The 60,948-nt window shown below is 42.2% G+C and overlaps 2 protein-coding genes across 4 annotated transcripts; one reads left to right on the forward strand and one right to left on the reverse strand.

Annotated features, from left to right (window-relative positions):
- Nucleotides 1-3,918: 3,918 nt before the first annotated feature.
- Nucleotides 3,919-30,673, reverse strand: EGLN1 (egl-9 family hypoxia inducible factor 1). Its single transcript, XM_035108453.3, has 5 exons — nt 29,162-30,673; nt 12,147-12,266; nt 10,725-10,861; nt 8,411-8,478; nt 3,919-6,534 (listed from the first exon to the last, which is right to left on the reverse strand). The coding sequence occupies exons 1-5, from the start codon at nt 30,128-30,130 to the stop codon at nt 6,470-6,472; spliced, it is 1,359 nt and encodes a 452-aa protein (XP_034964344.1). The 5' UTR covers nt 30,131-30,673; the 3' UTR covers nt 3,919-6,469.
- Nucleotides 30,674-39,931: 9,258 nt separating this feature from the next.
- On the forward strand, nt 39,932-59,840 carry TSNAX (translin associated factor X). Of its 3 annotated transcripts, none has more exons than XM_088666435.1 (6): nt 39,932-40,146; nt 42,810-42,917; nt 43,485-43,599; nt 45,398-45,528; nt 54,438-54,562; nt 57,613-59,840. In XM_088666435.1, the coding sequence occupies exons 2-6, from the start codon at nt 42,899-42,901 to the stop codon at nt 57,988-57,990; spliced, it is 768 nt and encodes a 255-aa protein (XP_088522561.1). In that variant the 5' UTR covers nt 39,932-40,146; nt 42,810-42,898; the 3' UTR covers nt 57,991-59,840. The 3 variants fall into 3 exon arrangements, with proteins under 3 accessions (XP_088522561.1, XP_034964342.1, XP_088522560.1); XM_035108451.3 differs by having other exon boundaries at nt 40,131-40,327; XM_088666434.1 differs by having other exon boundaries at nt 40,131-40,327; nt 42,816-42,917.
- The last annotated feature ends 1,108 nt before the right edge of the window (nt 59,841-60,948 follow it).

Genomic DNA, 60,948 nt, shown 5'->3' on the forward strand with positions numbered 1-60,948 from the left:
ATTTCTGATCATTTGTATTAGTTTATGAAGAGTATTTAGTGCCATTGTTATTGGCCATCGTGTTGTGTTATTTTGTTCAGGTTGTGGTGGTGCTAGCAGCAGCTGCAGCCACTCCTTGGAGACTGGATCTGCCACTTCCTCTGAAGCCGCCATACTTACTCTTGGTGAGTAAGTTTTCCGTCTTGATCCTTATCCAACCCGCCCCCAGCCCCCCGGGTTCCTGATGTAGATCTTCCCAGCAGGGTGGGAGATGCCATTTTGTGGTTTGCCTAAGGTGCCAACATGTCTTGGGCTGCCCCCGTTTCACGTTCCAATTTTCTAGTGTATGCTGGGGAAACCCAGCCAGATGGGTGGGGTATGAATAAATTATTATTATTATTATTATTATTTAGCACCTACGCAGAAGAGATTGGTGTTAGTTTTGCTTAAGGAAATCCCTGGAGTCTGCAGAAGCACAATGAATCTTTTTCCGGGGGAGGGACTCCGAAAACAGATCAAAGAGGACTGAGCATGCCAATGGCGACAGAATGCTGATTGATGGATGGGTTGGGAAACCAGGGGAGGGGGATGGAATGGCTGGAATCCCCAACATGGCATGCTGCAATGTTTTGTTGCGGTTCCCACTTGCATAAGTATAAAGAATCTACCTCCGAGTTATTATGGATCAGGGTTTCAGTTGTTGCTATTGTTTACATCAGGCATGGCCAAACTCGGCCCTCCAGATGTTTTGGGATTACAATTCCCATCATCCCTGACCACTGGTCCTATGTTAGTTAGGGATGATGGGAGTTGTAGTCCCAAAACATCTGGAGGGCCGAGTTTGGCCATGCCTGGTTTACATAGTTTGGAGTGAGAAACCCTTGCTGGTCTGCTTTAAGTTATCCAGCGATCTGTCTCCTGGCACAGGTTGCTACAAAGATATTGGGAGACAGGGAAAGAGCCCTGTGGCATGGTGACAGCCTTTCCAAGGCTGAACAAGAAAGATGGCCTAAACTGGGGTTTGAAGAGCAAAATGCTTGCTAATCCCCAAGAGACCAATGGAGCTGTGAGGGGAGAGTGGTTAAGATAAAAAGGCCATGAGGAAGACCAAAGCTGCAGACACCCATTGCCTAAACACAGGTCGGTGTGTGTGTCAGTCAAATATGATTTACTTAGCAAAGAGGTGAATTCCTCTTCTGGATCAAAAACCAGTTAAGCAGGGACACAATATCATGATGGTGGATTGGGAGAGGTTGTGGAAAAAGGGAATTAATTTCACAGCATGTAATGTAGTGAGAGAAAATATGATGAAAATGATGTATAGATGGTATTTAACGCCTGTTAAGTTAGCTAAGATTTATCATACACATGACACTAAGTGCTGGAAATGTAAAGAGGTGGAAGGAACTGTTGTGTATTAAAGTCATAGCACAGCCAAGTATGTATTGTAATGTAGAGTTTATTGTACAGTGGTACCTCCATTTACCACCACAATTGGTTCCGGAAGTCTGTTCATAAACTGAAGCGTTCATAAACTGAAGCGAACTTTCCCATTGAAAGTAATGGAAAGTGGATTAATCCGTTCCAGACGATGAAAAACACCCCCTAAAGCAGCAATTTAACAATAATTTTACTGTCTACCAAGACCGTTGATACATAAAATGAAGGCAATGATTAATGTACTGTACTATAAAATAACTAAGACAAAATAAAAATGTGATTTTTTTTCTTACCTGGGCTGATGATAGTCATTGTTTGGATGGGGGCTCAGGGTCCTCTTCGCTCCCGTGAGAAGCCTGCGGGAAGCACAGGAGTGAGGCCCCGTCCGGCGCCACCACGTAGGCAGGGACCGCCAAGCAGCTGTTTCTTTTTAAAGGAGGGAAGGGAGGGGGTGGGGCATAAGACCGCTTCCGTGGCTGTGGCCCAGCCATGGAAGCGCTCCGATGCCTTCGCGGAGGCCCGGAGCAAAGGCCTGGCCCCGGCGAAGGCATCAGAGCGCTTCCGTGGCTCCAGGCCTCCGCGAAGGCATCGGAGCGCTTCTGTAAAGTGCTCTGATGCCCCCCACCCCTCCCTCCTTAAAAAAAACCCAGCTGCTTGGCGGTCCCTGCCTGCGCTAGCTTCACAAGCGCAGGCAGGGAACACCGAACAGCTGTGTTTTTTTAAGGAGGGAGGGGAGGGGGTGGGGGCATCGGAGCGCTTCCATGGCTGCAGCCCAGCTACAGAAGCGCTCGGCGAAGGCATCGGAGCGCTTCCATGGCTGCGGATGCTCCGATTCCTTTGAGGAGGCCCGGAGCAAAGGCCCGGCCTCGGTGAAGGCATCGGAGTGCTTCCGTGGCTCCGATGCCCCCCACTCCCTCCTTTAAAAAAACAGCAGGAAGCAGATAGTAGGAATCAATGGGCAGTTTACCCAATGGAGAGAGACAGAAAGCAGTCATCTTTTTAAACCTCATATGCTGCAAGGAACCGATAAGGGTACCCTGAGAACATATCTTCAGATCTGGGAATTATACAATTGGGGAGCCATGATCAAGAAGGCCCTACCACAAATCACTATGGGGTGTGCTGAGGTTAAGGACAGCCGTAACAGTAGGGCTTTCCCCCACAAATGTTAAGAGCCTGGGCTGGCACATAAGGGGAGAGGTGCTCCTTCAAGTATCCAGGTCACAAGGGATTAGTGAGGTGGGGTTATTCTGGCATTTCCCTTTCCGTGGCGCATGGGCATTTGGACAGGAAAATTCTACAACCGGCTGACATAATAAAGGCTGACACATTGCCTCGTCCAGATCATATCCACCTGTGAGTTCTTGGAGAATTCAAATATGAAACTGCAGTGCTCTTCAGATTATGCTGTAGTGAGACACAGGCTCAAAGAACTTGTGTATTGCACTTACACAACAAGGCTTTTCTTTATACTACTGTAGCTCCTCACATTCCCCTGAAAACCCTGTTCCTGACACATAGGAGATTCTTTGAAACAGCATGCAGTGCAGCTGGGTGGTGAAACCGACACTCCTCCATGAGAGAGCGTATGTGTCTTCTGCTCATTTAAAAGGCACTTGGTATCCAAGCATTTATTATTACTGAAAGGAAAGCTGCTTGAAGACTCAGATTTTAATTTGCGACTGTTTTTTAATAATGTCTTATTAATATTTTATTCTCAATAGAGATTACCAAATGATTAAAAAAAATAACAGCAAGAGTGGGAGATGCTTCAGCAATTAGATAAACACCAAGAAAAATATGTTATGAAGAGTGTCCAAATACAGTAAAGGACTAAAAAATAAAATTGCAGAAGAGTCAGAGAACCAGGTTTTACTTAAGGGTGGTTCATAGCACCCCACAGAAAATAGCAGTGAGAAGGCACAGCAGGTAGCTGTTAAAAGCAGGTCCTCATAATATCTTCTGACAACTGTTTTCCTTTGCTTCTAAACATGAGATGGGAACCATACAACGTGCAGTTTACACTGTATGACAAAAACTCATTAGCACAGGGAGAAGTTTCCTGCAACGTGGTACCAGTGATTGAAGTCTTGAAACAATGCATCTGACACACTAAACTCAATCTATGGATATGCTCTAAAAGTCTAAATGCTCACCTAAAAACCCAAAATTCAAGATCGTTCATTTTCAGAAGTAAAAGCACCTAGGTAGCCGTTCCACGTGATCAGAAAATAAAATGTTTGCATTGGTAACACAAAGTTAGTACCAGGCTACAATGGAGTGTCTTGTCGTCCCCGTCCCCCCCACTTCTCCTTTAAAAACAATCACAGCTAGATAATTAAAAACAGGGTTTATAAATGAAACTAACAGGAGACCCTTGACTGCAGCTGCAGTGTCACTGACTGCTAAAAACAGACAGACACACCCCATATCAGTTTACCAATTAGTTGCTGTGTAGGAGGCTTTAAAAATATTACATAATTACAAATAACCACCACATTGTTTCAAGAACCTTTATACATCTTTTAATTAGATTAGCTTTACAAGCAACTTGAGAGCTCTTTCAGTAATGAACACTGCTTTTCAAAAGTTACATGACTTTATAGGAAATCTGCAAATTAATTCTGAATTTCTTTGCCTGCTAGATAAAAGTCTTGTGTTTTACAGCTGGCTAATGTCATGAAATAAAAATAGCATTATGAAGCTTTATCTTTAACCAGGACTAAACACATATACAGGCCATAAGACAGTTTAAAAATAGTCTGAAACAGGTTCCTGCTTGGTAACGCCCAAGGCTGAAGATTTAACTGACATGAACAGCTTCTAAATGGACATTAGAAGCCCCAGTTTGGTGACCTTTTGTAAAATAACCAACTGAGAGATTTAAGCACATTTTAAATCTTCCCAACAAGCACAAATGTAAGACGTTGATACTTTGAATAGAGGGACAAACAAACAAAAAATGTAAAGGCTTATTATGTTGTGCATGTCTAACACATTTAACATAATACAAAAGCAGTTAAAAGTTAGAAATGGTGTTTCTTAGGCCTAAAACAGTGCATTGCACTGCAGACCAGACAGTAGAGAAAATTTGCACTCCTTGGTCAGGCTTGCAGAGGCACTTACAGTAGACATGTTTTCTTCTGATTTACCAGGATTAAGAGAAAAACCAAACTGTTAAAAGTTCTGACAGCTAATCGTTTTAAAGGGGGTGGGGGAAACAAAAAACAAAAAAACCCAAAGACTTTTGCCAGATGTTCCCCTAGTATGCTATCACAATACTGAATTTCCCACCTTTTGTCAGTTGTCACTAAACACAATCCTTTTTTTTTCATGTTTTACATGAATAGTAAGCTTTTTTTATAATAAAAATTACTGAGCTTTCCATAGAAAAGGTCTCTAATACAAGTACAAACTATACAGATGCTAAAATAGGCAAAGTTGTACATACAGAAATATTTCTGTACACTCACATTGTTTTGGTTAAGTGAGGGAATCAAGGGATAAAATATGGAGCCTTTAAATGGGGAGGCTCGTGTTTGTAAGGCTCAGAAGCTTCCCTCCAGGGGGGTTACTTTTGAGCACAAACCAATCCCTTTAAAACAAAACATTTCAAAATATCTAGTTGAATTATTTTTATTCTCTATTGCTTCCTCACTTAAAAGTAATTTAGTTTTTCCTTGTCAAAAACATTTTCGTATTGATCAGAGGCCAATATTATTTTGGGGAGAAAAATTCTCAGCAGTAGGAAAATATTTACATATTAAGCCTGCAGTGATGCACTTCAGTCTTAATGCATTAAATATACCCCTTGATAGTATATAAGGGGATCAAGGGACCCAACTGCAAATGAGGATACTACTGCTCTGGGGGGAAATCTCTGAAGTTTCATGACCTTACAAAAAAAGGTAGCAGAAAGTAAGCTTTTGAAAACAAGTCAAGATTGAGATCTCCCATCAAAGTAGTAGATGTTGGTACATCTAAAAGCCTAGGAAAGACCTTATGCTCTAGGGATTTGATGATACTTATGGGCAGAGTCCGCCTGGGACTTCATCTGCAACAAGCCCCACTGGAAAAAGCAGGAGCTGCACATGAGTACTGCTGTGTTCTTGAATGATTTTCATTCACATCCAATGGCTCTCAAAGATGAAGTTCCCAGCGGAACTGCGGCCACAGTTCTCAACATGAAAAAGACAGTACGGATAACGTCAAGTCCACTTAGTGCCAGCCAGTCACTTAGAAAACCCAAATGACACAGATACAGAAAGCTTGCTCTCTGGATACAACATATAAAACCACAATTTTAAGGAAGTAATTGACAGCAAGATAGGCATCTGTTTCAGTTTTTTTTAAAAAAAAGTTTCAGAGAGAACACAAACACAATACAGCAGCAATCTTTAAAAAAATTCAAATTAGTGTAAGATATGAAAATAAAACAATTGGGTTCTTAAATGGTACGGTAATTAAAGTGCTCCTTTTCAGACTTAAGTGTAAAGACAGAGTGATCATCAGTTACTGGCAATTCTTATTTAAATTAGGTTTTACATGGTAGGAGAACAGTGTGAACAGCAAATTTACAAAAATAGTTAAATGCCATTTTGGAGAAAAATGTTTGCTTTGCTCGATGTTGATCAGCTGTACCTGGTTATACAAAAATTATTTAAAATTCAAAACTTTTACCACATTTTTTTAAAAAAGGGGGATGATAAATAGCATTGAACTGGATGATTGAATGGCAAAATATGAAGGATGGAAAACTTCTCTGTAGGGCACTTCATGTGTAAGCTGTTTTTTCCCAATGCTTATCTTCACATAAGCAGTTAACAGGACTAGAGTCACAATCATGTAGTACAATGCATAAGCTATTAGAAATCCATTTGATGAAACATTGAAACCCATAATTCATTTGTTTATTCCAAACGTTGATTTGGCGTTGATTTTCCTTTATCTCATTATTCACATTCAAAAGTTAATAGACAGCGCCTAGGACTGTTGTGGGGAGGGGGAGAAGGACCAGGACGTAGCACAGAGAATTACTAGATCAAAGGCTTTATAGAAGGTCTTTCCCATTTGAATCAGGAGGCTTGTTAAGTTCAGTCTCCACACCTTTTTCACCTGTAAGACAAAGGGGGGGAGTTATTAAAAAAACACAGAAATACAAATTACAAGTTTGATATGCAAGGTGACCAACCACACTCTCTTGCACATGCACACACACATGCATCTCCCTGTCTCATATACTCCACATAAACACAACTACACGTGTGCATCTCTCACTCACTCACGCATACATACCTCCCTGCCTCTCACACACAGACATACACATACCACACAGAGCTCTCTCCCTCTCTGGCCAAGTGTACCTCTCCCTCACCCCACAGACCTCATGTATAGACTTCCTTCTCTCACACATGCACACAAGCAACATATAGATCAACCACCCCCCCTCCAAATATATCTCTCCCTCACTCTCACAAATCATACATACAGCTCTCAATTTCATGCATCATCCATATATGCACTACTGGACCACTCCCTCTGCCTCAGTTCAGAGAAGCGCCTCTCTGGAGCACAACAGTATACCCAAAGCAAAACTACAGGGCTTCTGGGAGTATGGCAAAAAATCTGTCCTAATGGATGCTCAACCTTTCTGGTGCCAGTCAAATTGAAACCCATAATTCATTTGTTTATTCCAAACGTTGATTTGGCGTTGATTTTCCTTTATCTCATTATTCACATTCAAAAGTTAATAGACAGGTAAAGGACCCCTGACAGTTAAGTCCAGTAGCGAACGACTCTGGGGTTGCGGCACTCATCTTGCTTTACTGGCCGAGAGAGCAAACGTTTGTCCGCAGACAGTTTTTCCGGGTCATGTGGCCAGCATGACTAAGCTGCTACTGGTGAAACTAGAGCAGCACATGGAAACACCATTTACCTTCCTGCCGGAGCAATACCTATTTATCTACTTGGACTTTGATGTGCTTTCAAACTGCTAAGTTGGCAGGAGCTGGGACCGAGCAATGGGAGCTCACCCCGTTGTGGGGATTCGAACCACCAACCTTCCAATCAGCAAGCCCTAGGCTCAGTGGTTTAGACCACAGCACCACCCGCATCCCTCAAATTGATTTAGGAGACGGCAACCCTCTATTAAGCTTGTCAAATATATACATCTTTCCTTTCTTCACATTTTTGCATGACAAAAATCCAACAGATCTGTTCTTCAGTTCATTTGTTTTAGATTCTAATTCAACACAATCTTAAACACAAACTCAGACTGTATCATTTGTGCATCAAATTCAAATAATAAGGGAATGTTTAAAGACAGTAATAGTGTTTGCTTCACATTCATGGAAATCCATTCCCTAATGCATCAAATGTTCTAAAGTTTTTATAGAATAATTTTCTAGAAGCTTTCTTGGTTGGGGTGACTTAACCTTATGATTAAGCAGGACTGAAATAGTTTCTTCAGTTTGCATAATATTTCAGTTGGGTATTTTTCCCCTGTGTGGCCTTTTAAACTGTTGCTAGCTCTGAACCACTATGGGCGGGGCAAGAAATAAAATGTAATTAAGGCTCTTTCCATTTCAAGATACTCAAGATATATGTCTTATTGAAGGTCATTATTAACTACAGCTATAATATCACTGTAAAGTAATACCTCCGCAAACGTCCGCCTTGTTTAGCGTCCATTCAGGCAAACCTGGAAGTACTGGAACGGGTTACTTCTGGGTTTGCCGCTCGTGCATAAGCAGTAAATCGTGCTTTGTGCATGTGCAGAAGCACAAACGGCTCCATACGCATGTGCAGACACGGCGCTTTGCCCTGTGTCCTTTTTGGCTAGCGGCTGGGGCTCTGGAACAGATCCCGGCCGCAAAACAAGGTACAACTGTACTCAGAAGCTGCTGTTGTCAGTTACTTTTACAACTACGCACACTAAAATACAGCTGATTTTAGAGAGAACACAAACATAAAAAACAGGGAAATCAATTACCTGTTAAGTATTTTACTTTAGCACGGGCTCTTTCATCTGCATCAAAATACCACACTGTTATTGCGTACCTTTAAAATATAAAAAGAATGAAATAATAACACCCTATATTAAAAAAACAACACATTTCAACACTCTCTTAGATCCCTCCAATTACATGACACAACAGTATACTTGAGCCACCTAAACAGCAGTGCATACTGTCATACTGTCAACATTCTGTGTACTTGTAACTTAATAATTTACAGAACTTAATACAATCTGTAACTTACTACGGTACTTTGAGCTGAAAATTCTCGTTTCCGAAACAACTCAATTCTTGGCAGACTACTGGCTCAGGCAATTCATATTGATCACAGGAGAAAGGATCTTTACCATGCAAGCAAGCCTCATTACATTGCAGATTGGGTGTTAAGATTGGCAGAGGGAGGGCCTATTGGTTGTTCCACCACCCTTAGAAGCTCTGGCCCAGCAGAGGGCATTCTCTGTGGAACTCTGTGGAAGTGGTGGAACTCCTTCCCCACAGAGGTGCATCTGGTATATTAATTATACAGTGTGTGGTGAATGCTGAAGACACCTCTTTACCTGGCCTTTGACACCAGATTAGTATTTTTAGGACCCACCTTATTTCTGTGATTGTTAAGTTGCTTTAAACTGCTTTGAATTGTGTTTTTAAGTGTTGTAACCTGCCCTGGGACCTTAGGGAGAAGGGCAGGTAAATAATAGCACTAATAATAAATTGGTGGCACTGACAAGTAGGAAGCATCCAACTCTAATCATCTTCAGCTTTATTGAAAAAATTGGTCCTTCAGACTTTACCCAACTAAACAGATGTCTCCTTCCAATGAAAAGCAAATTCATTCTTAAGAAAACAACAGGGCCCCTGCTGGATCAGAGCAAAGGTTCATCTGGGCCAGAGTTCACACTGGCCAACCAGATGCCAATGAAGACCCAAAAGTAGGACATGAGTACAATAGCATTCTGATGCTTGTGATCCCCAGCAACATTCCTTCATTTTAGACAGTTTCCTGGTTTTATAACTAAGGTTGCAATCCTATACAAGTACTGAACTCAATGGGACTTCCAAGTAAGCATGCCTAGAATCGGACTGTAACTCAAAGCTGTTGCTTAAAAAACAAACAAGAATATATACTAATATATTTTATACTAGCAAACTCTCCTTAAATTTTCACAACATATGAAGAAGTAGGAAGTAGGAAATGAAGTCTGCAACCCTAAGAGCATCAGTCTAGCACTTGTGAGAAGCTCAGGACAGGTTAGGTCAGAAAGAACAGTCTAAACAACTTGGAGGTTTCACTCTAACTACCTACACTTTCCCTTGGAGACACATCAAACTAAGTTGCATCTCTACACTTCCAAGAACTGCCCCCTTTCACTTCAACAGAATGTTAATTACAAGGTTTATAAGTTTAACATTTGTACAGTACCAAAAATCTGAACTACATTCACTAAGGAAACAAACATCTAATCTAATGCAGTGATAAATTTTGCAGCGTATGTGCATAAAGCCTTATTTCAAGAGACATTCACAAAATTATTTATTCTACTGATACTCAGATGTACATGCACTTGTTTAAAATCCAAATCTCCATATTTATTAATACACAAACATCACCTTTACTCTAAGCAGCTCAAGGTGGCACACATGGATCAGGCTGGCTCAAGGTCACCAAATGAGCTTCAAGGCCAAGTAAAGATTTAAAACCTAGTCCTAGTCCAACTTTCTAACTACTACATTAAATTGACTCTTATAAACACAGCTATTTTTAGTCTTCCCAAATTATAGCTCTCACACACCTGTTAACAATTCATGACTGGCCTCATTGATCAACTCCTATGCCTTCATCTGCTTTATATGACACAAATTCATTTGTTTTTTTTCACCTGAGAAACAAACGGACATGTCTACTCCCCATATACTGTATAGGCCTGCAGTCTAAATGTACTGCAGTCCAAAAAATCTCAGAGAAAAAACCCGACAACTTATAACAATGCATGACACCATTGATAAGACAATGACCTTTTTCCCATTTAACTAACCTGCTATAAATCATGACAAGCCTGAGCTTTTGTTGATCCATAACTAATGATAACATAACATGCCACTAATCAATGCGAGTTAAAACTCTCAAAATTTGTCAAGTTATACCATCTGAATAACTGAGAACAACTGAGGCTCCATTTATACTAGTCACTTTCCTGGGACAGGTGAATCCAATTTTTGCAGATTTCCAATTCCTTCTCATTTCTGTCGTAAACTTACTAAAGTCTGCCGGTATATATTCATTCATCTTACCTTGTAGCAAATGCAGGCTGCACTTCATGAGGGTTGCGGCGGTCAGACCAGAAAAACAGCAATCTATCAAACTTAGGTTCAATGTCAGCAAACTGGGCTTTGCCTTCAGGAAATATTCGAAGAATACCTCCACTTACCTTAAAAGACATGAACAGTGCTTCACAATCAAAGATGCTATCAGCAATTTCAATGTACCAACATCACCTATATATACCGTAGCTTCCTTTTAACTCAACTATTTCTAGAATAATTAAAGCATACAGTAAGCTTTCCTTCTCACAGTGATCCAAATAAAAATAAATTGCACTAATGAAACTTTTTTTGATGTTCATATGTTGGCTCTATAAAATGAACTAGCACAGACTGAAAAATCATTCAAACAATCAAAATGTCTCATATTTTTGTAAGATACATTAATGAATGAATGAATGCGTTTTAGTGTATATTTAGATAATCAATACTAATAAAATGCAACTTTTCTGTTTTCACAGGAAGCAGGTACAATAAGTACTCTCCCTGCATACTAGCTTAGTTGAGTTTCAATTGGGCCAATTACCAGCCACTAGTCTAACCAATTTCTATACTTTGCCCAACGTTCTCATAGTTCCTTAAAGTTAAATATGAACAATGAGGAGTCAGCGCCACAACAATTCCTGAAGAAGGAAATAAATTCTAGTCTTTTTTCTCCAAAGACGACCAGGGAGATCAGTGAATATATGATAATTTATTTTAACTATAGCAAATACTATAGCAAATAAATATATTCTTAACAAAGTTGAAAGCGTCTAATAACCTTAGTATTAAAGAAGGCAATAGCTCACATTTACACATGAGCTAGAAGAGTTGTTTCACGTTTAACATCAGCATCAAAGCTACACAGAAGTTTACTGCCATAAAAACAATAAGCTGGGATCCAAAGAGCTACTTGAGGTGCATTTAAAACTTTCAGCATGCCTAGTGGGATTTTTGACAGTTTTCTTAGAAAAGCATGTTTTTAGATCCTAGCTAGAGTGGAAGAGAGCAAACACTAGGCGAGGTGCCCTGGGTATAGGATCGGTTGCAACTTCAAAGCATATGTTTACTTCGTGTATAACAGGGGTGGCCAACTCCCAAGAGACTGCGATCTACTCGCAGAGTTAAAAACTGGCAGTGATCTATCCCCTTTTGGGGGATTCAGGTCGTTGTTGAGTTGTTTCAGGGAAGAGGTAAAATATTGAGCTTTTTTTTAGGGGAGCCACAGTTGGTCAGCTTCTTTGGGGGGGTCCAATGATCTACCAGTGATCTACCGCAGATGTCCAGTGATCTACTGGTAGATCACGATCTACCTGTTGGACATGCCTGGTGTATAAGATATTGCTTTAAAAAGCATGAAACATATTATTCAAACATGTAAAAAAAAAAACCTCTTTAAAATAGAATTACCTTGGCATCCCAGTCTTTATTAAGGTAATATATACATGTGACACATCTTCCATCTCCGTTTGGATTATCAACATGACGCACGTATCCTGTTCCATTGCCTGGATAACAAGCCACCATTGCCTGTAATAAAAATGGAACAAAACTAGCATAAGAACAGACTGTTGGCCACAATAGAATGCTTCTTTCAAGCCAAACGTCAGGGAGAGGACTTTGAAGGTGCCAGGAAAGGCCTCTCTGAGAACATGCACCTGCAAGAACCAAATTCAAAACTCCTGCTTTATGCAATTAAGCCTCATAACTAGCATTCCAAAGCCCTGGAAAGGGGAAGCACCAAGCAGGAAGCACTAGAAAGTGACTATAAATTAGCAACCCATTTCTCATTCATTTAAAACTGGCAGGCTGATTCCAGTACCCGTTTATTTAGAGGGGGAAGGTGCTGAAATACCTCACCCTTTGAAAATCCAGGGACCATAAAGTAGAACACGTTTTACACACTTCTGTTGTTTTTGTTTTCTGTTATGTCCCAAATACACAAAAGGGTTAAGGAGTCATGGTAGAGATAAACCTGGAGATAAGGGCACCTTCTTACCGTTTCAGAAATGGTTGACCATCATGTTTACTAGAATACAAGATCAAATGAACACTCAACAAAGCTATTTCCTCGGGGTCAGTAAATATCTTGCTTTATAGTCATGTAGAAGGCTGTAGTAGCCCTGTTAGATTAAGTAATTTTGCTGTAGTTAATACACTGAATACAAAACACTAGACCTTTTCTACTGTATCCGCCAAAATGTCCAATTCTTTGTGATAAGAATTAAATATCCCACTAGATTAAAAACAGGCGGGGTGAATATATGAAATGCTTTTATTTCCACTCTTTTTTCCTAGCTATAACAAAACAAGCTGAAAAGGTTAAAGGTTAATAACAAGGAAACAGCTTGAAAGTAGATGGACAAGAATTCACTACATGCTAAAGAGGAAGTGCTGGAATGAGCAGCTGCTACAAAAAGACTATTTAAAAAAATCTAGAAGAGACAGGTGATTATAGGAGCAAGCACAGGATGTATTAAACACAGATCCAAAGGAAACTAGTACAATAGTAATTGAAGAATACACCACAAGATGTAAACTAGAAGAGCTTGCCTGACTTTCAAAACCAGACCCATACCTTGAATAATGTTATTTAAATAAATTATAAATAATCAATACCTGGGAGTAAAAACAAGAGACCAAGCAATTTTAGCAGATTAAGATGCGCTACTATCATATTTTGCTCAATGCAAATATAAATGTGATGTGAATTTAGAATGTCAGAACACAAATATAAACTTATTTTAAAGATACTAACTTTAAGGCAGGAATTCTATACACATGTAGGCCCTTACTTGGAAAGAGTTCCTTGTGAAACCAAGAGGACTTACTCCAAGTAAACCTGCAGACCACAGGAGATACTTAATAAAATTTTAGCCTTGCTTAACTTCCTATCAGGGATGCGGGTGGCGCTGTGGTCTAAACCACAGAGCCTAGGGCTTGCCGATCAGAAGGTCGGTGGTTCAAATCCCCGTGATGGAGTGAGCTCCCGTTGCTCGGTCCCAGCTCCTGCCAACCTAGCAGTTTGAAAGCATGTCAAAGTGCAAGTACTGTAGATAAATAGTTACCGCTCTGGTGGGAAGGCAAACAGCGTTTCCGTGCGCTGCTCTGGTTCGCTAGAAGCGGCTTAGTAATGCTGGCCACATGACCCAGAAGCTGTACGCCGGCTCCCTCGGCCAGTAAAGCGAGATGAGCGCCGCAACCCCAGAGTTGTCCACGACTGGACCTAATGGTCAGGGGTCCCTTTACCTTTACCATCCTATTGAATATACGGTAAGTCCATAGACTCTGGCCCTGATAAAATTATCAAATCCTCAAGTTTCATTGACGGCATCATTACAAGCAAGACACACGATTGGTAATAGCAAAGGATTTTTCAACTAGACTATCAACCCACCACCCAACTTCATTGGATGACCTTGGTTCTAGTGTTATGAAAGAAACTTCTCTATCCACTTTCTCAACACTACAAAAATGTCTCTTTTGGAGATAAGGCAAGAATAACTGGCCCCACCACAGATTTCTGTAAAGGCCCCAGTAAAACTGGCAAATGTTATTTTCAGTCTTGCCTATAATGATCCTTAGCACGAAATCTATAGGTCAGAGATTTTCAAACTTTTCATGTTGGTGACACCCTTTTTAGACATGCATCATTTCATGACACAGTAATTCAGTTTTACTAGCAAGCTGGAGGTTAAACTAACTCCTTTCCAGTCCCGGGAGAGGCGCAGGGAGTGTTTGCGCAACACGCCTACACTCTGCAGCTGACACACTAATGTGTCGCGACACAGTTTGGAAAGTTCTTCAAATCCACTGCACTCTTTACCAGAACCCCTAAATATCTTTCTCAGTTAAAGCTAGCTCATATCAGTGTAAGCAGAAATCCCTAGAACCAGTCCAGAGGTAGAACACAGTCTGCAGTGAATTTCCCTGCCCCCGCATGCTTCTTACTACCTGGGCTGAGTGCTCCTGAGCTCATTCATGCTTCCTTGACCTGCAAGAGCCTGCTTACTTGTCTCTCCGATTCTCTAGTCAGCAGCCTGCTACACCCTTCTCTCCCCAATGTGCTGCAAGCCTAGCCATCACAGGTGCACTGTTGAATAAACAATCAAGATGTTACACGGACCTTTAGCTCAAAAGTAAAGAAATAGTGCTTCAATTCAAGTAAGCACAACTGAAGCCATTAACACCCACCTAAGGAGGCTGGCTGAGAGGGAGAGGCATTCTCTACAATGTGTCCTCTCCCTTTTCCTTCCTCCAACAGGCAGGCTGTTTATCTTTTGTAATATTGTAGAATGGTTTTTGCCTTCAGGTAGGCTCCTAGTCCAATCTCTGTCCAATGTTTCCCAGGCACAGGGCCTGAACAAATCCAAAATACAGATATCATTCCAAATATTGGTTTTATTATATGAGCTCATTCTAATTCAATCTGGTTCCAATGGATGCAGTAAGTTTACCCATATTCTGAGCCCCTCTTTTTTCTAGATCTTTTCAGCATTTATTTGTTAATTTATTGTGTAATTGTGAGCTTTTGAAATTTTAAAAAATTAATATATATAAACATTTAAAAAAACTTTGTACGAAACCAAAGACTCTTCAGATTGTATTCCTGTTTGGGGGAGGAAACTCTTCAAATATTCTTTCCTCTTTTAGTTCTGTTTTTTATTTTATTATTATTTTGGTTCAGTTTGATTTCCTGCTATCAAGTTGATTCATTGACATTTCTACAGAAGATTTAAGAAGCAATCCTATGGATGGTAAGACTGCAATCCCATAAATGTTCACCTGGCAGTAAAAACCCCTGAACTCACTTCTGAGTACACATGCATAGGATCGTACTACGTATTACAAGCCTCATTGAACTGTCTTGTACCTGCTTTCAATAAATGTGCCCAGGACAAGGCAATTAGTATACTTGATGACCCTAAAACTTTTTGGTGACATAGAGTAACTAAATACAATTTAAAGCAGGTATTACAGTATCTGTCGGAAGCTGAACAAGCAAAAGCGTTTAGTGAGAAGGACGAAGCTGGGGAGACCTAGGGATAAGGCAGGCTGCTGAATAATCCAGGGAGTCTCCCTCTCCTGCTGTGACCAGTTTCCTACACCTGGTCAACCAGAACATGCAGAGAAATGAAAAGAGCAGAGGAGAGATTAGGTGTGTGCAGACACAATCTCCAATTGCTTGGGAAAAACCCTGCAGAGGAGGGGACTTAAGCAGCTGTGGAAAGGTGGGGACCTTCAGTCCTCACAGCTGCCTCCCTGGGGCAAGACCTACTGGGAAGAGTAGCTGAGATCACTAGGCTTTCACTGTTTTTGGTTTCTTTGAATAAGGAGTTAACTTCGCTGACACCAGTGTTTTTTTATTGCTGACCTACACCTGACTACGGCTCCTGATATACGCAAACCTTAAACTGTAGTCCATTTTACTCATGGTTTGCTGAAACAAATCAGTTTCATAAACCATGGTTTGTAGCTGGGATTTCTCAACACAGAATGGTTAGGATAAATCATACCTGCTTGTTTTGTCTGGACCTATCAATAAAAAGTTTTGTCTGGACCTATTAATAGAAAATGGAAGTGAAAGCTTCCAGTCTCGTCCATGCAACCATGCAAGGGAAGAGAAGGGGGTAAGAAAGCAAGGCCAAGACACACTGCAGCTCATTCCTGTCATGATAAACCATTATGATGCCCAAACTGGCTTATATTGTTCACATGCTCCTAATGTGTCAAAATTAGTTTGCTTTTAAAATTTGAGAAACACATTTATAGAGCAGACTATATTTGATAACTCATGCTTTCCCCCATCTATGATTTTCAGTTGCTTATAAAATTGGGATTTTCAATTTGCACAACTGAATAAAATACTATATACAAAAGTATTCCACTTCCTTTAAAATCCACATTTTGTACCACACACCCTTTATGTCAAAATAAGCAGGTTTCCTTCCCTGTAGAGAACAGCTACAAGGCCCTTTCCTGTCAGACACTGAACAAGCATAGTAGTGGCTTAAACAATATGACATTTCACCAGCTGTGTGAGGCTAAGACAGTAAACTTACTTAATGAATTTTCTGCAAAACAATGGCATTTTCTATTCAATATTACAAGTTAGTAATTATTTTCAGTAATATTATGAAGTGTAAAGGCCTTGTCATTGTTTCTGTGATTTAAATTGTGTGACTTTTTACGGTATTATTATCAACCAATTTGCAAGGAAGATTGACTCAAAGAAGACTATTGTGACATAAAAATATTAAAAGGACTCAAGACTTAATAAAGCCTGTGTTAGATGCATGAATAGTTGTCTTCATGCTTCTAGTTGTCTTCATGCAGTTCTGATAGGAGGTATCACCCCGGGTTCACAGAAGACACTTGCTGCAGCAGAAGTGTCTTAAGGCTTAAGGCCCTCACCAAACACAGAATTAAGCCCATTTTAAGAACTTTGTTGTCATGGCAACGGAGTGGGAGAGAAAGCAAGACTCTTTATCAGCCTGCCTGGCTCAACTGACATCTAGAGCCTTCCCCTTGGACTCCATCAACAGCAAGCCACTCTGTATGGGACAGCGAGAGTCAAAGTGGTCCTGGTTTTTCTTCTCTTTTTCTCCCTATTTGGGTCTCTCTTTCTGTGAACACCATAATACTGTGGTATACTGTGCTTACTTTGGGATATATTGCATTAACAAATGCAGAAAGAGCCTATAGAAATTTAAATATGAAACCCTCTTTAAACATTTCAAGGAAAAAACCCCGTATGGCTTCTAATTATTTGTTAACATGCAGGATAGCACCTCTCTTGCCCCGAGACTATATTTTTGACAGCTTTAAAAATAGGGCAAGTACTAATTAAGCTCTCCTACAAACTGTGGCATTGGAAGACAGAGAACACAATGTTCTGGATTCTATCCAACAGTGGGAATCAAAATACTCACACTTTCCTCTCCTCTCCCCTGATTTACTCCTTCAGGAAGAGGAAGTCTTATTTGTGGTCATTACAAATCAAATTAACAGCAGTGTTTTCAAATAGTAGAGCTTTTTCAGACTTTCAATATATTCTAAATTCCCTCAGAAATACTATGAAGGGTTTAAAAGCTAGACTTTAGGTATAACAAAAAGCCTAGCAGCCACACAGCTCAGATTTGAAAAATCCATGCTGCATTAAAAGGGGTATGGAGGATTAGCCTCTATGCTAACAAATACAGAAGATTTTTTTAAAATGAGAACATTGATTAAGAAGTGCTCCATTTTCTGCCAAAATCTATGTCAACTGGACCTAAGTCAGTCTTTGGATGAGAGAAGATGTGCTCAGTGTTCGCCTCCATAGAGAATGTTTCGGCTGATAACCAACATTTTGTAACTGGACTTCCACTTGTGCAAGGAGACCTGCTCTTCCTCCTCCAGCAGTCTTCCCTCAACAGCCCAATTTGTTCAAGAGTTTTCTGAACCTATGGAGCAGATTTTGGAAGCACTGGGGGCTGCAGGGGTGAGGTGAGAAAAAGAAGGCCCTGCATGAGTGGAAACCCTTAGCACACAGGAGTGGATGATAATCTAGGAGAGAAGAACAAGACAGAGTGAACAAGACAGTTGAAAAGCCAAAACAGTTTGGCATATAGTACAGTAAAAATCCTTTGTTAAACTGCTTCCTTATTTGGGATCATGAACAGGCATCTGTTTGTACAACACAGCTTCTTCTTCCCTTCACCACCCCTGTGCTCGGGGGCAGATTTTGGGGGTGCACAAAGGAGGGGAGAAAGAGGAGAAAATGGAAGACCTGTTGTGCAAAAAGAATTCCTGGATGTCACCCATTGTGATTACCCTGTTTCTCATATTTTAAGACATACCCATAAAATAAGCCATAGCAGGATTTTAAGCATTCAAGGAATATAAGCCATACCCCGAAAATAAGACATAGTGATAGGCGCAGCAGCAATGCCAGCCGTGGCAGGAGGAGGAGGAAAAAAATAAGACATCCCTTGAAAATAAGCCATAGTGGGTTTTTTTGAGGAAAAAATAAATATAAGACATGTCTTATAATATGAGAAACACGGTACTTTGGGGGTAATTTTCGCTAACCCTCAAATAAATTTCAATCCCTCTCACAAACATAAGTTTTATTTTCCATGCGAAGCACAAAGGTGACAAGGAAGAAAAACACAGTGTCAATTTCCATCTTCCCCGACCACTGGTCCTGTTAGCTAGGGATCATGGGAGTTGTAGGCCAAAACATTTGGAGGGCCGCAGTTTGGGGGTGCCTGGTATGAAGTAAAACAACTGATCTCCTTGTGCTCATGGAAGGGCTTTTGATCCAGCAGATACATCAACTAGCAGAACAGTGGAGGCAATTACCGTGTTTCTCCTAAAATAAGACACGTCTTATATTTATTTTTCTGCCCAAAAAACACAACATGGCTTATTTTCAGGGGATGTCTTTTTTTTTTTAAGCTACTACCCTGGGAGGCTCGGCCCGCCGCTGCCACAGCCGACGTCCTCCCAGGCGGAACGCTCCGCAGCGCTTTGCCCCACAGCGAGCCCTTCAAGGCGCCGCCACCGCCGCCACCGCCGTTGGCCACCAGGTGCTGCTGCGGATGCGATGTCGGCTCCTCCTTCCGCTGGCCGCCGCTCATTGTCCTTTTCGGCCGCCGCCGCCTCCCTCCCTCCCCGCCGGGCCGCTGCTGGGTTGGGGCTCGAGCGGGAGCCGGCAATGACAGGCGCGCCGCCGCTGCCTCCCTCCCTCCCCGCCGGGCCGCTGCTGGGTCGGGGCTCGAACGGGCGCCGGCAAAGACAGGCGCACCGCCGCCGCCTCCCTCCCTCCCCGCCGGGCCGCTGCTGGGTCGGGGCTCGAGTGGGAGCCGGCAAAGACAGGCGCGCGCTGCTGTCTTTGCCGGCTCCCGCTCGAGCCCCGACCCAGCAGCGGCCCGGCAGGGAGGGAGGGAGGGGGCGGCGGTGCGCCTGTCTTTGCCGGCGCCCGTTCGAGCCCCGACCCAGCAGCGGCCCGGCGGGGAGGGAGGGAGGCGGCGGCGGTGCGCCTGTCTTTGCCGGCTCCCGCTCGAGCTCCAACCCAGCAGCGGCCCGGCGGGGAGGGAGGGAGGCGGCAGCGCGCCTGTCTTTGTCGGCTCCCGCTCGAGCCCCGACCGAGCAGAGGCCCGGCGGGGAGGGAGGGAGGCGGCGGCGGAAGAGGATAATGAGCGGTGGCCGGCGGAAGGAGGAGCCGACGTCGCATCCGCAGCAGCACCTGGTGGCCAGCGGCGGCGCCTTGAAGGGCTCGCTGTGGGGCAAAGCGCTGCGGAGCGACTCAGCGAGACCCAGCGGGACCCGGGAGAGACAATACCCCAACACGTCTTATTTTTGGGGGATGTCTTATTTTTTTTCTTTCGAAAATCGTGCCATGGCTTATTTTAGAGGCACGTCTTATTTTAGGAGAAACACGGTATTGCCGATTTCCTTTCCCCCTGCAGCAGCTACTTCCAACCTGTTCTCCCAACTCTCTAGAGCTGGTTTGTGTGCTGGGGTGGGGGCAGGGCACTGACAGTGTAAGGCAGGGGCCAGCAAATCTTTTCAGCAGGGGGCTGGTCCACTGTCCCTCAGACCCTGTGGTGGGCCGGACTATATTTTTTTGGGGGGTGTGTGTGAACTAATTCCTATGCACCACAAATAGCCCAGAGATGCATTTTTAATAAAAGGACACATTCTACTCATGTAAAAACATGCTGATTCCTGGACCGTCCGCTGGCTGGATTTAGAAGCAATTGGGCCAGATCCGGCGCCCGGGCCTTGGTTTGCCTACCCATGGTGTAAGGGAAAGAACCAGCAAAAATAGTGTCCCCTCATCTTCCTTTAGTAGATGTCTCCACTAAATCAAAAGCACTTCGTGAACTCAAGGATATGCACATATAGCTTATAAGGTCCTGAAAATTAGCATCTGCTTAGCATTGTGCTCTGAGATTACTTAGGCTCTCTGCATAAAAGTTGCTCGTTTTTTACTGTAGTGAAAGCTATCTTCTTTTCACACTGACAGTTTCATGAGTAGAATTGTCCTCCCATAATGCTACTCCTGTTGGGATCCTGGTTATTTAGGGGAAAAGAACCAACCATGTAGTATTGTAATTTTTTGTTACAATTTATACTATTCAGGGTCTGTCAACATCACTGGTTAAGGGAAAAGAAAAAATATCCAATGGCAAGTCATTGATTCTAAAATTGGATTTGATGAATGGAGCGGAAGTTTTGCCCCACCTGTCTATGAAGTCCACAGAAGCCCCTTTTCATACAAAATAGAGGTGGCTCCTCAGCTAAGCTAGGTACGCTCTAACATGGTCTGCTCTTTGTAGTTAGGGAACCCATAAAAGCTTGTGCCACAATAAATCCATCAAGCCTTTATATTGCCATACTTTTGTCACAAACTACAAAAATACCTTCTAAACTGTAACACAATTGTGGTTTGTATTCAACAAAATAAGAGTATATCCACTGAAATAAGGGGATTTAAGTTAGTCACATTCATTGATTTCACTTTGTTTATTCTGAATATGGCTAACAGTGGCTACAACTCTGAATCTTTTTCAGGACTTTGACAAATATAGGAATCCAGGTCCTGAATGCCCACTGAAGGAGGTTCTTCTACTGTTTCAGTTAAACAGAGAAGTATACATTTGGGGGAGGGGGAAACTCACACCTTTATTTGTTGTTGTTTTTTGGCCAGCTTTTTACTAACTAAACATTTGCAAAATATGGGCTATTTCAAATCAACAGTTACCATATAGAAAAGAGCACTAGATTTAGATGGGCATATGCTTAAAGTTTATACAAACTTCAAAGCTGTAATTCAGCAGTCCAAGTTGTATTTATGTTTTCAATACAGTTAATCTTAAATCCTAAAACACTCAGGCTAGATCCCATTTATAGACTCACTGAGGAATGTCAACAAGGGGCATGCAAAACTAATGGAAGATGGATGGAGCAGAGTGCCCAAGCAGCAATCTGTGGTTGAGCATAGTCTAAACACTGCCAACAATTGTCAAGTTTTATCCCACTATACAACACTGAATCTGTACATATGGCTGGTCTCCAAGATTAAATAAATCTTAGGGCTTTAAGCAAGAACAAAAGATGTATCTTTTAGCTGGCAGGATAACACTATCATTTTCCTTTAAACCACATTCTCGTATCCCAACTGTTTGAACTTCAGAAAACATTTCTGATTAAAGCCAGGTTAGCAGTGAACAAGCAATACCAAAGCTCCTCTATGGCTTCCTCTGCCAACATTCTTCATTCTTAAGACAGCAACATTCCTTATGTTCCATTTCTGGCTTTTATCAAATCAAGGCTATGCAATGGAGGGCAATTCCTGCATCCTTTTTAACAAAAAGAGGTTGGAAATGAAGCAAATTACTGACAAATAATCACAGGAACTACTTCTTTGCTATTCTTATCATCTATGGTCTGGGAAACAAAAATTAATTTTAGGCACCATTGTCATTTTCTAATGTTATACAGTATTTATTACGCATTATGTAACTTATGAAGAATTAGTGCACAATTTGGCTGTTTCCCCTTCCTTATTTCCTTTTGAATCATGCATACATTTAGATTTCAAGTCTGCAGATAGAGATGGTACTGTTTTATTTTGTTTATATAAAGTTTTAGATGCTTTACAAATAATAATCTAATTCTTTTTATAAAAATTACTCAGCACTGTCACTCAATTAGAGTTTCATTTCAAATCTCTCTCTCTCTCTCTCCCTCCCTCCCTCCCTAATAAATATAATTTTACTTTCTGAATGGCAGCTCAAGTATGAAATGGAATAAAAACCAGTGCTTATATGCCTACATTTTATCAGCAGAGTGGCATAACTTGTTCACAGAAGAAGGGCTGAAGAGCAGTTGTTCTACAAAGTTTAACCACCAATGAAGTTCAGTAATACAAAATGATAAAGTGTTCTAGGGAGCAGTGATGTGAGGTGGAATTTTTTTCAAGTGCTTTCTTTTTTTCTGTGGAAATAAGTTAATTAGTAACAATAATTGGATATAAATTGCAAATACATTTAGATAATCTTCACTATTTCCAGGCTGTGGAATCAATATATCATGTAACTATAAATTAATTAATTTTGTATACCATCCTATACCCATAGATCTCAGGGCAGTTCACAACATAAAATCACAATATAAAAAACAGAAATACATTATAAAAACAAAGATAATAATCCTCCCCTCCACAACATATTTTAAAAGGGCATCAGATGTCAATCAACCAAAGGCCTGGTTAAAGAGGAAGGTTTTCACCTGGTGCCAAAGGTGTTTTAATAAAGGGGCCAGCCTTCTTTGGGCTGTTCTTTGGGCTGCTAAAATTTATTAGCATATCAATAGTTTTCATTACCATTGTTTTTTCCTTATATTTAAAGAACTTCAAGGATGGACATGTCTGGGTATGCATCAACTCTGTGTGGGCTCTGAATAATGAGGCAAACTATAGAGATTTCAGAGGTTTCTTCCCAAGGTGAACTATGTTGTCAATAACCAAACAGACAGAGGGCCCACAAGAATATATGTACAGTATTCCAATTAAAAATCTATGTAGTATAATATCCCCACACACATTTCTGGTCAACTACATGTTGTATATTGATACAAAAAATTAACATGGGTACTTCTTTAAGGTTTTGCTTACTAAATATAAGTAAAATAAAACAAACCACCCTGAGAAACGTGGGGTGATGCGTGTCTGAGGAGAGTGTATTCTCTGTGGCAGCCCTTAAGTGGCAGAATTATCTTCCCACAGAGGTATATCTGGCACATTTACGGTATTATACAACTTTCATTATAGGCTGAATACACATCTCTCTACTATGCATTTGACACCTGAGAGATATTTTTAGGACCCACCCTGTTCTTCAGATTGTAAATTGTCTTAAATGATTTAAATCTTTTTATTTTTACATTGTTGTAATCAGCCCTTCAATCTGATGGTGATGGGAAAGTAAGAAATCAAAGTCAAATCTAGTAGTAGTAGTAGTAGTAGTAAAATATTATTTTTTGTGCAACCTAGCCACTATTTTAGACTAATCCTCACCTCCACAGCCCCAAGTCCATACCTGCAGCAACCTAGTCAACCAATATCAATATTAGCTAACATTTTATTTAGCAAGTTATATGAAGTTTTATTAGCTCAAGCTGTTCTTATCAACTTGTGAGGTTTCTGTTTTGTTTGCTTTTCTTTACAAGGCTAAATGACAACTTCCTTCACAACTGACCAATAGGATTTTAATTTCAATTAACAAGCTTTAGTTGAGATTCCTGCCTTGTAGGGGTGGACTAGATGATCCTAGGATACATTCCAACTCTAGAATTCTAAGCAATAATAACATACTTAATGATTTTTTAATTTTGATTTTACTTTGGGGTAAATGTTAACCAACTAGTAGAGAAATGGAGACAATAATGCAAACAAGGCTCTAGTGCAAACTGATACTTTAAAGGCACTGAAAGTCAGCCACATTTACTAGAATACTAATTAAAGAAAACACGCAGTAATTCAAATTTGACACTGTTCAAATGTCAGTACTGTTCAGTACTACCTATTGAAGTTATGGTACATGCCATGACAATTAAAAGGCTTTCCAAGCCAAAAAACACACAAGCCGTGGTCTAACCTCATCAGCAATGGATTGTTACAGAACTGGGCTCAGAGTAGCCTGCTTGCAAAAAGGTCTTTTAACCTTCTTTAAAATTCCAATCTATAACCTAACAAATCAAACTGGGTACAGGGAGACGTTTTGTAATTCCTTTCAAGACCATTTAGTTTTATTGGCTTTATACCTATTTAACTAAAACAAGGAGGTGTTTCCTCTGTATATCTAAAACAGAGGTTAGGAAGTGGCAATAAGTGACAGAGTCAACACAATAAAACTGCAAGCTCACAGCAAGATGTGATAAATGCAGGTAGCCACAGTGATCTAGAACAAATAACCCCAGAAGTAGTACAAGGGTAATACTTTTGTTTGGCCCAAGTAAAATGCCTTACATAGCGTCAGATCACTGGTCCATCTAGCTCAGTATTGTTTACACCACATTCTCCTACCTGGTGACCTTCAGTTATTTTGGAATACAACTCCAATCAGCACCAGCCAGCACAGTCAATGGACTGGGATGATGGGAGTTATAGTTGAAAACACCTGGAGAGCACCTCCATTAGAGAAAGCTGGCTTACACTGACTAACAGCAGCTCTCCAGAGTTAAAGGTGGAAGTCTTTTCAAGCCCTAGTTTGAGAAATTGTACCTGGGAACTTCTGCATTCAAAGCATGTGCTTTACCACTGAACTATGTATTCTCTTGCCCCATATACTAAGCAAACCCAGAATGTGTTGACTTGCCTTCTGTCTGTGCCATGTTCGTCTGAACACACAGACTAGTTGCATTGGTCTATTAAGACTTGAAAATCTACAACTTCCAAATATCCAAATGGTGTAGCACAACACTGTTAGAAACAGGATGGGAAACTACAATTTTTGGGCTGAAAACTAAGTCTAACCAAAATGTGGAGCCTTGTATATAGGACAAGGAGAAATGGTGGTAATGGCAGCTGCTCCAAGTGGAAAAGTCAACGGGTGACAAGTGCCTGAAAGAGTTTTAAAATGGCTCTTACTGGTTTGTATTCCATTATTATTTTTAAAAGGACATCTTTATTTCAATTCCCCAGACACAAATCAGGTATTTGCTCATTACGAATAGACAAAAACCCTTTAAGGTAACATAATGCTATACAGAATATTGTCAAAGGAAATATTCAAAAATGGATTTTCTGCACGACAGTGTCCTGAAAAGATGTTTACAAGCAGTTAAGCACTGTTGTATTAGAAAAAATTCTAACTGATTTTAAGTTAAAGCTATTTTAATGGCCTATCTTTTACTAATCCTGGGGTCTGTAAATAGCCACACACCTTCAAAAGACAAGTTTTACTAATACCAGTCTTCTTTGGGGTTTTAAAATTTCATGCTTTGTTTTGATAGCAGGACTGGTCACTTCTGCGGACTTGTCTGAAAGACTGGACTAACCTAAGTCTAAATCTTTTTACATATCCACTGCCCCAATATTAAACATGTTAACACAGGTCTCTCTCAATTTGTGACACTAAGCACACTTTTATACACCTGTTTCATTTCCCTACACACATATTAACCTACAGGACTTTTAAGAAGTTATCTGCCTATCTGCTCCATAATCATAACATTATATTTAAATGCTTGGTATGCCTTTAACGGAAGTACAATAAAGTCTGCTTAATAAGCTGTATTCTGGGGGGGGGGGGCAAACTTTTTTGCAGAGGAAGTTTTATACTGTATATGTTAAGCACCTTCTTATCTAGCACTTTGTGGATGGCTACCTCAGCGACTCCCATATGCTTAAGCCTGGGTGCTTGTATAGATCAAGTCTCACAATTTAGGAGAGTGCACTAACAGTTCAATCCTATACATGTCTATTCAGAATTAAGTCCCACTGAGTTCAATGGGACTACTCCCAAATAAGGGAGTTATGATGTTTCAAACTATCTGCAACCAGTGTTTGGAACTCCCATTGTTCTAGGCGCATTTTGCCACAGGGAATTTCATTAACACAAGCAGTTTCTGAGTTCTGGGTGCAGTACAGCACCTAAGATTTCAGATTAAAATTGCAAAGTGGAAGGACCTTTCCCTGCCTCTTCACTTCCAGCTACTCTTTGAAGACTGGAGAAGAGACCTTCTTAAGAATATTAGGGAGGTTGGGAGGTGAAGGACTAGACCATGTGAAAACTGAACACAATATTTTAACAGCAGTTCATTCATTTTCAGCTTTGTATTCTTGTCATAAAAAGTACGCCTAGACATTCCGTTGTTGCACCCATAACCTAGGTTTAATGTGCCATTTAGCTCCTAGCTTTCATATCTGTTTCTAACACTGTCTGCAACGTATTTATTTACTGCTAACAGCCTGCTAGATATTGTATCAAAATATAAATATAATGTGGTCCCTGTACGGAGATTTATAGGTTAAATTAAAGGGGCAAGTCTATGATAACTGTCAACAGAATATAGAATCAACATTTAAACAGATTATGCTGGCCACAAAGGCAAAGCTAATCATATCAGAACACTAAAGGTGAAACTGTATCAGAATGTTTAGAATAGAGATATTTCAGAATATTCCTTAATTAACTGAAGGGCTGCACAATCCACAACAAGAAATATGAGATGATCCTTTGCCCCTCTACAGCCGCAGATGTAGTAGGCATACTTGTGACATTGAATGGATTTATAGAGCCTTTCTCTCTTAATGATATTCTGATGACTTAAGAAGTTCAGTTCCCTGTAATGTCTAGGTATGTTGCTACCTTATATCAATGTTCACATTTGAAATTAGTCATGCTGAGTTTCATGCCAAACACTGTTTCACAATTAGTTTCCACTGGTATTTAGCAAAGGTACAATTCTGCTAATTTTTTATAATTTAATTAAAGCCTAGTACTGTATATCATATTGTCTCACATTGCACATGCAAATACAACTGTTAAATGACAGTTTTATTTGCATGTTCTTTATAACACTGGTAGATGGGATCAGAACATCTTCCTAGATAGTATATATTCTCTAGGTTATGGTTTTTTGGTTTTGTTTAGTAAACATGAATTCAGATTACAATGGTTCCCCTTAAAGGGCTTTGATACATGCTGCTGAGACAGCAGAACTATCAGGCACATGCACTAGTTTCAGATATCAGTTCTCACCCAACCTTATCATATTGGTTACAGGTCAGAAAAAAGCAATTGTGAAGTAGTCCTAGATACTACTGGCAGTTGTACCACCTCCAGCTAGGTTGACAGAACCACAGAAGGGAAATTTTATTTGATAATATCCGGTCACAATACTGTTCACATATGATGGTGACAGCACTTATATGAGGAAACACATAGTTCTTAACAATAACTTTATTTTGTGACTATCTTGATTTTAACTCTTGTCACAATACCTAGCTTAAAAGATGAAATATTACTGTGCTAGTAAAATTACATAATCCCTAAACTCCAAAATCCATAGCTGGCCAAGTGTCACAAAACTGCAGCAAACTTTTGATTTCTTCAGAATTCACCATCAGGCAAGATGTTATACAACTCAGGGGGTGGGGTCAAGGAAAACGTTATTTCTTGCCTAATTAAGAATTATGGAGAATCTAAAAGCTCGCCACAATTTTGTGACATTCTGGATAGTCCTCAGAAAGGTACTTGACCAACTGTGGATTTTGGAGTTTTTTCCATTATGGGTCAACATGGGTAAGTTTGCTTTTTATAACTACTGTTGGTGCTGAGCACTAAAGTTTTGATGAGTGGAGTATCCGGGGGTAAATACTGTATTATGCTCCTGGCATCTGAAACTTTGATTTGATGTCCAACATATCCTATTTTAAATGCTGATAGTGTATAAATATTATCACACCTCTGCTACACATATCTTGATAAATAGAGGGAAGGGCACTGAACCTCCAGGAACATCAACAATATGTGAGGTTGGTTCATTTCAGAGCTAATTAATCAGGTACACAAAACTGAGGAGATACACACCTAGTTTTGAACATGGCACAATCAAAACTGATTCAGTAGTGTCACAAATCCAGCAATACGCCACACTACTATATCATCTTTTTATGACTTATTCTCCTGGACTACTGGACTCTGTGAAGCTTTATCATTTTCAACAAAGTTTTTAGTGCTTAAGAAACACCTGATTATAATACCTCCACTTGTTGCAAGGCAGAAGCGAATTGCCTAAAAGTTAGCAGTAGAGCTACCAGAGTTATCAGTCAGGCTCTCAAGCTGACTATAAGTCTTTGGTGGGAGTGATGGACAGAGTGCAGTAGCTCTTTATGAATGGAAGGATCCTACACTACTTCTTCCCTGACCACACCCATTTGATTTGAGTAGCAATGCAGTGTCAATTTACTGTGGTCCCCTTACAATCACAGCTACAAGCCAGTGTAGCACAATCACAACAGTATTAATTATGTGCTTAGGGAATCAATGCAGTAATATTAGATATTCTCAGCATTCTTCCCTTGTGGACATGAAAACGTGATATGGATACGGCTGCTTGAGTTGTGGGCAAAAACAAGTTTTGCCAGCACATCCAGCTAAGTTTAACATTAACTATGCATTAGGATAGCAACCTTCAAGAATGTGGGAACCTTTCGCTGACTCTAGCCCTCGCCATTGTCATTCACCAACCATTTGAGAATCTTGCCTTTTAAGCTGCTCTGAAATATAATATTCCTGAAAATAAGCGTGACTAGGGAATTCAATAAAGAGGAAGGGAGCCACCATCGGCCAGTGAAAGTCGTGAACTTCGCAGCAGTTGGAAGGTTAGAGATGGTGAGAGGGGGGAGGGGGAGGGGTGTCACTCACTTTCGTCCTGCCGTTGATTTTGTAGTTGCCCAGCTTGCCATTGCAGTGGCGAATGAGATCGTCCATACTGTTCATGAGCTTCCCAATGGTCATGCAGCCGGGCTCCTTGCCTTCCACCCAGGTGATTTTGTCGCCGCGGATGTCCCGAGAGGAGTCACTCTTCTGGCTGACCAGCTGCCCGTCCGTGAAGTGCCCGGTGTGGTGCAGGGCGCGCACCTCCTGCTCGATCTGCCCGCCCAGCTCCTTGCCGAGGAATTCGTCCACCACGCAGATGCCGTGCTTGTTCATGCAGGGCACGATGTACTCCAGCGCTAGTCGCTGCGGCACTAGGGACTTCATCTGCCCGTTGGGGCGCAGCGACTCCTCCGCGCTCAAGTTGGATTTATCCCGGTAGAGGAGCGCCGCCTTCCCGGCTCCGGGAGCCGCGGCGGCCGCTTCCTTGCCCTCCTCCCCTTCCTGCCCTCCGCTCTCTGGCGCCACTTTGGCAACGTGGTTGTTCGTTACTGCCGCCGCCGCCTTCTTCTCTTCCGAGGTAGAGTCCGGCTGCGGCTTGGCCGGGAGCGCCGTTACCTTCTTGGCGGCGGCGGTCGCCCCCTCTCCTTCTGCGGAGGGCTGGTGGGGGCGAGCGTGGCCGTGGCCCTGGTGTCGCTCGCTGCCGCCGCCGCTCCGGGGCTGAGCAACGCCCCCTGCCGCCGCCGCCGCGCTCGGCTCGCTCCCCCGGCAGATGAGCTTGTGCTTCTTCCAGTCCTGGCGCTGGTGCTCTTTGCTACAATAGAAAGAGCTGCGGCAGCGCCCGCAACGCAGCAGGTTTTCCATCTTCCCGCACAGCTCGCAGTACTGCCGGTCCCGCTCGCTGCTGGCGCTGCAGCCGCCGCCACCACCGACACTGTTACTGTCGCCGCCGCCGCCGCCTTGTCCGGCCCCGCCGCTGTTGCTGTCGCCGCCACTCCCACCGCTGTCATTGGCCATGTTGCCGCGTCCCGCTCCTCGGTCGCCCCTGCTTCTCCTCGAGCAGCCTTGGGAAGGAGAAGGAGGCGAGCGGCTCACTTCATCATGGCCGACCCCAGTCAGCGCTGCGGCCCCCGGCTGCCTCGCCCGCCTCCCGCTCCTCTCCTGGTGGGCGGAGGACAGTCAGCCACCAAAGCCCAGCGCCGCCGCCTCCTCCGAGGCTCGCTTCTGTCACCGCCTCATAGCGGCGGCGAGCCTCGGTGGCGGGGCAGGGAAGCAGCCCCTCTCCCGCCGAGACTGCCCGGCCCTTTCCTGCCCGGCCTCAGCCTGGAGCGCTGAGGGGGGAAAGCCGTCGCCTAGTGCCGGCGCGAGCCCCTCTGCCCCCACCTCGGCCTGCCTGCCTCCCTCCTCACTCGCTCGCTCTGGCTGGAGCCGAGCGCGGCGGAGGAGGAGTTTGCGCCGCCACTCACGGGCTGCGCTCTGCACGTACGCCACTTCCAGTCAGCCAGCGCGAGAGGGGAGGGGGCCGAGAGGGCTGTCTCGCGCGCGCGCCTGCCTGCCTTCGAAGTGGGCGGGCGGGGCGGCAAAAGTGAAAGGGGGCCGGGGCAGTCGCCACCTCCTCCCCAGCAGAGGCGGGCCGGGAAGGCCTCGCCACGCGCGGTTGGCGGGATTCCACCCTCTCTTCCCCTCTTTCCTGTGTGAGGAGGGCCGGGGGAGAGCGGCCACATGGCTGTAGCTCAGAAGGGGTCCTTTCACTGTTGAGTAGGCAGACCGCAGGCTGAACGGGTCTACTACTTTATAGGTAGGTAGCCGTGTTGGTCTGACGTAGTAGAAACAAAATAAAAAAAAATTCCTTCCAGTTGCACCTTAGAGACCAACTAAGTTTGTCATTGGTATGAGCTTTCGTGTGCATCTGAGGAAGTTGCATCTGAGGGTGTATCTGAAGAAGTGTGCATGCACACGAAAGATCATACCAATGACAAACTTAGTTGGTCTCTAAGGTGCTACTGGAAGGGTTTTTTAATTTTGTTTCTACAACTTTATAGTTATTCGAAGGTCCACCAGCCAGAGCTAGTTGAAAAACGGGGAGAGGGGAGGAATAAGTACGTTTCGCAATACTCGAGAGCAGTATACGCACATGCTGCTTAGCTGCTGGAGGAGTGAGCTCAAAGTTCTTTCACACACAGTGAATCACACCTCAAGCTTTCCTGTTATTCCTGTCTAATTCAACATCCAGAAGACCTGCTGGTTGTTTCTTGTTACTGCAAATCTTTGGAAGTCTTCCTGATCTACTACAATGATTCCATGGTTCTAACCCGGCTGAAGAGCTAACAAAAATGCATCCAGAACTACCTTCTGCCGAAAGAACCTGCTGCCCCTTGCGTCAATGGTGCCCTTTGCACAAGTCTTGCATTACATGGAATTGAAAGTGGAGTTTCCTTAATTCCAGAGTGGGGGCACACTCCCTGGCACAGATGGGTAAGCAGTGTAGTAGCCTTGGTTTTGAAAAAGATGCATCAGCTATACTTACAGAGCAGTCTAATGCAGGGGTCCCCAAACTAAAGCTCGGGGGCCGGATGCGGCCCAATCGCCTTCTAAATCCGGCCCGCGGACGGTCCGGGAATCAGCATGTTTTTATATGAGTAGAATGTGTCCTTTTATTTAAAATGCATCTCTGGGTTATTTGTGGGGCATAGGAATTTGTTCATTCCCCCCCAAAAAAATATAGTCTGGTCCCCCACAAGGTCTGAGGGACAGTGGACCGACCCCCTGCTGAAAAAGTTTGCTGACCCCTGATCTAATGTATCCACATGGCCACTACCCATCTACCAGCGCAAAAAACCTGCATCCAAACCCCACTGAGAGGGGCTGAGGCTAGAGAGTGGGGAAGCAGCCCCCAGCAAGCCTGGCTACCATGTGCAAAGGGGCCCAGACATACCACCAGGGAGGTGTCCAAGCATTTCAAGCAGATTCATTAGAGCCAGGAGTTGCCTTCCAGGGGGTCCCTTGCCATCTGTGGTTGGGCTCCACATGGCCTTAAGCTGAGGCAGTCTCTGGGCCCTGCTGCCACCCTGGGACTTCCCCCGGTTACAAGTCTCTCTGACAACTCCCACAGCAACTTGCCACATCCAGCATACCTGGTCTATCAAGACACACAGCTGTTTGCGATGCTGGGATGCTCATTTTGCAGGGAGGCAACATGGTGTTTAACCCCTGAATGCCCACCCTCCATGGATTTGTGTCTCCCTCCACAGAGCCGCTCAGCAGAAAGCCTTCTGTCATTGTGCAGCTCTATTGGGCACTATTTCTGTTAGCATATGTGCTAGATCAGGGGTCCCCAAACTACGGCCCCCGGGCCGGATGCGGCCCAATCGGCCTTCCAATCCGGCCCGCGACGACTCCCGCCGCCCGCTCTCACGGCGCGCGGCGCAGCGACGATCTAAAAAATCGCCGAAAATCCTTTGTGCGCATGCGTATGGGCCTCTCCCGACCCGGAAGAGGTCATTTCTGGTGCACTTCCGGGTCGGGGGAGGCCCATACGCATGCGCACAAGCGATTTTTGGCGATTTTTTTCCCGCCCGTGTGCGTGTGCGCATGCGCACGGGCGCGCACTCCCCCGCCCTCCGGCCCGCTGCGCGCGCACTCCCCTGCCCTCCGGCCCACCGCGCGGTCGGCGCGGCGGGCACCGGCCCGCCGCGCAGAAAGTCTGGGGACCCCTGTGCTAGATCAACACATTTGCCACCAGGAAAAGTTGCACTGTGCCATCCCCCAATACCTGTGGCCCCTTCCCTGTCTGACATTGAGTGCCTTTGGTCCCTTTTTTTGGGCAGGAAGCCAATAGAGGAGCTATACTGCTCCTGACATCCTGCCCCAGCAATGATGAGGAATGCAAAAGTGACCCCACTGCCATTTTGCCTACCCCCTGCTTTGAGCCTCCACCCCCAAACTTGCCATATACATTTTATCTGTCCTGAATCGTCCAACATTCAGCTTCACTGGCTGTCCATAAGTTCTAGCGTTATGAGAGAGAGGAAAAAGCATCTCTATCCACCATTCTACACCATGCATAGCCTTACACACTTCTACATGCCACCTCTAAACCAGGCATCCCCAAACTTGGCCCGCCAGATATTTTGGGACTACAATTCCCATCATCCCTAGCTAACAGGACCAGTGGTCAGGGATGATGGGAATTGTAGTCCCAAAACATATGGAGGGCCAAGTTTGGGGGTGCCTGCTCTAAACTAAAGAGCCCCAGATGTTAACCTTTCCTCACAGGGGAGACACTCTCCATGGACTCCACTCCCCACCCTTTGTGAGTCCACCTCCTCAAAACTACTGCTCCTCTTCTTCCTCATCATTGCTTCCCCTGCTTGCTTGCCAGGCAGAGAGCTAATGAGCAAGCAGGCAGTGGCACCTATTGTTCCTCCTCCTCACCACCACCACCATCAGGGCCTGGGCCAGAGTGACAGGCACAAGCAGGTTGCAATGGCTGAAGAGGAAGAGCAAGTCCAGGGGGCTCTTGTCAATTAGCCCCTGCTGGGATGTGGTCCTTGGCAAATGCCAAAATATACTGATCTTTGATGCCAGTTGTCTCCAGGAAGGTAATGAAAGGAGGAAAGGGGGGTATTGAAAGTTGAGGGTTGTTGTTAGAAGGGAGGGAACAGCTAACACTGTTTTTGGTGCCATGGAAAAAGGTTGCTTTTCAGAAAGGCTACATGCACCTATTTAGAAAAGTGGACAAGACCTTTATCAAAAACATTTTAAAGTGTGTATCACAGACAATTTTGGGCATTTGTGGTGTCAATAGGTGCCTGTGATAATCACATAGCCTTCCACCAGTACAAATATTATTAATGTTACTAGTGTGGGATCAGGGTCATGCCAGCAACAACAGTTTGTGGCCTGAGTACAGAGGTACCTCAGTTTATGAACTTAATCCGTTCCGGAAGTCCATTCTTAAACCAAAACTGTTCTTAAACCGAGGCGCACTTTCTCTAATGAGCCCTCCCACCACTGGTGCCCTTCCATCGTTCGGATTCCGTTCTTAGACCGAGGTAAAGTTCTCAAACCAAGGCACTATTTCCGGTTTTGCGGAGTTTGTAAATCAAATTGTTCTTAAACCGGACTGTTCTTAAACCGAGGTACCACTGTACTGGCAATTTTAAAAGCGAGTTGATTTTAAACCTATTTTCAGTTTTATTGTATGATTGTAAATGTGTGATTCATGAATCATTATCATCAACAACAACATCCATATCTACTCTGAAAAGATGACACTTGAGTCCCCCATAACGAAATAATTATAGGCACAGTAATCTTCGCTAGCCCATATATTGAATGGGCAGTGGGTGTTTGGATATTATATGACTGCTAGATTCTTTTTAAACACCACAATACTAATAGATACTTTTAAAAAAATCTGATTCAGGGGACTACATATCACAGAATGATAATAGGATCCAAAAGCTGAAGAGAGTATCTTCAGCCGAAGCCTGTTTTTCAGCATTAAGTACTGTAATCATAGCATGACCTTCTCACTTTGCATTGTGATGTTTAATACAGTTGCCTCATATGCCATGTTGCTGGCTCACTTTGTGAAAAACAATGTTAAATATTAATCTAAATCTGGTTTCTATCTCTAGTTTCCTCCTAAACTATAGTGATTGTTGCTCTGATAAGGGTTTTCATTTCTGTTTCTATTGTTGAGTGAATTACTGACAATAAAGGGCTAGAAGTAGTATTCCTCACCCAAACTTTTTCTTTTCTTTTCAAAAATGCAAAGAGGAACTCTGTGCACTCATCTGTTGGATTAAATGGAAATTCTTGCATTTGAGAAAACTGGATGTTGTAAGGAGCTCCATAATTCATATTAGAGATGCTACGTTTTTCTGAGAGTGCTCCTAATCCTTTAACAACTGAACGATACATGGATAATTCAACAGGTGGTTTGTGCTGGTGTGTAGGTGCAGTTGTGAGGAAAGCACTGTTTGTTGAATTTGTGTGCCATACAGCTATTAAAGCACAGAAGTCCTAAATGGGGATGGGGAACCTCAGACTCCCGGGCCAAATGTGCCCCTTCAGAACCCTCTAAATGTGGCCCTCAAGGCTCAGTACTCCCTCTCCGGATACCTCCCCTCTCCCCAGGCTACATCCCTTAGAAGCCATGCTTTGAACCCTCATTGAGTATATTTGTCTGGCTGGAATGTGTCCTTGAACTCTGGTAATACTTCTTGTTTGCTTGGATGGAGAATACAGAGAAGTGTGTGAAGCTGCATAGAAACACGCCTACTGTACAAAGATAAAATTCACCTTTGATTTTGGTTCCACCCACTACCAGCATGAGGAAAGTTGTTGTGAGGGGAATATGGAGGTAGCAGAATACCGTAGGTGCTAACTCTTCAGAACTGTCTTTTGGCCTAGGTGTGAAGAAGAAGGGCTGGATTTTGTATGCATTCAGCACTTCAGTGTCATTAGCATCATCTTCTGGTACCTTGTATCTTTAGAAAACATCCCAGAATTCACTGTAGGTTAGTTGGAATGTGTGCAGAGGAGGTCTGGGGATTAGAAGATAAATAATTAAGAATAAACCTTTCAACATATCTCCACAGGATTCTGCATGTTGGACTTGTTCTCTTCAAGGAACTGTGACACAGAGTTTCAAAACACAGCCTTGCTATGGAGAAAGTGAAAGAACCAAGAAAGGGAAAAAGTTATGTGTAATATGGTAGCTCTCCTGTCCTGTGATAACCAGATTAAATTGAGATTGGGAAAATACAGCAGATAGTGGAAATCATAAAAGTTGGAGCACAAATAGGACCTGTCTTGTGATTAAGAAAAGGGGACTAGAGCAGCAGCATAGTCAAACCAGTTGTGACTTCTTGCTGGGTTTCCAGCAGCGTTCAGGATCCCTATAAACCCCTAGAGATGTTTGCCATCTCCCCTTACCCATGGGACACAAGTCATCTGCCTCATTTCAGTAGCCTTATTTTATTTTGTCCTGAAAGTCCTTATGATCAAAGAGGGAGGGTTTGGAAGTTCTTAAGACGTGAATTTTATATTATTGCCTTGATAATACATAATCTATTAGTAATGCACCCTCACCCTGCTGAAAATGAATGGGCTTGGTCTTCTCATGACAGGCTCTCATCACAGGCTAGGGAATTATTTCATTTTATTAGAGTGGGTATGCTTTCTGGATGATAATTTTATTCCTAATGGGAGATCATTTGCTGAATTATGGATGTTGCTTAAACTAAAAGTGGCACTGGAACTTGCACTTAACTGGGGCAGGATACAACTTCTTGCTTGTGATTGGCATGTGCTGGGATCATCACTGACTCACACACACAGGGACTTTTCCTGCTCACCACAACTTCCTCATGGCTCAGAGCAAAGCCAAAATACATATACAGCTTTGGAGCTGGCATACAGAGTTCTAGCTGAACTGAACACCCAATAACTTTGTTTTTAGCATCAGGTATTTAGACTGCCTTTAAACATGGAAGACCCACTTGGCTATCATGGCAGATAGATACCATAGATAGATAGATAGATAGATAGATAGATAGATAGATAGATAGATAGATCTCAGGGAAGGGGAACCTCCAGGTCTGGCAACCAAATGCAGCCCTCTGGGCTTCTCTGTCTCACCCTCTGGGCTTTCTGTACACCACACCCCTCACCAGCCTCCTTTTGCATTTTCCTCGAGTGTTTTTTTTACCTGACTGGAATGTATCCCTGGACTCCCTACACTCTGAAAAAGCTGATTGCTTGCCTAGATGGAGGCTAGAGAGGGATGTATAAGTGTGTGTAGAAACTAGCTTACTGTACAAAGGTAAAATTCACATTTAATGTTTCATCCACCTTTATCTCTGGTCTTGCTCACCACTAGTGTGTGGCCAGTGAAAGACTGACTAAGAATGAAGGCTCCTCACCCTGAGATATTCAGTAACACTGCTTTACAATATACCATTTATTCTGTCAGCCATAAATTCAGCTATCTGAACCATTTTTGTTTTGTAATTCCAGGAAGAACTGTCAGAGAAACCTGGTACTGTACATTATTAGAAATAAAATTAAAGCCTTAGCTGGAATTATGCTAAAAAACAAAAAAAAGTGGCTAAATGATGAAATTAACGTATGATTAAAAGAAAAGAGTCAAAGAATGTACATTTATTTAATGACATGGAATTTATTATTGTGAGTTGGAATGTGAAATCTTGTCATTTTACTGTGTGCAGCAACTCTTTTTATTTTATTTTGATTACCCGTGGGTTGCTTACGGACAAAATTACTGCAATCCTATGCATACTTATTCTTAAGATCCCTTATACCCCTAGACTTGCCAACTTCTTGATCAGCCCTTGCTTTGTACATTTAAAAACAGCAGGATCTGATAATGCTCATAACTATGTTGTTGAAAACTTCACCTGCTAATTTCTGCTGGTAAGTTGCTGCTATAGGCACAGGAGTAGACCAGGCTGTTTCCTGGTCAGTGCAAACCTACATGGAATTTACAACTTGATCTGAAACACCCTTCTCCAGTAGACAAAGTTAAGCTGCTTCTCCCCTATTGACACCTTTCCTGGGTAGGGAATCATTTCAGATCAGAGCCAGCCAACAGAGTGTAAGAGAACAAGATGAGAAGGACAGACAGGGTAAAGAACCGGGTATTCTCCACCTCCACCACTATCTCATTCCTACAGCTAATAATAGTATCCCTGGTAAGAGGAGAACTTGGAAGTAGTTAGTCACAATTAGGAATGGGTGAATCTGTTAATTTTGGTATCTTCATTTCTCATTTTTCCAATTTTAAGTTTAGTTCTCCACATTTCCACATCAGTTTGTGATTCCCCCCCATGACAATTCATCAGCATTTTAGTGTAAATCTAATATACACAACATTGTATTTTATTTTGCCTAATATAAAGCAATTACCCTAATGTTCCCAAATATGACATATTTATATGTGCACATTAGTACAGGTAGGTAGCCATGTTGGTCTGACATAGTCGAAACAAACTAATTTTTTTTCCAGTAGCACCTTAGAGACCAACTAAGTTTCTCATTGGTATGAGCTTTTGTGTGCATGCAAACTTAGTTGGTCTTTAAGGTGCTACTGAAATGATTTTTTATATTTTGTTTCCACATTAGTACATGCATTTATGTACACATTACTGGTTGGAGAAGTACACTGTAAAATTAAGTTAAGTGCAAATTTTGAAGGATGACTGTGTATTGGTCCGTGTATTATTTTGGAAAGTGTGAATTAGGTAGGTTTGCCTTTTTAAATGTGAACTGAATCTAATTTCTCCCCCAACTCTAGTCACAATAATAGAAACACAATGCCAGGGAGGGGGCTTCTGGTAGGAAACTCACCCAACTCCCTTAAAAGATTTCAAAGAGGAGGGCGAGAAAGTATGTCTGCCTGAAGCATGGGCGTACCCAGCACAGGGCAGGGGGGGCAGCTGCCCCCCAGAAGCAGCTCCCCCCCCCCAGCAGGGCTGGCGCACGAGAGCAGTGCTGCGGCGGGCAGAGGCGGAGGTGGAGCACAGCCCGGCGGAGCGCGAGTTCGGCGTTCCCGCCCGCCACGCCCTCTGGCAAGGTCAAGCGTGGCAGGGAACCAGAGAGCGCAGCGGGAAACTGGAGGGCGGGCGGGAACGCCGAACTTGCGCTCCGCTGGGCTGTGCTCCTCCGCCTGCCTCTGGCGACTCCCCCGCTGCCGCCAATCCTGCTGCTGCCAGCGGTGGCCCCCTCGCCCAGCAGCCATCGCGCTCTGGCTCTTCCCCTGCCCTGCCGTGCGCACTTCCTCCCTTCCCTCCCGTGCCTTGGCTCCGCCACTTGCCCCCCCCCCAATTTTGATCCTGGGTATGCCCCTGGCCTGAAGTCTGGCAGCAATGCTAGGTGAAACATACCGTAGGCTAGAGTTATTCAGGTATTTTCTTAGGCAGCATGTCATAAAAGTCATAGACCCATAGAGTTGGAAGCAACTTCAGGGGTCATCTAATCCAACACAGAAATCCTTCCCACAGTCATCCCTGGGCGAGCTTGAGCCACCAACCTTCTGGTTAACAACCAGACACACTTTAAAAAATTGCTGGCTAATTGTCAACTATTGCAACCTAATTCAACATATGTTTTCTCTGAAGTAAGTGTGCCTATGACTTTTTACAGCCGTTATGATTAGAACATTTACCAACTTTAATAACATAGGAATTAAATAAAAAATTGCTCGACTTGAGCATGCCGTCAGTCAGTTCTCCCTCAGTAATGATGCAGCAGCAGGCACTAGTCAACTACCTCTTCTGCCTCCCCCAAACGCCCACAAGGGTATCTGTGATGCTTTGGTGTGGGTGAGCCCTGTGATAGCTTGTATGGGATTCTAAGCAGCAGTGTCTAGGATGCAATGCGTTGGTGTAACTGCATTTTCAGTTGTTCCTTCAGACTTCAAGGAACGCTTCCTGTGCTGATTTGATGCGGAATTCCTGCACATCCCGGGACATTCTAAGATGCAAATGATGTTTTCGTGGGGTATTGCTTGGCCTCGTTTGGCGGAGCTATATAAAGCGGGATTCGCTCCTTTTCATCTGATGTCGTAATCATGAAACCAAAGATTTGTTGGTCTTCAAGGTAGCCACAAGCCTCTCTAGTTTTTATGAAGAGAGGCTAGAGGAACTCCTGCTTCCCGCCTTAAAAGTTTTCTTACCTGTATGGCTCAGAGGGGCCCCTTCGCCACCTTTATCACGAAGACTACATTCCCCACAATGCCTTGCTCTGCCAGAGGGCTTAAAGCGGCTGCAGAGCGCGCGGGATGTGGCTCCGCAACGAATGCCTGCTTCGGAAAGTCTTTTCTCTTACCCGGAAAAATACTTAAAGATGTGGCGGCGTCTAGGCCGGCTCCCACCCTCTGGTCTGAGGCGGTGAGAGACGATGTCGAAGACGTGGCGAGCTCGGCGCTCCATGAAATTAAACTCTGCTGTCAGGAATTCGAGAAAGACGCCGAAAGAAGAAGGGGGGAGAGGAAGAGGAGGGCGGTGAGAAGAGAGCGGGAAGGTCTTGGCAACTGAGGAAACGGAGCGGCGGCCGAGCGACCCGCCCTCAAGTGGGAGCTGCGGCGTCCGTTGCGGTTGCTGCGCGTGGCGCCCTCAGAGTTCGAAAGGGGCGGAGCGGAGGCCATTCGGGGCGCGAGCGCGGGCGACATGAGCGCCAGAGAAGGTGCCGGCAGCGGCGGGCTGAGGGGGAAATAGGGACGGGCCTCCCTCGTCGAGAGAGGCGGGGAGGCTCAGGCGGCCCTCGACCCGCGCCTGCCCCGCTCCCCAGTCAGCTTATTTTGACCTTGCGCTCCCGTTTTCCTTATTCCTCTTCCCTTCGCCCATTTAGCCCCCAAATGCCATTTCATTATTCCATTCTTATCCTGCCTTTCCCCCGAGGAGCTCGGCTGCGAGGCGGTGGCTGGACCAGGGTTGCCTGGCGCCCCTTGAGCTTTATGGCCGAGTGGGGGCTTGGAGCGCCCGCGGCCCCAAGTAACAGGCCGACGCTCTTAACCGCTTGTGGAGGCAGGATCTTGTTGTGTTCGGAGTCAGTCTCCCTCTCTCTTCCTCTCACCCCTCCGTCTTCCAGCATCGCCCCTTTTGGAAAGGCTCTTGCACCTGTGACAGCTGGTTGAACGGCAGAAATGCAAGACTTAGCGCAGAAAAGGTGGTGAGGAGAGAGAAGCAAAAGACCAAGTAACGAGTAGCTGTTACAAGTATGGGCTAAGAATCCTGCAAGAAAAGGTGGCCACGTCAGTGCGTCCACAAGCAGCATAGTTACTCCTTCCTGTGCCCCTGCTGTTTTGCGACAGTACAAGTTCACACTTGAATGTCCTTTTGTGACCCTGTGCAACCCTCCAGGTTACTTGAGGTTCTGCCTACATTATCCTATGCTATGCTCGTTGGATGAGCATTACCCATTACCTTTGGAGTGCTTACTACTTTAGGAATGCGTATAAATATATATAGCACTTCTAAAAAGTGTGGACTTGCTAGTTGCTCATTCATTATATTTTGCAAAGCTAGTGGTAGACTACATGTCAAACTGGTGATGTGTTGAAAATGATAACAGCAGTGCAGCTGTTGCCAAAGCCAGGGTCCAGCTCTGTTTTTCTATAGGAAAAAGAAAGGAAATTGTGCTACAGGCACTGGCCTGGGACTTATGGAGGTATGGTAAAGGTAAAGGACCGCTGGATGGTTAAGTCCCGTCAAAGGCGACTATGGGGTTGTGGTGCTCATCTCGCTTCAGGCTGAGGGAGCCGGTGTTTGTCCACAGACAGCTTTCCGGGTCATGTGGCCAGCATGACTGAACCGCTTCTGGTACAACAGAACACTGTGACAGAAGCCAGAATGCACAGAAACACTGTTTACCTTCCCGCCACAGCAGTACCTATTTATCTACTTGCACTGCTGTGGTTTCGAACTGCTAGCTTTGCAGAAACTGGGACAGAGCAACAGGAGCTCACCCTATCGCGCAGATTCGAACCACTGACCTTCCAGTTAGCAAGCCCAAGAAGCTCTGGTTTAGACCACAGCGTCACCTGCTTCCTTGGGGACTTATGGAATATGGTGCTAAGCATAACTTTTAGTTGTTGTTGTTGTTGTTGTTGTTGTTCAATTGTGTAGCAACACCCTTGGGTTTCTTTTACATAATATAAGAAACACTTGCGGGACCAGGCCGCTGGCTCTTCTAGCTCAGTCTTCTGGTCTTACAGTGGTCAACCAGATACTTTTGGGAAGCTCACAAGCAGGGCCTGAATGCAAGTGTACTCTTCCCATTTGTGATTCCCTGCAACTGGCAGTACTCAGAGGCAGCATCATATGAAAGGACACAGTGCTTTACAGTACAGTGGTACCTCTAGTTACGGACTCGATCCGTTCTGGGGTGCCGTTCGCACCCCAAAAAGTCCGTAACTAGAGTGGCACTGTGCATGTGCGAAAGCGCAAAGCGCGCAGAATGCTTCTGTGCACGCACAGTGAAACCCGGAAGAAAACACTTCCGGGTTTGCCGCGTTCTTATCTTGAAAAGACGCAACCCGCAGCGGACGCAACGAGGTATGACTGACTGTACAAGGAAAACTGGCTGCAGTTCAGTCCTAGGCCCGATATTAGGAAATAAATCCCATTGAGTTTAGTGAGATTTAATCCCTAAGAGACATATATAGGATATATTATTTAAGTAAGAGATCAGAAAACCAATATTCCAGTATAAAGTACTAGGCACCTATTTGCTGCTATATTGATAAAACAACCTTGTATTGTTAAGAACCATTGCTTGTTTGAGGCACTCAGTAATTCTTGATTATTTTCACATCTAAAAAAATACCACGAGACCCATCTTTTTCAGGTCAGTAGCCTGAATTTAACATTGTATGCAAACTAATGAACCGAAGTACAAAGTTTAGTGTTGGCAGTACACATAACAGTTTTTTGTTTTTTTTAAGTACAAGAATGAGCTCTCAAACTGTCTACCTAGAGCTGGGAAGAAGGTTGCATCTAGAGTTCTATTAGGCTTTGACGTTACTCTGCCCCAGAAGCTAGCTCTTGTGCAGGGCAAGGTTGATGGCGAGCATAACTTTTGACAAGCCCAAATTTGTGAAACTTTGTTTCTTGAGATTACAATTTGATTATGTTTATCTCTCATTTCTTTTCTTTCATATTCCTAGGAACAGGTGAGTTCCGAAAAAGAAAGCATGACAATTTCCCTCATGGTCATCGGAGAGAAGAAAAAGACAGCATTAATCCTCCTTCAGCTATGACTATGTCCTTCAAAGGTAGGCAGTTGCTTAAAGGCCTGTGGGCTGGTTTGCACATGCAAACCAGCTGCCTTATTGCTTTTCCTCTTATGTACAGTATTGAGCTCGAAGGGCTCTAGTGGAAACAGTCTGAATATATTTTCACAGTTGGTAGCTGTAAAAATTGCTATTGTGATTGTAGATATGGCTTCAAACTCTTCCTGTGTATTGTCAGATTCATGCTGAACGCTCACTTCCACACATTTGAGAAACGGTACTGAAAAAAGAAGCAGCTTATTTGCATCCATAATTATTATTTTTATAAAAAAATGTGTGTCAGAATTGATATGAGTCCAATGAAATCAATATTGCTACTGTAAAATAGTTTGCTCTGTCAAAGACAAGAGTTAAGCTCTTCTTGGTTCCACAGAAGATTTCCAAGCTTAGTTTGAATATTAATGTGAATAATCTGTGTAAGTATCTCACTTCTAAATATTTACCTATTCGAAATGTTGCTAATTTTTCTGGCTTGCTGGTGGATGCTCCTTCGTGATATTTCCAACATAAGTTTGACTGATGTGCTTCTCTGCATTTTGTTCTCTTTAGCATTCCAGGTGGAACTTGATACAAAACATGATAAATATGAGAGGCTTGTAAAACTTAGTCGTGATATAACTATTGAAAGTAAAAGGGTCATATTCTTACTGCATAGGATTACCAGGTGAGTAATTAATGTAGCTTTTTAATGTTATTGATGCTTGCTCTGTAGGATAACTAGATACAACCGAGGAAAGGGTTCCTGTTTCTTTAACAGCTGTGTAAAAGTTGGAGTTGGGACACATGCGCCTTTTTGTCCAGGTGTGTGGAAAGTGGGACCCATTAAATTTGCCACTGTTAAAAATTCAGGAGTCCTATTTTCTATTGCCTACTGCCTTGCAGTGTTGAACATCTAATTTCATTGCTGTGTTTAAACATGCACTGTAACTTTCCATAAACTTAATTTATTTTGCTAGCTCACTGTAACAAAACCAAGTGGGAAACTAATTTGTACCACAAGTCCGGGGACAATCAAATCAAATGAAAAAGAGAGAGCCCAGGGCCTGCATTAGCCCGGTATATCTTTAAAGAAAAGCTAAAGGTAGATTCCCATTGTGCTGACTGTCAGTGCTGCAGAGGCATGTTTTATCTAGCTGCTTTTGTGCAACACTGTTTGGAATCCTTTTAAGGTCCCACCACAAAAGAGGTTTGGTTGTTGGGAGTTTGGAGTAGGGCCTTTTCTGTGGCAGTGCCCCAATTACAGAATTCCCTCCCTAAGGGGATTAGGCTGGTCCCATCCCTGAGGACATTCAGTGGGCTGCAAAATATTTTTCTTCTCTACTGTGCCTTCTTAGGGCCATTTGTGATCCTTCAAGTAAACATAGCAAAGCGTATGCATGGTAGAAAATGGTTTATGAGAATCTGTTACATAAAGGGGTTATCTGATTACATGTTACAGCAGGTTTTGCCTAGATCAGGAGTGAGAAGCCTCCAAGTTTCAGTTCCCAACAGTCCCACCAAGGGTAGCAAGTGATCAGGAATGGTGGAAGTTGTAGTCCAGCAACATCTGGAGGGCTTCAGGTTCTCCGCATCTGGCCTTGATAAAGCTTTTTATTTTTCTACCATCCTAGTCTATCTTGTGGTGGCAGTGCTTCTATGAATAACAGTAGTTGTTGACAGCTCTAACAGCACTGTCTGGTCTAGCTTAGCGTTGTTAGACAATGTGTTGATTATAGTGGAAGTGAGCATCAGTTATTTGGCCACATTGCTGTACTAGTAATCACAGCTGATGTAGCAGCATGGATGAAATGTTGAGAAGTCTAGATGAATAAGCACTTGTGTGAATATCTGATACTTCACCATATTGGTTCATGTTTCTCATTGAGTTGTAATAACAGATCTTCTATTCCTTTAAAAAAAAAAAAACTCCACTTCCGTCAGCTGAGTTTGTTGAAATGTCAGCTAGTTCCAGTCCACAAAAATTATGCTGTAATATACAAAGAATTAATATTTGTAATTTGCTACAATTATTTATGTTACAATTGAGAGCTAGGAAAAATGTACTTCTGTTTACTGCTGCAGCCAGCGAGCCATGCTGTCCTCCCCAGTAGTCTCCCCACCCTGTGTTTTGTGCCAGTTAGTCAGTCTTTGTGGCCACTGTGCATGAATAGTCTGCATTGGCTTATTCCCTCCCCTTTATGGTTTTTTCTTCCCCCCCCTTTCTTTTGTACTTCTGCAAACCTTGGGGTACCCCGAGGTTCCTTTCCTCTTGTTTCAGCTTCATAAGGGATCTCATCTGCTGCTGAACTTCAGGAATAGAAGGAATTTGGTAACATCTCGTTATTGTATTTCTGATACTGGATAGATTCAGTCTTTTCTGATGGCAGAGGATTAAGCTTAATTGAACACATTATACCCTTTGCCTCTTTGCTGCAGATACAGTATTACCACGTAATAATTCATTTTGTGTTTTGTGTTGACAGTGCTCCTAATGGGGAGGAAATATTAATGGAATCTGAGACCAAATTAGATCTCGTGAGACAGAAGATAAAACAAGTAGCGCAAGAATTGATGGGAGAAGATATGTATCAGTTTCACAGAGCCATCTCTCCAGGTATGTATAAGAAATAAGGCACTTGATTTAGTTGGGTCTGTTTTTATTTCATCACCTGACATGTGAACATCAGTCTGATTCTGTTCAGAATGGCTTATGTTAGAAGAGGAGTAGGAAACTTCAGGCGCAAGGATCAGATGTGGAACTTCAGGCCTCTATAACGGGCCTTCGGAAGTCTTTCTGGACCACACCCCTTCCTAGGCTATGCCCCTTCTCACCAGGCTGCCCCTCTCACTAGCCCTGCTTTGTGCCTGCCTCTAGTACTTTTGCTTGACTGGAATGTGATCTTGAACTATGATGATGCCTCTTGCTTGCTTGCCTGCATGGAGGGAGGAGTGTGTGCATGGAAACCTCTGACCTTTGGATGGTTGGAATGTAGCCTGCTGTATAAAGCTAAGATTCACATTTGTTGCTCTGGCCACTTTTGTCTCAGGCCATGCCCATCTCTGGCATGTGGCTCCTAGAAGGTTTTCCAGAGGGGCACACACACCACCCCTGAATTGGAATATTTGGATTTATAAGTTCATTGCGAGACTAAGAAAAGATATACAGAATTCAAGTGGAACTTTTTCTGTGTAATTTGTAAGTTCAATTGGATCAATAATGCTTTCTTTTTGTGGGTGGTTGCCAACATTGGCTGATTCAGAAGAGGAACTTGCATGTGTATAAGAGTTTTATGTGAATATGCTTGGGGGTTCTAGTGGGAGGGATGTCTGAAGTGCAAATGAATTTAAAAAACCCTTAACATACACACATCTTGTGTATTCAAGATTGGTTTTGTATTTTTATTTTTGTAGACTCTTTCGATTTATAGGTGTTCAACCAATACTAATCCAGTTGGTCATCCAAGCATCAGTAAAGTAACCAATATTGTTGTTGCTTGATTGGTGATTAAAGGTGTAGTTGGTTGCCATGGGTATATAGATGACACTTAACTGTAAACCTTCACACAATTTCTTCCACTGGCTTTAGGAAGATGTTAAATACTAGATATAAATAATGGAAATCTAAGGCATCCCTCAGGATCATCTTCAGTAGGAGAAGAGTAATTTCCCACTATTACTCTCTGTGAATGTTCAGATGAAGAAGATTATAACCATTGTAATACAATACCTGGAGTCTTTACAAGGATATTCAAATGATCCTATAGAAGTTGGTTATTTTTCTATGTTGGAACCTACTGAGAGGTCAAATAGAAAGCACTTCCTTATCAAGCTCCAGATGAAGATCATCCACCCCAGGAACCAGGAACATATGGAAGTTTGCATTGTACATAGAGTCCTAGAGTAGGAGAGCAACAACATGTTTAATTGCCTTCCTCAAGAAAGAGATGTTAGGGGACAAGAAAGTGTTAGTTATCAAAAAATCAGTGCTGAGGATTAGTTTTACCTTGCTGCTTCATATGCTTAGGGCAATCTTTCACTATTGATCCAACTGGTTTATTTTAATATTTAAGAAGATACTGAAAACCCATCTATTTATTCATGCTTCTCATTCATGGTCCCTCCTTAAGCGTTGGCATTTTTCTGTTCCCTTGGGAAGCTTCTGTAATACCCATCAATTGCTCTTCTTATCAGCCAGGATATGCAAAAATTAATAAATCATGATTATACACATATTTCAAAACAACATGTCACATCTAAGAAACTGAAAAAGTTAGCAAATGCGACAAGACCTCCATCTTGGACTCTGGCTTTCAAGTCAGTTTGAATATAACAACTTGGTCCAGGTGGGTAATGGGTAAATCTCAAAATAGCACCTGAAAATGTGGCTTAGCCTTAACATAATACTAGTATGTTAAGAGCAAAAAGAAAGAGGATGAAGCGATAGCAAGGACTAAGATCGTGAAGACATTTGATCATGAAGAAGTGAATGGCAGAAATTTATGCTTATTGCTTGGATGCCTAGCTGAGGAGAAATATTTTGCTGCTACTCTTATCAAAGTATAATGACCAAATAGGCTGCATTTACTTTCTGTATGCAACAGTTGTTTCCCTTTCTCACTCAAAGACTTGGAAATAAATCAAGGAAGGATCTGCCAGAGAACATTAAGAAGCTATTATAGATAAATAATGCCAATCTCATCCCAGGTTCTCATTCAGAGAAATTAATGATATCCTAAGGATTTATCTCTGCTTTGGAGATAAAATCAATGGCAGAGTTCTATCAATATTGTTATGTGAGATATAAATCAAATAAGACAATTACAGTATTGGAATGTAAGCATTCACTTTTCATAATATCAAAATGTTTTCTCTCGCATCATTTTAGTACTGTGTTCTATTCCTTACTCAGTTCAAAAATCCATATGTAGAAACATAAATTTGAATATATTGTCAAGCATGGCATTTGTTGTCGTTTAGTCGTTTCTGACTCTTCGTGATCCCATGGACCATAGCACGCCAGGCACTCCTGTCTTCCACTGCCTCCCACAGTTTGGTCAAACTCATGTTCGTAGCTGTAAAAAAGACACCGAATATTTATATCTGAAAAAACCAGTCTGTACAATTAACATTTGACTTCCTACAAATGTTGTCCAGCCTACAAGCAGACATGAAATATCCTATTCTTTTTCTTCCCTTATACATCTCTTTAAAAAGTTCAAGGGGACCCAATCAGCCTTCCTGTGTAAAATGTTTAATTTATTTTTTATTTTATAGAGTTACAGTAGCGGCTCCATTTAAACAAACAAACCTGCTGGGGGATGTGCATGTATTTGGTGTAATAATTGTAAATCTATAAATAGACATATGATCCTTGGGAGTATTGTTTGCCATTTGTAGTTATGAAATGCTTTTTTTGGGGTTACTCCAAGCCGTTGTTCTTTTGACTTAAAGATAAAACAATTCTGGCAGAGCACTAAAAGAAGTTTTCTGCTTTCCCTCATTAAGAATAGTGCTAATGGCACGCAGAGCATTTCCCCAAAGGATACTTGTATGAGCTCAAACGCTGAGTGTAGTACTAATAATTGAACAATAACAAAAAAGGATGCCTGTTTTCTACACGTTTCTTAACAGTACAGATTGTCCCAAGGGATGACTATACAAGCAAACAGAGAGATACTGAAATAACTAGTTTAAAACAACAACAACAGAGAGCTACTCTCATGCATATTGTTAGGAATAGTGTTCTTTTGTGATAACATTTGAAGTCAAAGCACTTGTACTATAGAATCCCTGTCTCCTAGTTTATAGCATATTCGAAACATCCCTTTTTGACAGTATGAATAATATGTATTGAAGAAGTTTTAGGAAAGCAGAAGATTAATGCTGGCTTCCAGGAGTAAAATAGCAATAAATGCCTTCCTGTGACTTCTGGGCCTCTTTTTTAAAAATATGTTTTTCATTTTGGGGTGTGGTGAATTTTGTGTTTATGTTAATGATTTACATTTTTATTCATTTCTATAGCTTTTACTTATTTATTGTAAGACACGCAGATAGCTTTGTTTCGGGATGACGTACAAAGAAAAATAAATACATTAAATTCAATGTCCTGATTCTGCATTCAAACTAGTTCTGTTGTAACCAAAACTTAATGTATGATAAGCTGCACAGTGGAATAAATAATGCATGAAAAGACTCATGGCTATGACTAGGGCTATGTTAATAACTGTGAAATGGTTGGTGAGCAAAGACGAGACTCATCCATTGTAGGTATGGGAAGCAGAGGGGTTTCAGATTTATCAGAAGAGCAGAAAGAGCGGTTTTCTTCCACATCCTAGCACTGAGCTAGGAGGACAAGAAGCTCCTTTCTAGAAGGAAGGGGCGCTCCTTCCTGTTTCTTGAGTGTTATAGGAGAAGAGAGCTTTGCAAGGTAAGTTTAGGGCAAGAGGACTTTTGGAGAGTTGCCAGGCCACTTGAAACAAACTCATGAGTTTGCCACCCTAGTTCTAAAACAGGGGTCCCCAAACTTACCTGGCTTTGGGCCGGATGCCCGCCACGCTGATTGCGTGGTGGGCCGGAGGGTGGGGGAGCGCACGGCCATGCACAAACGCTATTTCTGGCACACTCCCGACCTGGAAAGCGCCGGAAATAGCTTGTGCGCATGTGCAGAAGCCTCCTCCGACCTGGAAGTACACCGGAAATGACGCTTGTGCATGCGAACAAGCTATTTCTGTCGCTTTTCTGGGTAGGAAGTCGGCAGCCGCGCCGGTAAGAGCAGGTGGCGGCAGCGGGCGTCCCTGGGGGCTGCATAAAAGAGTCTCGGGGGCCGTAGTCTGGGGACCCCTGTTCTAAAAGAACATGGGGGAAAGGGGATGCCAACAGGTATGAGTAAGAGAAGGCAAAACTAGGAGAGAGAATATATGAGAGCTGCAGAAGTGAGGTAGACAGAAGCTCCACATATGTTTGAAATAATCAGGCAAATATTTATTTGTTTCCTAGACTTCAAATTTATACTGATTTCTAGGAGCTATAGCATGGAGTGGGCAACCTGCAGTCCTAGGACCATGTTTGACCTGCAGCCTGTTTTCAAAAGCCCTCTGCAAGTAATCAGCTTAGATCTCTACCTATCTCCTAGCAGCCTGCTTTTTTGGTTGGGGAGGAAATGTGAGAAAGAGGGTGGTGAGTGATAGAGAGATAAATAAATTGACACCCACCCACCCTGACAGATTTCTGAGGGAATGTGGTCCTCAACAGAAAAAAATATTGCCCCTGCTGTAAAGTAACTAGAACAAAAACAAGGCTGTATATTGTATGCAGGTTTTCATAGCAGCATGCATACAGTGCAGCAGTAACCCAGAAATAACTAGTAATGTAATAAGTGATACAATGTAAATTGCAACAGGCTCACTGGGAAATAAAAGATCTTAAATTCATGAAGAGGGAGAATTCATTGAAAAGGTCCATTGGATTGCTGTGTAAAATTAAGACAGCTGAATAACAAAGTAACAGGATGTAGCTTAAAATTTAAATAAGTTCTTCTTGCTGTTTTTGACAACAGAGATAAGATTCCAAATGTGGAAATGCAGTTTCCTGATTGGACTACTGAAGAAACTAATGTCATCATTATTAAGGACTTCTACACAGATTACTTAAAAGTAATTTTCCCCCTGCATCAATTAGCTTTGTTCTGGGATAGTTGTGCATTTTCCCTTGTTATGTTACAGTTGGGCTATCTTGGTAGATTCCAATTTGCTTTTCTCAAATTATTTGGGGTTTTGGCTATTCTGACATCATTGCTTTTAAAGTACTAAATAATCTTTTAATGGAATGCCATCAGATCTTCATTTTCCTTGGGTCAAGTAGTGAGATAATGAGCAAGCTAGTACCGGTATACATGCAAGCATCTCTATAATAAATTAAACATACTTTTGCAATTCAGTTGAGACTTATGCTGTTCAGGAGCATGATCTATCCAATGTCTTTTTTGCACTGGATTTATAGCAGCTGTGATATTTGAAACATAAAGCATTATTTTAAAGGAGCACTTAATATAACTAAAATTAATAATCTGTATATCCACCTATCTTTAAAGCACTATTGTATCCTTATTCTGGGACTTGTTTGTAGGACTCTTAGGGCCTCCTTTTTGGCATATATTTCTGCTAATGTTCTTGCCACCCTGTGAAGGTCCTAGATAAGTTAGCAGAGTCATGTGATATATACTGGGTTTCCTATACTTCCTGTTCCAACTATTTCATTGTTTGGGGAAGGGCCATAGTTCAGTAGTAGATCATTTGCTTTCCATGCAGAAGGTCCCAGTTTCATTTCGCAGCATCTCTAGGTAGGGCTGGGGAAAACCCCTTGTCTAAAACCCTGGAGGGTTGCTGAAAATCATTGTAAACATATTGAGCTAAATAGACTATTGGTCTGACTAGCATAAGGCAGCTTCCTCTGTTGCAGTGTTCTTCCCAAAATGTACAGGTTTAATTTGTCTATTTTCAATCATATGTGAATGCTGTATTTCATTATTGAGAAAACTGAATGCAGATTAATTTTGGAGGGAAGTCTTTGAAAAAATACACTGTCCTAATCAAGAAAATGGAGAATATAAAATCCAGAAGACCTGGCTTCTGCATCTAAATACTTGAATAACATTAAATTACAGGAACATACTTTTAATTAAGACAAGTAATTAAAAACCTTCATATGAAGTTCAGCAGCAAATTATGCTGCAAAATAGAAATAGGTATTATTTTTTCATTGACTGTTCTCAAGAACTATCTCACCCAGCTTCTTGTGTGGATGTCTCAGTGCAATGGATTGATTAATAAATAGCCTCCCTGTTCTTATTTATATTGTTTTTCTTGAAAGTTGTACTGTTGTCGCCGCTGTTTGCTCCTTGTCATCTTTATCATGGATAAGCTGTTGGAAGCATTAAGAACACTGCACTTTTGTAATATGTATATAGAGTAGAATTTTAAAAGCTTTTTGAGAGAACAGACGAGAGGCGCAGAAGACTATAGGAGTACCATCTACTTGAACCGGTGACCAGATGGATCTTGAAAGTTCTCACTTTTGAGACAGAATGTCAACATTTCTTTACTATTCTTTTAGTCTGTTTTAATATCTGAGGAAGTGCTGGCAGATGCAATCATGGATTTTTAATTGGCCTTCCCAGTGTTCACTCAGGGAAAACAAACTACACAAAGGCAGCCTTATAAACTATTCTCTTACTGGCAGCATGATCCTTAAGTAATCCTTTTCTTGGAAACGACCCAAAACTGAGAGCAGGAGGAGGAAGGTATTGTTGGATGGAATAGTGAAATGGGATGGATTTTTTTTCACCGTTGGGATTATTTGCTGAAAGTAGCGGATGTCCTTCCATTAAGTTACAATATAATATATTTAAACATCCTTTTACCTGCTTATTAAAAACACCTTATGTCAAGGTCTTAGGTCATTCCAAATGTCATTTTCAAGCTGCTTTTTGTGGAGGACTTCTAAAAGGCACGTATTTCATGTCTAGTTTATGTGATTATAATGAGGAAAACATAGTTCAGTAGTCATTAGTGTAAGTCTAGAACAGCTGTTAATTACTATCCTGACTTTATTTTGAAGAACTTAATGAAGATACCGTATTTTCCTGTGTATAACACGCCCCCCGTGTATAAGACGACTCCTATTTTTGGGGACTCCAAATTAAGAAAATGGGGGGAGATGGCCCAGAGTTGTTCAGCTTTTTTTTGGGGGGGGGATTGCCCATAGTTGTTCCCAGGACCTGGTAAGTAAGGAAAACCTGTTGGGTGCATGGGTAGGAAAAAAATAAGTAAATGGACAGCGGCCACCAGTGGGTTTCCCTGGTTCTCCATTTATTTATTTTGCCCACAGCTGCATAAGGTTGCAGTCATGTATGTAAAGTGAGTGTAAGTTGTGGTCCCACTACTGAAAAATGGTCAAGACGAAACCTGTTTTGATAATACTATAAAAAGTGAGTACTTTAGCTCAACTATATACAGCTCCTGAGCCACAGTCAAACTGCCTTTTTGGTTTAACTAGAGCTTGTAAGAAAAGAGGGTGGCAACTTTGACAATAGTAAAGAGGTGCTGAGTGAAGAAGGGAGAGGGCAATGAGAATTAAGCAATCTGCAACTGAGTGACGTATAGGGACACTGGGAGTTTGCAAGTGACAGGATCATCTTTCAGATGCCTTGCCCCAAAATGTAGCTATTTCCAAGGCATTGTTTTGAGGAGAAATTCACTGATGAGGTTTATTGCTAGTAGCTGCCCAGTATTTATTGCCCTCAGTTATTCATATAATCCTGAACTTGAGGTTGTTTCTTCTCTGTCCTGTTCTAAGTAAAACAGTATGTTAAGTCCAAAAGGGATGAAGGCATTTCAAAAGATTTACCACAGCCTGTTTTTCAGTCATCTCCACTATTAAATGCCATGGTGATGCATTTTCCAAACCTACTGTACCAGTATATAAAGAGTATGTGTATTCCTCTACTTTCATGAAGCATAGAGTTTTCATTGTGTGCTAGGCACACACCTGGCTAGTCATGGAATTCATGTCATTAACTGAGAATAAAGTTTTAAAATGATCTACATTTTGCCTTGTGAGTAGAAAGCAACAAATTTTCTTTGAGTCTTCAAGAATTTGAAGAAAAACCATGCCACAGTTACAAAGGACAGAAAATGTCATTAAAATGGCAAAGAAGCCTGCAGTAGAAGAGGTTTATAGCAGCTTTCAGAAGGAAACAGTCTGGTGGGGGTTCAGTCTGAGAACATGAAATAATCAAATTGATTAACTAGTGGAAGAAACACTAAAACATTATACAATATTTTATACATTTATCATAGTCAAAGTGTGCCAAGCAGTTGTAACAAAAACATGAATCCCACAGTTATAAGCTGCACAATTATTTATAGACAAATACAGTCGTATCTTGGTTCTCAAACGCCTTGGTGCTTGTACATTTTGGCTTCTGAATGCCGCAAACTTGGAAGTGAGTGTTCCAGTTTGTGAACATTTTTTGGAACCCAAATGTCCGATGCAGCTTCCGCAGCTTCTGACTGAGTGCAGGAAGCTCTGGCAGCCAATTGGAAGCCACACCTTGGTTTTCGAAAGTCAAACGGACTTCCGGAACGGGTTATGTTTGAGAACCAAGGTATGTCTGTACTACAATCCAGCACACAGTTAAACACATCATAGTAATTTTAAGGCCTGATCCCACCCATTTAAACCTGGCACAAGTGAGATGAATATTCCCCACTGCAATTTGTAAATTGCAGATAGGAGTTGCAGCATGCATGGTGCTATGATGAATCTTCCATTTGCTGTACAGGGACAATAATATTTCAGTGTACTGTAATATTATTTATGAAATGTTCATCCATATTTCTGTTCTTGGCTGCATAATTGACACTCTCTTTGTAGGAACCCTTAGGATATTACTGAAATAATTTTCATAATAATTATGGATGACGGTGAAATGTCATTTGTTTTATTTTTTCCCACTTCAACCAGGTCTTCAGGAATATGTGGAAGCTGTCTCATTCCAGTATTTTATCAAAACTCGGTCATTAGTTAGTATAGAGGAGATCAATAGGCAACTGGTATTTTCAGAAGAAGATAAAGAGGAAGAAGCAAAGGTAGTAAAATACTTGTTGGCTTTCTAATGAGCTAAAACCCATTGTGTTTAACAGCAACTGTCCATTACTTGGCACTTCTATCTTATTTAGTGTATTTTAATATGTAATCTTGGAATTTTTGTCTCTCTCCCCACCCCCACCCCGCCAGCCAATGAAATTATTGGTAAATTACTGATGAACAATTCAGTCCCTACAATCCTACAACAAGGATGTTGGCCTAGGTGGCTGTTAGGCCTTCAGATTATTGCAACTTTCATCTTTAAAAATAGCAATTTGGTATCCCAGAGCAGTTGGCAGCTGCAGGGAAGCAGGATGGTGAACTAGAAGGCCCATTGGTCTGCTCTAGCAAGGCTGTTCTTAAGGGAAGGTATCTTAATGTTTTCCAGTGCTTTCACTTATTATCATCTTTTGGAAATGTCATGAAATAGTCTTTTAAGTTACACATTTTCAAAGCAAATTCCAGTAAATTTTGCAGGTTCCCCCATATATTTTACCTACATTTAAGATACCTGAATTAGAACTGATTTTGATTCATGAGGACTTGCATTAAAAAATACAGCTTTACAGCCTGAGCAATTAACTGCATAATGTCTTGCTTGTTTGCAGCAAGTAGCTGTATGTCTTTGAAAAGCTGGAACTGAGTCATAGGTGAAAGATAAGCATGCCGAGTCATCTCAGACCCTGATGTTTTAACATCTTGGTTATGCTTAACTCTAACCATACATCATAATGTTTGTACAGTTTGAGCTGTTGACATGGGAAATTACATGACTCCTACAAGAACAAGTGGTGTACCCAGTTTTGCTATTACAGATGACTCATGGAGAGTATTTAGACAGAAGTCAAAATTTTACTTTTTGTAGGTCCAGGTGTCTTCAGAAAAATAAGACTCCAGATACTTGTAGCTCAGTATAGTGACGTACAAAAGTTGATACTTTATTATTTTAGAACCACAAAAATAGCAGGAAAAACCCAATTATTTTCATATATTTTACCCATCCTTCCAAATAAAATATAGTAGGGAGTATTCATAAATTAGAACACTATGATTAGAACATTATGATTAGTAGAAATGAAGCATTGGCTATTTATAGTAAACACATAGGGCTGTTTCCATAATTTACTGTACAGTGCAGTGAGCCTTTGTCCACCGTATCCTGCCTACTACAACCCCCTGAAAAGCCCTTTTCTGGCAGCCAGTGACCTTCAATTAAGACCTAGGTTGCAGGATCAAGGAATTAGAGATAGTTGGGCAGAAACAGCTTGTAGAGTAGGATCTCTACTCATGTAAACTGCCTCCCCCAATTTTCAGCAATTGCCACAACTCACAACATTTTTGAGGCCCTCAGTCCCCCTAGAAAGAAGCTTTTCTAGGGTTACATATAACCAGGCACCCCAAAACTCAGCCCTCCAAATGTTTTGGGTCTGCAACTCCCATCATCCCCAGCTAACAGGACCAGTGGTCAGGGATGATGAGAATTGTAGTCCCAAAACATCTGGAGGGCCGAGTTTGGGGGTGCCTGCATATAACTCTTGGATACAATCCCTCACTCACATATTAGGAAATTCCTATTATTTTTGTCTGAAACACCACGGCTTTAGCTTCATGGAATTTGTTTTTCCCTTGTAAACTTCCTAGATGTTTCAGGGCCTTCCTCTTTCCCTTTTACCCCTATGACAAACAGAAACAGAATGAATTATGCAAAACAAATAAATGCAGGTATGGTATTTTCTGGGCTGAGCAAACAAAGCAAAGCAGGCTCAGGTACTCATTCCGTCATTTCTGTTGGTGTTACAATGTTACTCACCCCAATTTATGAGCCTTGAAATAAGCTTCAGTAAATTGTTGCTACTGGAAACCCTCAATGCACTGTTTCCTGGTGTGTGAAGTTGCACCATCATTTCTTTCCTTAAACCAAGTATTATCACGCTTTCTTTTTGCACTTCTTCACATCTACCTCTGGGGTTTAATGCCACACTAAATGTTCATGGTGTTGTTTGTGAAGGCCCATCTACATTTGGCAGTTAAGTCTGTGTGCTGTAGAATTTGTGACTAGAAGGGGCATATATCTATCCCATGTGTCAAGGCTGGAGACTGTTGGTTCTATTAAATATCTTTTTTCAGATATTCCTTTGAATTGCCAGGATTCCTGGAACCTGAATGGGTTTGTGGTTGTTGGGGTTTTTTTTGCTTGAAACTGACCAAGTGTGGTATTCAACAAAGTTTCACTCAGATTAGTCCCACTGAAATTAATGAACACTGTTAAGTTAGCCTGTTAATTTTAATTGTCTACTCTGAGTAAACTTTGCTGGGTACCACCCAAGGCATTTGCATTGCACCTGCCTAAGTAACATTGACCATTCTCTTTAATCAGCAAGTTGATCCTCTTGGACCATTTATGCCTCGGTTTTTGCCATGGTAGTGAGTGGGAATCTGTAAAATATGTTTTTGTTGATTAGAGGAATTGTAAACCTTAAAGCATACATTTGAGTGCATACTCAGTAGATGTGCATGCACTGCAAATGAAGACATTGTTGTCCACAAACAAAAAATAAAAGAGTGGATTATCTAATTTGGATGGGAAACTACTGAGAGCTCCATGCCAGTGAATGATACAAGTCTCATTTAAGAAGAACTCAAACAACCCAAGTATCTGAATGTAGCTAGGTAGAGTTTCCAGCTGTTGAGTGGAGGCTCTTCTGTAACTTAAATGCTGCACGACAGGCAAAAATTTAGTAGGTGATGCTTTTCCTGGCCTGAAGATGAAGCCATGTTATTATTGAAGACACAGGACACCTGCTGGGAAAAATAGTAGAGAACCACATTATGGTTAAGCTGTTATAAGTTGCGCACAACATAGGGATTAATACCTGCAAATAAATAACGGGAGACATACATTAACCATATCCATGTGTTGACTGGTTCAAAAGAAAGACCATGTTCTTTCCAGAATTATTTTTATATAACTAGTTGTTTCTCTGAATTATCTTTAACAAGTTGCAATTTCACTGGTTTCTAAGTTATCCATTGTATTCTGCTTTGTTGCTAGCCATCTTCTGATTGTCACAACAAGCAACATAACACTTCAAGCCTGAAGGTGACTCCTGTAGATTACCTCCTGGGAGTGGCTGATCTGACTGGAGAGCTGATGCGGATGTGCATTAACAGTGTTGGCAATGGGGACATAGATACCCCATTTGAGCTGAGCCAGTTCCTGCGCCAGATCTATGATGGCTTTTCCTATATTGGCAACACTGGACCATATGAAGTTTCTAAAAAACTCTATACGTTGAAACAGAGTTTGGCCAAAGTGGAAAATGCCTGCTACACATTAAAAGTCAGGGGGTCTGAGATTCCAAAGCATATGTTAGCTGATGTGTTCTCCAGCAAAACTGAAATAATTGACCAAGAAGATGGGCTTTCCTAAACTACTTAAAACCTTCATGGCAAAAAAATAAAATAAAATGAGAGGGGCACTGTAGAATTGTAAGAAAGCATTTCATTACTTTGGATTTGTTTATTAGAAGTATCTTTTTCTTTTTAATTTTTTATGTTTTGGGTCAGAAGAAGAACCAGAATAATTTGTATATATATATAAAAGTTCTTAGATAGTAACTTTACAAGCCCACTAGTCTCATTGGTCAGTGCGAAATCTACTTTGTAATGCTATTTATTCTCACAAATGTCACTGTTTATAGTCTAAATTTTATTGTTATGGACCAGGCCCTCCAGATGTTTTGGCCTACAACTCCCATGATCCCTGGCTAACAGGACGAGTGGTTGGGGAAGATGGGAATTGTAGTCCAAAACATCTGGAGGGCTGAAGTTTGGGGATGCCTGTTATTGACCCACTTCAATCTCCATTTGTAATTGAGAGGTATTGGGGAAGGGTCATTGTGCTTACACTCAATGTTGTAACATTTTTTTCTTATTTCTGTTTCGAGTTTCACTTCCTGATTAGTGACAGCTGAGAGAGAGAAAAGGTATTATAATCAACATGTCAAATTCCAAGGGACTTAAAAGAAATAGAAAACGTTTGAATGAGAACTGTACCTTGGAGAAACTAATTAACTAAGGTTATACAATGTTTTTGGGTCCTTACTCACCTCTTTAAACATCCTGCCTTAATGCTAGCTTTCTGTTGCTGAAACTGATGCCAAGCAAAACAAGCCTTGAAAAGCTGTAATAATTTATCATGCTTGTTTGTAACAGAAGCAAGTTCTGACAGTTCTTAGTAATATTAATACATACACACTGTTAATGTAAACTTCCAATTTCAATACCTTCTGTTCAGTTGTCAATGCCATGTTTTTAAAAATGAAGTTTTCACTAGGCTAATACTTTGCAAATTACTACTTACGGTATCTTTGCTAACTGTATTGCTGAACAATGATACAATGATGCTTATTGACAGTTTGTCATCTAACATGCGTTGGTGCTTATGACCAGCTAATGATTTTTATTACTGGTACTGCTTCACATATTACCAAATTACCAGGATCATATATGTGCAGGAAATAGAGCAATTTCCATATATAGGTTGTAATGCTTGTTCATATGTGAGGAAATGGCTGTTGGCAGCAGCTTGTCAGTGTATCTATGCACAACAATTTACACATACATTCCTCATCCCATTATTATCTATATAGAATAATAAAGACAAAATGAAACTGATATACTACCAGTATGTGTATGACATGTACCCAGGTCTGTGTGTCATTTATGCTCTTCATCAGAAGCGTTTGACACCAATGGTAGGTGAGATCCACAACTGTCTTGTTCCAAGTTCAGATGTTCTTGATCTCTCTCCTTGATTATGTACTTTGACTTGAATCCTCACTTCCTCTCTTTGAATAGAACAGTTGCATTAATGGAACAGGGCTTCCCTGCTCCCCAGTTCCCACTATAGCGTCCCACATTCCTTGGAAATCCATTCCTGTGGAACCTTTGGAAATGGTGTGTGATATGCTGTTTGGAACTACACGTGGAAGGGAAATCCAGTAGAAATCACCACCCCTTGTGCAAATGGAAAAGCAACTTAGAATCCAAGCCATTGTGTTGGGGGAAGAGAATGGGGAATAAAATTTATATATAAAAAAATACTTTAAAGTAGTAGAAGAACCAGGTCCATTAATGACACAAATCCCTGCCCTTACTTCTGTATGGCAAATGGTCTGTTGGCATGGCATTGTTTCAGAAGTATAAAATAAGAGCAAATATTTGTCATTGGTAATCATCACAGGTTTCTCCAGTCTGTAATAAAAGTTTAAAATGTAACGTGCCCCCCATTATTGAATGTTATGAGTGCTGGTGTTTCTACATTTCCCCACACAATCTATATAAATAAAAATGTAAATGTTCGTTTGTTCAAAATCTTAAATTTCCGAAAGTTCTTCACTGATTGCTTTGAAATTTTGACACAACGTTGCATTTGAATACACACGTGTTTTTATATACCTATATTATATAAATGTCACACCTGTGACAGGTAAACACATGCTTTATTTGAAAAACAGCGCCATCTGTTGGACATCAAAGCAACACATGCTATACTAAATATTTCACTCCCAGGATGCCTTGGGACGTGGGGTGGCGTCCTTCCAGCGTGAGCGGGCAGAGGCTGCTGGGCGCGGCAGCTCCTTCTGGGAGGGTGGGGGCCCCGGATCCTGCCCCTTCATCATCGCTGCCTTGCCATGTCTGCCTTGGAGAAGCAGCTGCAGCTGGGCCGCCTGCCCCCTTGCCCGCTAGGACCCTCCGGGGGAAGCAGCCAGGCCCTCCCCAAGATGCCTATGGGGTATGCGAGGGAGAGGGGGGGTCGGGGTGGCGGATGGTGTCACGTGGGAGGAAGATGATGTCACGGTGGGGATCAGAGAGTGTTGTAACGTGGTTGGGGGGATGGGGCACTGAGATGAGGGGCGTGGCCTTAAGGGAGGATGAATGGGGAGGGGAGGGGTTTCCCCGCGATTTATTTTGGGGGTGGGTGGGTGGATTTTCCAGAACACGTGTGGGTGGGGGAGTCTGCAAAATGAAGGGGGACACTGAAGGTGGGGGGAGGGGGGCACTCTGCTTTCAATGGAAGCCTGGTCTGTGTGTCTTACCTATCAACAAATCTCAGGGCCAATCTTTGGAATTGTATGGTTTACATCTAGACACGGATTACTTCTCACATGGACAATTCTATGTTGCATGTTCTAGAGTCGGCAAACCAGACAATCCCTATATCTCCACAGACAATGGAGCAACAAAAATATTGTACATACCTACAACCATTGTGAAATTAAACATTTTTTCTTTTCCATTTAACAGACTAAGCCACAGCAATGTATGGCCGGGTACAGCTAGTAAACTAATGAAAATAACCTTCTGGTAAAGAATGTTAGCCATT

The sequence above is a fragment of the Zootoca vivipara genome, chromosome 3, assembly GCF_965207765.1.
Source record: "Zootoca vivipara chromosome 3, rZooViv2.hap1.1, whole genome shotgun sequence".
Classification (NCBI taxonomy): Eukaryota; Metazoa; Chordata; class Lepidosauria; order Squamata; family Lacertidae; genus Zootoca; species Zootoca vivipara.

Coding starts and splice junctions, on each gene's coding strand:
- TSNAX (XM_035108451.3), top strand. Junction 42,918..43,484: donor TATGACTATGTCCTTCAAAG/GTAGGCAGTTGC, acceptor TGTTCTCTTTAG/CATTCCAGGTGGAACTTGAT. Junction 43,600..45,397: donor TTACTGCATAGGATTACCAG/GTGAGTAATTAA, acceptor TTGTGTTGACAG/TGCTCCTAATGGGGAGGAAA.
- EGLN1 (XM_035108453.3), bottom strand. CDS start 30,130: ATGGCCAATGACAGCGGTGGGAGTGGCGGCGACAGCAACAGCGGCGGG. Junction 12,267..29,161: donor AAATCAACGGCAGGACGAAA/GTGAGTGACACC, acceptor TTTTTATTACAG/GCAATGGTGGCTTGTTATCC. Junction 6,535..8,410: donor TAAAGTAAAATACTTAACAG/GTAATTGATTTC, acceptor TTTGTCTTACAG/GTGAAAAAGGTGTGGAGACT.